This window comes from Amblyomma americanum, chromosome 5, assembly GCF_052857255.1.
Source record: "Amblyomma americanum isolate KBUSLIRL-KWMA chromosome 5, ASM5285725v1, whole genome shotgun sequence".
Classification (NCBI taxonomy): Eukaryota; Metazoa; Arthropoda; class Arachnida; order Ixodida; family Ixodidae; genus Amblyomma; species Amblyomma americanum.
The window spans coordinates 90083535-90155623 of NC_135501.1; the positions used below are offsets into that span (position 1 = coordinate 90083535).

General features: G+C 44.7%; 1 protein-coding gene across 1 annotated transcript; it reads right to left on the reverse strand.

Moving 5' to 3' along the window:
• Positions 1 to 2892: 2892 nt before the first annotated feature.
• Positions 2893 to 37611, reverse strand: LOC144134872 (uncharacterized). The gene is made up of 5 exons (XM_077667685.1): positions 37398 to 37611; positions 28093 to 28241; positions 12555 to 12652; positions 9801 to 9890; positions 2893 to 2991 (listed from the first exon to the last, which is right to left on the reverse strand). Exons 1-5 carry the CDS (start codon positions 37554 to 37556, stop codon positions 2909 to 2911), a joined length of 579 nt encoding a protein of 192 aa, XP_077523811.1. The 5' UTR covers positions 37557 to 37611; the 3' UTR covers positions 2893 to 2908.
• Between the last annotated feature and the right edge of the window lie 34478 nt (positions 37612 to 72089).

Sequence of the window (72089 nt, forward strand, 5' to 3'; positions counted from 1 at the left end):
GATTTATTATACGTTTTAACGGGCCCCTCAAAGGAAAAGGAAATTTCAGTGCAGTTCTGCCTGAAGGGTAGCATTCGATAGCCTATGAGATTAATTCCCAGATATATAGGCCATTATCCAGTTTACATTCTGAGATCTGCGGGAGTACTCATACACCCCACCTGGCGCAGTGGGGCAGCGGTTAAGCGATGCGCCACTCCTTGCGGCGGCAGGTCCTCCCAGCAATGGGCCTCATGCACACCAGGTTGCTCTTGCCGAGCTACCAATCATAATTTAACTGCCACCTGCCACAGTGGGCAGTTTTCTCACCACCCGGTGGCCAGGTTCTGATGACACTGTAAGGTCGCATGACCTCGGTGGCCCACCTGCGTCCTAGGTGGTTCTGTGGCATTACCTGCTAAAGTCCTGCTCGTGATTTTTTGCTGTCAAAGCGGACAGCGGATATTAAGGACAACAGGGGCTTTAATGCTGTCGCGTTAAAAAAGTTCTGAGGTTCATGTTATCTTCCAGAATACTTAACGTTGACACGGGCTATGATTGGTCTAACAATTCTTCCATGTCCTCACCAGGGGAGCCTTCGAAGGTCGGAAGTATGTGTGGTACAGCAGGATGGTGGTCGGGCTTACGGTAGATGTGGAAGCTCTCAAGTGCGGAATGGTTGGGCTCCGCGCTAGGGCGGCAGTTAGTGTAGATGATCTCTGCTTTGAGTCTTGTCGCTGATTTTGGCGGCCACGCAGCATTTTCGCTGCCTAGTATACTACACCTCTTGCAGAATGGCTCCGGTGAATACCCTGTACCTGCCCCAGATACAGCTTGATGGTGAGGGCTATCTTATAGTCAGGAAGACAATAGAAAAGCCTCCCAATGAACCACTTGCTTGAGCTGACTTGCTCTCATAAGAAATGAAAAACACGACACGGCAACAGAAAAAAAAACAGTTCTCTGGCTGTCGAAGATCACAAGCAGCGCATTCTGCTCGCGCTAAGTCTAATGTTTACGACGCGTAGAGATAAGGTGCGAAAGGCGAATTAAATAACCTTCACGAATTTAGAAAGAATTGCGCGCGTCAATGTGTAGAGTTAATTCGGGAGATATGAGAGGGGTCTTTGCCAAGCAGTGGGCGTAGTCAAGATGATGCTGATGATAAACACTCCAGATGAGCGTCGTCTCGTCTCACGATAGAAACAATTTATAATTCGTGTGCAGGTAGCATTGAGCATAAGCATTCACGGTACAAAGGCTCCCATCGGTAAAACATAAGAAGCTAAACTGAACGAGAGGTGTGCTCCAAGTGAGGACCATTTGCATTTTTTTACTATTTCACGAGGCGTTTTCGTTTACAGTGCGAAAACTGAGGACATTCCCTAAGGTGACGGCGCAGTCCCCGAATAATACTCTTGTCTTAAACTTCGCAATTCCCAGCGTTGTCTCTGTGATGAGGCGAAGGCGAACGACCGCTGCAGCCTGCTATCATAAAATGGCCACCTTTTTTTGCTGTCTCTTTTTAACATGATTGCGCAAGAATGCATCTATATATGTTAAGGCCATTTATTTTGCCACCAGCTAAAAACTACCATCGTGCTTACCATGAGGCGTTCGTTACCCTAGGAAGCCAGGCGGGCCCGTGCTGCGCTTTCACATCCCCACTCAGTTTCAACCATCCTTAGTACAAGAAAGAAGCTGCGGGAAAGTTCTGCGGACATCGCAGCAGCAGTTACAGCCTTAATAACTTCGTCATCACGGGCGATGACTAAAAAACTGACAATGCGGACACGGGTCTCTTACTAGAGCAGCGAACGGACTCGCCTCTCTCCTTGGGCCGACGAATTTATGGTGAAGTTTGCATTAGCTTATCTCCCTGATGCATACAATTCGGAGACCCCATTGAAAGTGCTTCAGAAATTTCTAGGATGAAGTCTTTAAGAAAACCTGCGTTGACCGAAGCAGCTGTGGACAGCTGATGAAAAGCGGCCGTGTTAGTGCGGCATCGTCGGTTCAAGGCAGTGATTCTTGCCAAATAAAAATTAAGATATGTGCAGTGCATCGGTCAAACTTTAGGCATTCCATCCAATGTAGCAAATACATTTTCTCTAGCGATTGCTCGGAGTAATCGATATTCAGTAGTGTGAACAGGGCTATTAGATGTCATGTTGTGGTCATTAGTACGGGGCGACCCTCTACATTGTATTAGTTAAGAGGCGAATGCGCTAGTTTTTTTGGGGGGTTGGGGGAGGGGGCACATAAATATCTATAGAGATGAGGAACGAGGGCATATATTATTTTTTATATTTTGTGTTTTATATCGCATTTTAGAAACCCAGATACCTGGCCAACCTCATGCCACCGCGGAATATTTCCCCTCAACAGCAAATCCGCTTGAATTTACGTCCTTGCATTCAATAGAGGCAGTGTAAACCTTCCAAGAAGGCGCAGAAAAAATTTCAGTTTTTTCGTGCTAACTGTCGATTCCTGCTCGGCTGGCTCCAGAGCTTCATAGATCCCTGTTTTGTCAGTGGGAGGCTATATTGCCGCTACATTATTTACCTATGTTCAGTGAAGGCTGTGGAAGTCCCAAAGGTGTGTTAGCATATCACAGCACATGCCTGCAAATTTTGTTGAAGAAAATAGAGAAGCTTGCGCGTCTTTACTGAATACGCTGCCTGTTGCCTCCAGCGTCATCACATCCTTCTAATCCATCGCCAAAGGGTAGAGCTCTTGCTCCGCGGGATCCACCCCGTAGTAATCTGAACCATTACGCCAACATTTGTATAGTCAGCAAAATGGGAGTTCAGTTTAGGTACTTATTATACTTTGCAGGCAGGAACAGTTCTGAAGCTATACACTAAAAGCGTTTGCCGTTCTTTTTTCTTTTACACCTATATCCACGTTTTCTTGACCACATAATAAGCTACTTATGGTACACAAGGGCGCAAAAATCGCCATCCACTTTGTCAATATCCCAGAACGTCCTTCCATTGAAGAAAGCAGGATCTGCAGAAAATGATAACCATTCTCGTCCAACCACATCCATAAAGCATGATGTGTGGCCTATAACTTCCGCTTACTAAAAACATTATTTCTTTATTACATCCTCAAGTGTTGTGCCTATAAAGAGAGCAATGAATTACTGCAAAGAAACATAGAAAGAATACGAAAACGCTTAAGCGTTGTCTTGAGAGCAGACGTCTTCTCTGCCGTTTTCTTCTTTTCATTCCTGCTCGTTCTAATTTCTCGCCAATTACCAATCCGCAATCATACTATCGATCACGATGGTTGATTTCAATCACAATTACCGGTCGATTGTCGATTACAAATCACCAATCGTAACTAGCATTCACATTCCACCAATCATTCTATAGGTTACACTGCACGAGACACTACTCCTGTACATACACACATACACACCAATTCTTTTAGTAAATGGAAGCACCATGACACCATGTTTCCTTTTCCAGCAATTTTTCACGCCTAATTAGCATATAAATATTTGGTTTTAGATTTTTTTCATTGCTGCAAATTTAGTACACATCTCGAACAGACAAATCGGTGTCCCTCATATTCTGAGTCGCTTTGGGACGTTAAGCGCTATAAGAAGCTATATAAGCGATCTGTCAAATAAAGCCTGTTCCAAGTAGAGCGCTCGTTCTGCTCCCTCAATACATCAGCGTTCGCCTGTTGCGCTTCTTTGCCTTTCCAGAATTTGGACGTTAAACCCCATAAATCAAACCAACCACACCCAAACAGACGTTATTAACTCATACAGGCCACACATCCATCAGGCACGCAGAGGGCTTGAGTTCGAACTCCCACTGTCTCTCTTTTATGTTTCTCTGTTCTCATTTCAAGGATTCTGTGATTTTATCGGACTAACGCCGGGCGAACGAAAACGCCGGGTTTTAAGCAGAACGAGCTCCTTACTCTATAGCGAAAAGATTTCTTAAATACAGGGAGGATAGTGCGCTAAAATAAACGTGTGTGTAAATGTACAGAACAGGTTATCGAAAAAAATGCAAGAATAAAGCTAAAACTATGCAAAAATAAGAATGTTTTCCCAATGGGCCCCGCCGCGGTGGCTCAGTGGTTAGGGCGCTCGACTACTGATCCGGAGTACCCGGGTTCGAACCCGTCCGCGGCGGCTGCGTTTTTATGGAGGAAAAACGCTAAGGCGCCCGTGTGCTGTGCGAAGTCAGTGCACGGTAAAGATCCGCAGCTGGCCGAATTTATTCCGGCGCCCTCCACTACGGCACCTCTTTCTTCCTTTCTTCTTCCACTCCCTCCTTCATCCCTTCGCTTACGGCGCGGTTCAGGTGTCCAACGATATATGAGACAGATACTGCGCCATTTCCTTTCCCCCCAAAAAACCAATTATTATTATTATTTTCACAATGAAGTCACGCTTTCACATCAAAAATAACTAAGGATTAGGTGTAAACAAGCGTAATTGAAAAGGCGAGCGATTACTGCGGGAAGGCGGCTGCAATGAACAAAGGTTGGAGTGAATTAAAAATGCAAGAAGTTGTTTCTGCAAGAAAGCGCAGAACCAATCTTGTGGGCATGATCAATACCAGATGTGCTATAGTTCGGAGCGATAATGGTATGTCTGAGTGAAGTATGATGATGAAAGATTTTATGCAACAAAGTATGACGGGTAAGGGCTCTTCATAGTAATTATCGTCGGTAAAGATAAACTCTTTTCTATTAAGGTAATTCTTATAGCGAAGTTGCAATTTGAGAGAATTAATCGGACATGGTAGTCATTAACTAGTCTGAGTGAAAAAATGTAAGATGATTAGTGCGACTCCAATATAGAGATAGCATATTCGAACAAAGTTTGAACAAGGGTACTAAAAAGCAGTAGTTTTGCTGAGGAGGAAGGTGCACAGTAGTTACAACGCAAACAATAGAATGCGTTATCAAACCTGCTATTTATCTCCTAGCGTGCACCTTCCAAGTTAGTGTCGAGATAATCAGCACGTCTAAGAATGGATATGGTGAAACAGAAGCATTGTCGTTGAGTGGGCGCAAAAAGCTTGCAGACTATCGGGAAGTAATTTTTTGTTTGTATTCACTAAAATTCTGAAAATACTCGATCAATAAATCCATCTGCATAGATGCTTGTTTGAAGGACTTTATTGTGCAGGCTTGTTGTGTTAGGTTTTATGACACATAGGCAAATAAAGCCTTCATGCGACATCTGTGGTGCAGCTCTTTTCGTAAATCTTCTCGGATATGCCCGACCCGTTGCAGGCTTTATTGAACTTTAGCTGGCATTCCCTCGGCATGGAAGTGTCCGCTGGTGGGTTGCTCACAAGAACCATGCAGGCGTATCCTGGAAAATTCCAAGTCATGTAAAACAGTCTAAACCATGAAGACTGCCTTTTAACGAAGAGTCAACATTAGCATCAACTTGATTACGTCTACTGGACGATGCGTACCCCTCACACAAATCTTCAGTTAGCAATCTCATGCATCAGTTACAGTCACCCAATCTTTCAAAATTTTCCTTCCCTTAGTTGCCGACATACATTTAAGCAGCAGCCTGCTACGTTAACCATTTCTTGCAGACCACTGAGCTACATCAAGAACCATCATTTGCGTCATCTTTGCAATCACTTGTGGCTGATTTACATTTCTTTCGCATTAGCGGCCTTGTCTAAGGCGTCATTCATATGTTTTTACAACTCAGTCAATTATCCTGTATCATTATCATTTAACATAAAAATTCTTTTCCTTTCCGTAGACCACTGTTTTCACTGAGCTTCACATGTTTCATTTTCGTCTAACTTTCAGGTTCTGCCCTAATGTTTAGCACTTCCGCTTCTATTTGTTTTTTCAAAGCATGCCGTATGCACTTCATGCCGCTCTTTAGACGCCGTTTAGTTCAGAGATATGTTTTAAATCTGTGGCTACTACTTGCATGAAATCTTAATTGTTTCTTTCGAACCTATGTTTGATATTATTAACTCACTTGCCCTATATACGCTCTTGATTCGGACTTAGGTTTTCTTTATATCAATTTTTTTCACTGATCTGCCTTTAATGTTTAAGCCTTCGCTTAGGCGCTGCAGATGCTCTCTCGCGTTTACCATGCTCCAAGGTTATTTGGTGTGTTTGCTTAGGGTATTAAAAACTGCGCTAAGAGCCCCCACACAAACTAAAGTCAGGGTACAAGAGGACCAAACTTGGATATGTAAGAGGGAATTTTGGCATTGATATGGCAGGTTGTTAAGGCACCAACAAAATTATCTTTAAATCCCTGATTGCAACCCTCAAGATGCGTATGCCGAATAGTACACAATAGGAACGAACACTCTGTGCTGTGAATTGGTGTCAGGATATTGTGGGAGGCTGATGGTTGGTTGTGCCGAAATTATAATCAATCGGGCACCACTGCACTCTCATAATTTCGGAGGGTGAGGAGCGACAAACTTCACCCTGCGTGCAAAGATGAGGTTCGACTGCTGACCGGCGATAGAGGCCACGCCTGATTAGCCAGAGGCAAGAGGCGTAGACCTGTTCCGTAATGAACCTCTTTACTTGGGTAAAGAGCAAACGCAGTATGTTACAAAAATAAGTCCAATAAAGCAACACCGTACACGGACGCGACGCAAATCACAAGCACAAAATGCACACGTGAACACAACAATTAACACAAAAAAGAAAACAACAGGGCAATTATCATACAACAACGCTTTGAGAAGGAAATACAATACGCAAGATTAGGACGAGAAACAGAAGCAACAAGACAAAAAGAAAAAAAGTTCAAGTTAGTGGGAGAAACGATGGCTTAGCTGCGGAGTGGCAAGGCCCGGTCACAGGGAGCGTCGGGCTGTGGTTCCTCGTCGCAGGGCTGATGGGGGATTGCGGATACGGGCGAACTTTGGCCTCGCGTCATCGGGGCCGCCGTCGCCGCCATCTACGCGGCAGACCCCCGCCTAGGCTCGCTTGCTGACTACTTCCCTGGCCTACCTCGCTCAAGAACACACGAACCGAAATCTCTAGACTAACTGCACAGTTCGCGGCGTTCCCGCTGCCGCTTTCTCGTGGAAACGAAAAACACCAAGACAAAAAAAAAAGACGCATCAGACGCCGTGTACAGAGGAATGCAGATCTTGAAATGGAAAGAAAAACACACGAAGGAATGTTGAAAGAATTCGGCATAAACCCTGATCCCACGAGGAGTGTCAGCGAAGTTTCCAAAGGGTGCAGGGCATTCAACCCGCTCCTGTTGTTTCTCAACTAGCAAGCCTTCGATGCCTTAACGGCGACAATACTAGGGGGTGGTGGAGTGGATTTGAGTGACTCCTCCAGCGTAGCGATGAGTAAGCCGTTCCCACGCGGGAGAGGTGGGGAGGGGGGGGGGGGGGGCTAAGTCTGCGCCAAAAATGTAAAAGAAGCAGAAGGCAGACACAAATTTTGTGACACTTGGCGGTCTTGGCTTGTTTTGCGAAATCTATGCCACACACGTGATGGCAAAATGTCATTTTTTTTAAAGCGACACATATCGACAGCAAACTCATGGCGTACATAGATATTTGCAAGCTGGCACTTGTCGCCCTTTCTGTTCAATATATATTTTCAATTTTGCCCCATTTTGTGTTACCTCCATTTTATATGTCAATCTCTGGCGAACTTTTTTCCCTCCATACTGCTCTCCTGCAATTTCTTCCGGACCCACGTTCGCTTATTGTTTCTCTTAATTTAGGAAATAAATTCTGATACAACTCTGTCGACTGATTTTCCCAGCTGAAGTTCGAAACACGCCGGCTAGATATACTAATTTATTAGCATTAGTGTTGCCGCACATAAACAATTCAATTTGTATAGTAGGTTCGCGTTTGAAGGTGTTCATTCGCCACATTACGCGCATCTGCACTCTAGAAGGTAGCACTCTAGCGCCAAACGCGTCAGCTAGCATGGCGTTGTTCACCACCGCCACACATTATTGCTGTTGCTTGGCCAAAAAGGTTTCCTGACAGCCAGAATAGACACTCGAAGCTAGCCATAAACATCGCAGAAAAGTATAATGTTCTGATCCCTTCGAGGTTATGGTGGCAGTCCCATCTCTCTTGTATATACGCAAATGATGTTACACCCCGCTCTCTCGCTTCACCGAGAGCAACAACTCAGCAGAAACGTGGAAATCTGTCATTAGAAATCAATATTTCACATGCAGTCTCGAATGGCAGTTCGACCATTTATTTTCTTTACGCTCTTTATTGATGATAGTATTTCATTTCTTTACGCTTTGATCTTGGCGCATGATAGCCTTAGATGCTTAGGCGCCAATCACGCCCCCCCCCCCCCCCTCACACACAGCAGTTCCTTCCTCGCGCCGAGCGATAAGTAAGCCAAGACTAATAAAAGCGTTCTCTGTAATATTTATTGCTGTGTCTAATGTTCACCATGAGTGAAATTGTTGATAAACTATGACTTTTGGCCACACCGGAATATCATTTTATTTAGCTGAAGAACGTAAGCAATGATTCGCTCGTAGGATAAAGAGCGAAACGAAGGTGCTGGAATAAATGCGAAGAAACGATGGCGGTATTTTAAATAAATTAACCCTCTAATGTCCACCCACAAACATTAAAGCCTGAAACCTAATGACTCTGAATAGACAGCCAATACATCATAAATTTCTAAGATAAATGCCATAAATTCACATTTGTGTCCAGAGATTCTGAGGAACTGTGTTCTAAGATATGAACAAATCAACGTTATTGCCTGCTGGACCCTTTCGCGCACCTGGAGAGGTGCTGCAAAGGATGCCGAAGGGCGCATGCCGTTGGCGTTTTGCAGAAAGGTGCACTACACTCGGTGCCACTGCTAACAGGCAAATTAGAGTCATATTAAAGAAAGGCACGGCTGCGTTATGGCACAAACCTCCCCGGTAGATAATAGTGAGTGGTTGGTGAATCCGCACTATGGTTAAAGAAAAAGCACTGCAAAAGTAGCCTGCTTTCTAGATGAACACTCGGTCACCGATTCCAACTGCCTTCGAAGCAATGGGATGGATTCATGCGCCGCGTCCTAGAACGAACGTTTAAATTACAAAACCCATGACGGAAATGTGCGTCAGACGCTTTTTCTGCTGAACGGTAGATATTAAGTCATTGGCGTAGCCAGGAAAGAACCGACATCAGAGAAGCCAGCCATGGTACCAGAATAAAGCCTGTAGCGCTGCACGTACCTGTCGAGGTGTGCCAAAATTAACATTTCTATTGTTTTTTTAACAACAATGGTGGGAGTGTTTGTTATAAAGGATGCGAAACGAAGCTGATATAACAAAAAGTAAAAGATTGGCTGAGAGGGACGGACTTCATATATTGTTATGTAATACCGCAAAACTATTGTTCGCTTCGCAACAAATGCCATTTAAAAATTTAGTTCATGCGACCGCCGCGGGTTCGATCCCGGCAGCGGTGGTCGAATTTAAATGAAGGCGAAATCCTAGAGGCCCGTGTACTGTGCGATGTCAGTGCACGTTAAAGAACCCCAGGTGGTCGAAATTTCCGGAGCCCTTTACTACGGCGTCTCTCATAGCCTGAGTCGCTTTGGGACGTTAACCCCATAAACCATAAACTAACCAGTTCATGCGTCGCAAAAGGTAAACAAATCATTGTCTTTTTCTTCCTATGACCCGCGGTCTACCTTTTTGGTGATTTGTGCAACCTTTGTGAATTAAACTTGGCGGCAATCACGGATAATAAAGAAGGAACATATAAGTTCTCTATAAGAATACAATTTTGGGAACATTCCTAAACGGCAGGTGTTTAGGAAAGAAAAATAATACTCACCATTCATAAGTATGAAGTCGACCACACGAAGAATTAGGCAAGAATTATAATTTGAATAAACGAGCTTGTAATCTCTGGGGTGCCATTTTTCTGTTTGTGATGGAAGCGCATTATTAAAGCAAGATTTTACAAAAACTTAATATCACGGAAAAAATTGCCGGAAAATAAAAATTGAGAATATTTTCGCAAGAATGTCGATTTTTAAAAAGCAAACTTTCGTGAGATTTATATGCGGGTTCGTTAGCTTCTCAACAGACAACTCAAAGAATACACCACTAGTAGACACCGTCTGGAACTGGCGTGTCTGATACTGTCTCGTGGTCTATTCTTTGCCATAGGCGAGCCCAGCCAGCGGGGGGGGGGGGGGGGGGGGGGTGTTGGCAAGCTGGACATTGCCCCTAACAGACACGTCGATGGCGGCGAAAATTTTAAACCATATTGCTCCCTCTTACCGAGAACACATAAGGGGGCGCTACCAAAAATTTTGCGACCCTCCTTCCCCATACTCCTCCGAATAGAGAGACGTGTGCGCGGTTACGCTTTATGTTGTCTCTTCCGAGGTTAGCGCGCCCATATGTCTTCATGAACGATCAACTGTCCACATTTAAACCATTGTTCTGACGAGATTAGGTCTTCATATTTGTTGCAATATCCTAAATCTGGTGGTAGAGATTAATCTAATTCTTACTCTCTTTCTGGACCCAGAATGAAAAGAAAAAGCCAGGCGGATTGGTAAGATTGAAAGAAAGCTTTCTTTCGTCACAGTTCAGGGTAGTACAGTAAAGCGTTGTTACTGCATCCCTACCACAAGATGAAAGGCACTTATGTGGTGGCATCTTGTAGAGGAGGGGGATTCATTGTTCATATAATAAAGCAAGGTTACAACTGCAATACATGCTCCTCTTACAATGCTACCAAAGCATTATAAATAGAATATATGCATAACAACTTAAAATTTTAGGAACTCTCTAGTGCATCATAAAGAAATGTTTATTGGCAGTAAGATTTTTACCATTCTCTAGCTGCAGACTTCGCTCAAACTATCGCGCATAAAGCGCGTAATGTCAGTCATGGTAGCTTTGAGCAACTGTGTTTTATCACGAACCAAAATCCAAAATTTTAGTTATCAGAAGTAACTCACCCAATAGTATCAAAATATGTAATTTTGAAGTAATACATTTTTCATTCCTTAAAAAATTATCCGCTTCTGTGCAACGTGCCAGCATCTCCGGAATTAATGACAGTAAAGAAAAATTTGTATTACGCCTTTCATTTTAGCAAAAGGCGCATTGTGGCGCAGGTATAACATGCGTGAGGACGTATGATGTATCCTAATACGACGACCATTTTGGCTCATGAATCAGACTCCTTTTCATGTGAAGAAGGACCACCGTGAGCACACATAGACGTTCTCGGCTTCAGGAAAGATTGCCAAAACTTATAGGACGTTTTTGTCTTGTTTTAGAATGATTTTATGGTAAAAGTACTGAAAAATAAATCATGCATTTAAGCTCCACCTAAATTGTTTAACAATTTAGCTAATGGTTTAATTTACATACATGCAGAATTGTTAAATCTCTACTTGATATTCATAGAACCCTGGGAGTCCTCATGCTAAGCCTTTTGTAGTGGTGCAGGGTTAAGCGATACGCCAGCCCCCTGCGCTGCGGTGGCAGGTACTGCCACCGGTGTCACTTGTTTAATACAGGTTGCTCTTCCCAGCAACGTTTCGCAAAGAATAATTTAACTGCCACATACCTCGGTGGTTGCTGTTCACAATGCGGTGGGCAGATTGTCATGGTGCCACAAGGTCACGTGCCCTAGCCGGGCCACCTACATCCTAGTTTGTTTCTGTGGCGATTTTTTTGGAATATTTCGCTCACAATCAATGACGCCGGCAACGCAGGATTTTCTGCGACACGAGCTCTCTAAAGTTATCGCATTATAAATGTACTTTTAGCGGAACATTCTGAAAATTTTTTTGGACATCGTCATCATGTCTTCACCGGAACGTTTGAATGTTGGAATTTGCTGTTGCAGTAAATCTCATATTGCACTGTCACTTCGATTGTCAAATATATAACTTTAGTCCTGCAGAGAGTAAATGAAAATGTGGCTTCTAACAAAAATGGAATGCTTTTATGTAAACGCCTCGAAGAAAAACGCTTTCCATGAGACGTTGCCACCAGCTAACTTTGGGAATGCTTTATAGCCTAGAAATAAAGTTCTTTATCTGAAAAACCAGTGAGATCAACAGTCACAGTAGATACAACTATAGTATTTCGTATTATAGGCATGTCGGTTATTTTCAAGAGAAATAGCAAGCTTAAAAATACGTGGTGTGTAATGATTTTCTTTTGACGTGCCTACTAGCCTTATAAAAGCTAATGTCAGTGTTATGAGTGAAGTAGCCTGGCTTTAAATTTTTTCTTTCCTATTTGCCGGAGGCATTGGGAGTTTTGTACTGGATTTACAAAAACCTGTTTATTCATCATTTACTTAATAACTTATTGTTTTTGCCAGCACGACACAACTCTATTTAAATCAAGCCCAGAGTACTAAACGCCTCGGAAAGCCTCGGATAAATGAGAAACAATTAGTAGTAGCACTTTTAAGGCGAACGGTGATTCTTAAGCTTCCCTCGTAATGAAATTAGCGACACAAATATCACGCGAAAAACTGTGGCCAATTCTTCGGCACACAAGCTTCTTGCCAGGAAAAACACAACCCAAGAAAGTGTAAATAAAATCGAACCTGATGTCTCGCTCACGTTGAGTGCATTGCTCATGTTGCGTACCACATTTCCGACCGGAGGCGTTTTATAGAATTTGCCATGATAGGGCATTTGACCTCTGTGAAAAGGAGAAAAACAGAGAAGAACATAGTAAATTAACCGTTGTTGATAACAATTCACCTTCAGGAGTGAGTTCTTGTATTCTTGCTGCACAGTAAAATGCATCACAAAAAGCGAGAAGTACTTTTTGCACATTGCGCATGGAACCATGTGTTGAAAACACCGTACATGTTATAACGTTTGCTGGTATAGCTAAACAATCTCTGACAGATTACGCCTCTTGGTAATGCTACTTTTGAGTGTCTATAATGCGGTACTCGAACTGAGATGACCGCATGCCGAACACGTACTGCTGAATTGAGGCGGCTCTGGGTTTCGACTTGCATAGCACGTGCAGCGCTCAGCGGCCAGTGAGCATCGCGTCGGGTGAACGGCAAGCGCGCTTCCGAGCACGCCACTCTGGTGCGATCTCTCTGAAGCGCTGCTTAACTTATCAGCGACGTCATGGGCGAGCAAACTAGTTTTCTCTACTCTTCATAAGAGCGTACTACTCTTCTGTACGGTTCACACCGTTTTTGTTGTTGTTTGCCTATAAAGACTCTTCACGCTGCCGCCGCTAACTCCTTCTTCATTTTCCTCCTCGCACTCTCTTCGCTTTCGCTGTCTTTCCTCCTCTGCAGCGCCCCGTGCTTCGTTACGCCTAGGCCAGGACAAGGCACTCATAGCAGGAACAGGCGTCTAAGAGATGCTCTCTAAAACGCTAGGCTGAAGCCTGCGCTTGTGGAAACAAGTTTTAAGGTAACGTTACTGTAAGACTGGCCTTCGGCTTTGGAATCATTCAGAATGTGGCGCTTAACGAAGAAGACGGCGAGAAACGCCGAACGCTCCGAAGCTCGAGCGCCGAACGCTCCGTCCCTCGTGCGTGCTCTGGACTGACGGCTGCCTCTGGTCTGTGCCTGGACTGTACAGCTGGTTGTTCGCGACGCTGTGCTTTACAAGACGTTGCTTATTACAAGTGATGGATGTGCCAACGATCCCCTCGCCCTGGAGCTTCGCACCCGCGCATTGCCTACCGCCTCCGCAATGCCTGAGACCGTCACCGAAAACAGCTTCACTGCTTCCGTCGGCTGTCTTCTGTTCCGGCGCCGCGCGGCAGCGTAATCCGACCATCTTCAGCGGCACAGATGACACGGACGTGATGGATTGGTTGGCCTCCTATGCACGCGTAAGCGCATACAATAATTGGGACGATAGCGTCAAGCTCAACAACGTTATCTTTTATCTGAGCGACGTAGCCAATGTCTGGTTTTGAAACCACGAAGCTGACTACTCAAGCAGGGCAGCTCTAAACACCAGTCTGAGAGGTCTTTGGCAGTCCCGCAAAGCGAAAGCTTCGCGCCGAGCATTGCTTGCGAATTCGGGCCCAGCAAACCGGTGAAAACTTCACCAGTTATATAGAAGTCGTCGACCTCTGCAAGCATGTCAACCCTTCTATGAACGAGGCCGACAAGATCTGACATATTATGAAAGGCATCGAGGATGACGCCTTCCAGATGCTCGTCGCCGAAGATCCCCACACTGTCTCCGGTGTCATCGGGTACTGCCAAAGCTTCGATGAGCTGCGCAAACAGCGGCTTTCTACCAGGCGTGCAGGCTTTCAGGAGGCCACAATTTCCAGCTTGGCTCTCCCAGGGGACGGTGCTCTGGACCAACAGGCGCTCCTCCAGCGCACCCTGCAGATTGTACATGATGAAGTCACACGCCAGCTATCTTTGCCTACCTGCCCGCCTACGCCTGCACCGTCGCTCACTCCCAACCTACAGCGTGTTATCGAGGAGCAGGTCGCTGAAGTCCTATCACCTCCTCCTCAGCCACCCCTGATCGCGGCTCTTCTGACGTACGCTGATGTCGTGGTACGGTCGCGGCCCTCACCTGCTGCCCCTGTCTACAGGCCACCTACCCGGCAATTAGAACCCCAGCCACCTGCAACTCCACCTTACCGTCCGGTTGCCTGCCCCCATCACAGCCGCAGCTACTCAACCCCCAGAGCACACAAGACAACCGCCTTATTTGCTACGCCTGTGGCGTCGCTCGCCACGTGGTTCGTTTGTGTCGCAGTTGTGACCACTGTTCCTACGATTATAGGCGTGAGCCGACATACGACCTGCCGCTGTCGTCCTCGCCGGCATCACAGGAGCCGCCTCCGGGTTCTTCTCCTAGTTACCATCCCCGCTCCCACCGCTCTCCGTCTCCTGGCCGCCGTTCCCGTTCTTCGATCATCCGCCGCCAACTCGCCGTCCACACGGGAAACTAGCGGCCGCAGTTCCGGAGGAAAGAAGTGCGTCACCAGCGACTCACTCAAGACTTCTTTCTGTGCCTGCCAATATTATTATCGTGCTCGTTGAGGGAGTCGCCGTCGAAGCACTTTTTGACGCTGGCGCAGCCATTTCTGTTCTCAGTCATACCCTGTGTCGCAGACTCAAAAAAGTGACCACGCCCCTTCCTGCTGTTTCTCTCCGCACCGCCAGCGGTCAGTACATTCTACAGTTAGCCGCCTGCACCGCCCGCCTGCTCGCTCGACGTTCCCTACGCAATCGAGTTCATCGTCCTCACCCGCTCCTCTCACGACGTTATCCTTGGTTGAGACTTCCTCTCCTCACATCACGCCGTGATTGACTGCGATGATGCCGGTAATGACACTCCCTTGGACGTACCCGGTGGTCCTGCCGCTACTGTGGTCGTCTCAGAGGACACAGACGTTCCGCCTTTCTCTTCAGTGCTGGTGCCTCTTTTTGTGCTGCTCCCTCAGATGCAACTGTCACTTATACCCCCTCTATACGATGCGCTGACGAGAAGTCTGTTTTGCTGCCTCATGCCGTGCTCACGATTGTTCGTGGCTCTAGCGCTATTTATGTGGGCAACCCATTCTCCTGCCCTCCCAATTTACACTGTGGCCAATCGCTTAGTAGTGTTGCCTTTCTCGATCCCGCCTCAGCATACCTCCTCGTCAATAGCACGACCGGCCTTCACATCAGCGCCATTACGCCGGTTCCTATCACCAATCAGTCTTCTGTAGATATTTTTCACCGTTCTCTCGACGCCGCCCTGACGTCTACCCACCGAGACCAGCTTGTCGCCGTTCTGCACCGTTTTCAACCTTCGTTTGACTACCAGCAACCTTCCTTGGGTCGCACCACCACTATTACCCACTGTATTGACACTATAACCCATGCCCCTTGCGCCAACGTCCGTACCGCGTGTCATCCGCTGAGTGCCGCCTCATTGACGAGCAGGTGACCGACATGCTCAAGCGCCATGTGATACACCCGTTGCACAGCCCGTGGGCATCGCCAGTGGTCCTGGTCAAGAAAAAAAGACGGTTCCATCCGGTTCTGCGTGGATTACCGTCGTCTGAACAACATTGCGCGCAAGGACGTTTACCCTCAATCCCGCATCGAAAATGCTCTCGACTCCCTGCAGGGCGCTGAGTGCCTTTCTTCATTGAACTTGCGCTCTGATTACTGGCAGGTGCCGATGGCGGAGGCCGATCGCCCAAAAACTGCATTCGTCACACACGACGGGCTCTAAGAATTTAATGCCATGCCCTTCGGCCTCTGCAATGTACCCGCCACATTCGAGTGCATGATGAACAACCTACTCCAAGGGCTCAAATGGCACACATGCTTTTGTTACCTAGAAGACGTTGTGATCTTTTCCCCGGACTTTCCGTCTCACCTCCAGCGCCTTGAGAGTGTTCTTCGCTGCCTGGCCGACAATGGCCTCCAACTCAATATGAAAAAGTGCCGCTTCGGAGCTCGACAGCTCAGTATTCTCGGATATGTCGTGTCGAAGGACGGCGTACTCCCGGACCCGGCCAAGTGGCGAGCTGTGGCCGAATTTCCGAAGACCACTTCTCTAAAAGACCTCAGCATATTCATCGGCCTCTGCTGCTACTTCCGCCGCTTTGTCCGCAATTTCGCCACTATCATCGACCCCCTCTCCAAGCTTCTTTACAGCCACGACCTTTTGGCCTGGTTGCCAGCCTGTAATGAAGCGTTTATGACACTCTGTCGCCTCCTGACCACTCCCGCAATTCTGCGCCACTTCGACCCTCGTTCTCTGACGGAACTGCACACCGACGCCAGCGGCGTCGGCATCGGTGCAGTACTCGCTCAGCGCAAGCAAAGCTTTGACGAATACGTTGTCGCTTACGCTGGCCGGACACTCGCAAAAGATGTAGCCAACTATTCTGTCACCGAGAAGGAGTGTTTAAGCATCCTTAAAGCGATCGTCAAAATTTTCACCTACCTGTACGGGCGCCCTTTTGACGTTGCCACTAATCACCACGCCCTCTGCTGGTTTTCCTCTTTGAAAGATCCCTCTGGTCGACTGACGCGCTGGGCTCTGCAACGCCAAGAGTACGACATTCGCTTTATCTATCGTTCCGGCCGCATGCATGCCGATGCTGATGCCCTCTCACGTTCGCTTATACCATCTGAGGTAGTGCCTTGTATATCCGCCCTGCTTTATTTGACGTGTGAGTCGCTGATATGGCTTCCGTGCAACGCAAAGACCCAGTGATCACTTGCTTTTTATATCTCTTACCTGGTCAATCGCCTCGACCTCCTTCCTATGCTCTCTGCCGTCAGTCCCACCATTTCGACATTCGAGACGACCTTCTTTACCGCCGCAACTACCGCCAGGATGGTCGCAAGTGGCTTCTCGTTACTCCGACACATCTGCGCTCCTTCAATTGCTCTTCCTACTATGATGATCCCCAGTGTGTCCATGGCGGATTCTTGACGACCTTCACCCGTCTACGACAGCGGTACTACTGGCGTGGGATCGCCCGGTATGTCAACCAGTTCGTTCAGTCCTGCACCACATGCCAGATACCAGAAACATACACCTGGCGAACCTGCCGCTCCTATGCAGCAGCTGGCTTGCGCAGCACAGCCTTTGAGCGTGTTGGCATCGATTTCTACGGGTCTCTTCCTAGCACATCAACTGGCAACCGCTGGATCATCGTTGCTATCGACCACTTTACACGCTACTCAGAAACGTCGCTTTACCATCCGCTACAGCCCACGACGTTGTATCCTTCATTCTCCTTCGCATCATGCTTTGCGATGGTGCGCGGAAATAGCTGCTCGGTGATAGAGGTCCGGCCTTTCTCTCAGAAGTTGTTCAAGCTCTCCTTCAGGAATGCAACATCGTTCACCGCATTAGCTCCGCCTGCCATCCCCAGACAAATAGCATAGTTGAGCGTTTTAACCGCACCCTCGGTGACATGCTGGCTCTGTATGTTGCCTCCGACCATTGTAACTGGGACAGCGTTCTTCCTTTTATCACATACGCTTATTGCTCTGCTGCTCAAGCCACCACCGGCTTCTCTTCGTACTTTCTCCTGTACTGCCGTGAGCCTTATTGCACAATGGACACCATTCTACCTTCCCGCACTGATGCTTCCAAATTTACAACGCTTTCTCAAACCGCAACTTATGCCGAAGAATGCTGACAGCTTGGCGGTCCTTCACTTCTCACGTCCAGCAGCAGCAGAAAAGCACCCTTGATCCCCCTGCACTTCCTCCCGCTTACCCTCCTGACTCTTTAGTCTGGCTCTGGGTACCCTCCTCAAGTCCCGGCCTTTCCTCTAAACTTGTTACCAGGGACCCTACCGTATCTTCATCAGACATCCCGCGTCAATTACCCCATAGAACCCCTTGCGCCATCCCCTGATCATCGTCGCCGAGGCCGCGCCATTGTCCGCACGACCCGGCTCAAACCACACTACGACCCCGCCCTCGTCACATCGCCCTAGGCCGCCAGGATGGCGCCCATTCGCCCGGGGGGAATTGTAAGACTGGCCTTCGGCTTTGGAACCTTCAGAGGCTGGCGCTTAATGAAGAAGTCGACGAGAAACGCCGAACGCTCCGAAGCTCGAGCGCCGAACGCTCCGTTCCTCGTGCATGCTGTGGACTGACCGCTGCCTCTGGTCTGTGCCTGGGCTGTACCGCTGTTTGTTTGCGACGTTATTCTTTGCAAGGCCTTCCTTATTACATTGCAGTTCCCACTAAGAAAATTGAGGCCAACATCATGCGCAAACGTGCAATAAAAACAGCCGCAAATGTTGTACAACTGCAATATATTTCTGAAAGGGCAAAGCAGAAAAATATTTCAGAAATTAGCGGGATTCGAGTGAGTTGCAATACTAGCAGAAATCTTTTTTCTTTGCTGTAGTCGACAACCTGGTCATTGCTGGATCGCCGTCCGATGTATGCTGACAGGCGACCTGTCGGGGGTTCTTGATGTAAATCGACGCTCTTTTGAGCTTTTATTCTATTCTGTGCTTCGAATGGCTTCGAGTCAGGTATGGAGCGCAGGGCTGTGTAATTGAGCATGTAGAGTATAGAGTTTGTATGTTTAGACATTGTCACCGCTGCCAAGTGTGTGTACACTGCATTTGACAGCGAGAAGGCGGCTTAGACGCCCATAGATGTACCTAAGGCCGACGGAGAGCGGTCTATTGCAGTAGATCGTCAAAGATCGAAACAGCTGCCACGCTCAGAGCACTGCTTATGTTGGAGGGCAGAATGGACTGAAAGAGGTGCACGAAATCACCGATATTGAAGAAAGCAGCAAAGTACGGTGCCGAGCTGGGAAACCTGGCTTTCGGCGGTGCACGTTAAAGCTGCGAAAACACCCAGAAATACAGTGGCGACCTGATAACAATGCCTACCTCGAATGAAAAAAGGGGGAGAAGACAGAGCCGTTATCATTAGCGAGAGGCTGTGGGATAAACCAGTGTGCGGCCACCGCTTGATATGAGGCCCGGCTGATTGCGTTCAGGCTTTCCTTTTAGGCCTCCTTTAATGAAATCTGCTCTCGATAAAAATATTGCACAGAAACGTTTTCATTTAAGAATTCTAGAGCCATTAACATGCTCAGAAGCACATGTCGGATCATTTCTTATTCAAAAGCAGCCAGAGTAAATAAAGAAATAGGTTCAGCTGCTCGGAAAGTTTTTCTCTTGAACGTCTTATAAGGGCACCGATCTACGTGTGTTCATATAACTATGACAAAAGCAAGGCTTCTTACTTGCCATTGCTAACGGCTATAATTTTAAGGCAGCAAACCTACTCTACTTTTCCAAGTGCATATTTGCAGTATGTTTTACAAGGGACGCGTAATATGTCTGTATCGGTATCTCCCCACATTCTTGCACTTTCGTGACTGCAGTATGTTCTATATAAACAATTCCAATACATTTTCACAACAAGTAAGGCCACGACAGGCGCTTAAAGCATGACTTGTAGCGTAGTAGCACGACATGAAGCTTTCCAGGCCCAGTAGGACGCCTTTAGAATGAAAAAGGGCGGAGGATGCCAAGGGAGGTAGCGAATTTTCAATGGAAATTGTTTATGAACTCAGATTTTCATGTATTGTAATACTTTACTAGAAATGAACAATATATCCGCAGTTCTCTTCTTGGAATGTTCAATTTTCTTGCTATTAAAGTTCTTGCGATCCTCAACAGCGTTCCCCTTTGGTTTTTCATGGCAGTCTTAACTGCTTAATGGTAAGGATAGAAGAACATTAAAGGAAACATTTTGGTACGCATAAAATGATTGGACTATTGCCTTTAATATTCATATAACAGTAGCTCACAACATTACAATATTCAAAACTTTTGTTCAGGATTATTGGCCTTGATAAAACTAGCACTGCAATTCTCTACGAAATAAGCCGTCACTTCATTGATATCGGTAAGCGCTTAAAAGTTGCACCCACTACTGCTTTTGCTCATTTTATCTCTATTATTTTGAATGATCCGCGCATCACTTGATAGCCAATGTGCAGCCGGCAAAATTTTTGAATTCCTATGTGTACCTTATAAAAGACTTGGTACGGCTAAACAGCTCGAATATTCATGCTGTAACTTGACGCGTGCCGTGGTATTTGCAGGTCCATTCTTTTTATTAAAATGCTTAAGTGGAATAACTGTTTGAATAATTAAAAAAATGGTGATCTTCATAGTCTGCAACTATGAAGAGCCAGACCAAAAGGGATGCATAGCAATGCTTCTGGCGGCGCATTCACGCTTAATCTGGGTAGACGATTGTTTAGCATAGGAGGAGAGGCAGTTTATTCAAATGAAGAAGCGAGATGAACCAGTATTATTGCTTCATGTGTTTCTTTTTTCTCTTCGCAGCTGCAGACGATGCGGATTTCTAATAATTTTTGGTCCAATCAGCTAAGTACTCCCCTGAAGCATGATATGAAAAAAATGCCGCTAAATACCACCACATGCGGCAAATATCAGCATCAATATGCCAGCGGGTTAGCCGGGAGGAGCCCTTAAAAAGTGAAAATGGAGATGCAATAATCACTAAAGTTAAAAGATATGGCCGATTGTACCTTGGCAGAGCTAGAAAATAGTACCCAATGACTGAGAACAGTTTCGACTTTGTCCTAGACAAAAGATTGCAGTACCAACTAGCAGGTTGAGAGGCAGGCCCTGTTTTTCTCCACCAGCGCAGTAATAATGTTGTCTTGGCTAAGTAATAAACTTATGAGGGGCAAAAAGCAATGCGTCGCCCTGCCCTTCGTTGCCTATGTGACGTGTACAATGCACAGGGGAAATCGTTTAAGCCTTTGAACAGCTAAAACTACCCCTTACGTGTATTACTGCTTCCACTGGCATTAAAATATAATGAAAATTACGTTCTTGCTGGAGCAAAAATGCCCCTTCTCAATTTTAATATTGTACCTTTCTAAAAGCGCATACGAAAGATGATTTCTGGAGGCAGGGGCTTAACTACAAGGAGCCAAAGGAAACCGTCGTCTACTGCTTACACAGAGGTATAAAAGATTCACGAGAATATTTTTGAAAGTTGCGTTCAAATGTATGCATTATATATATAAACGGCTGTTACGTCTCGCCTACAACGCGCGGTATAGCCGGCGCGGATGCAACGGACGCCGCGGCTTCGTTCATCGCGGCCGCAACGCCTCCCGCCAAGCGCGTCCAGGCAGGTTTCAGTGCCACGTGTCGTCGTGCGTGCGTGTGTGTGTGTGTGTGCATGTTTTGCCCACGCTTGTCAAAGCGCGGCAGCCGGGGAGAGGAGCTCCCCAACTGGGAGGCGAGGAGGTCTGACCGGCGCCGGCCTGGCGGACGCGCCCGTCACGTCTGGACATGTCGAAGCGACGCCGTATCGGATGACTCTTCCCAAGCCGTTCCCTCTTGCCCTCGACTCCGATGGTATAAAACGCCGCTGCCCCGGACGCCGAGGGAGACTTCGATTTCTTCCTGCGAGTAACGTGGTCGCCCTGACCGGCTGCTCTTTTGCGATGCCAGAATAAACAAGTTGTTCTGTTGCCAGTCGACTCATCCTTTGCCGGCACCTTCGGATGTTTCCAGCTTTGCCCCAGGCCGCCAGGCCAACGCTACCCTTGGGGCTTGCAACCCAAATGCAACAACTGGTTGCCAGCGGTGGAATCGCGACAACGCAGGCCAGCAGCGAAGATATGCGGTCAATTGTATGCTGAGCAGCACAACGACCATCCGGGAGCAGTGCAACGAGCCCTGTGTGATGACTGGTTGCCTGCAGCGGAACGACTGCGCTGAATTCTTGGCTGCGAGGTTTGGTGAGTGCGGGACTTTCTTCTTCTGAGTTTTGCCAGGCTTTTGTTAGTGTCAGAAACAGAGCTGGTAATTGTGGTTGTCGTTGCTGCCGGGTTAGTTTGCGGCAAGACAATAGTAGGCAGTAGAGAAAGCAGCATTCGGAGCAGCCATGGATTTGAAGTCGTTGCGCAAACCGAAATTGCTGGAGCTTGCAAGAGAGTTGGGTCTGGATGTCTCAGACAAACTCAGAAAACCAGAACTGCTAAGGGCTATTCTTGAGTTGGAGGCTGAGGATGACGAGCTGTCGGAATGCCTTGAGACCATTGAGGAGAGGGAACAAAAAGAAAAAGAGAAAAACGAGCGCGAACGTAAAGAGCAAAAAGAGAAAGACGAGCGCGAACGTAAAGAACAAAAAGAGAAAGAGAAAGAAGAGCGCGACCGTCAACACGCTTTGGAAATGAAGCGTCTCGAGGTAGAGATGGAACGCGCTCGTAATGGAAGTCAGGCACACGGTGCAGGAGAACGGGTATCGTTCAAAATGACTGACCTGATGCGGCCGTTTAAGCTTGGAGAGGACATTGGTTTGTTCCTGGTTAACTTTGAGCGAACGTGCGAGAAGCAGGGGTTCTCTCGGGAAACGTGGCCACAGCGCTTGCTCACTTTGTTACCCGGCGAGGCGGCCGACGTAGTCGCTCGCTTGAAGAGAGAGGAGGCAGAGGATTTCGACCAAGTGAAATCGAGTCTGCTAAAAAAGTACAGGCTGTCAGCGGAGGCGTTCCGTCGGAAGTTTCGGGAAAATGAAAAAGGCAGAAATGAGTCATATACAGAGTTTGCCTACAGGCTTATGTCAAACATGCAGGAGTGGCTCAAAGAAGAGAAAGCGTTTGGTGACCACGAGAAAATTCTGCAGTGTTTCGGGCTAGAACAGTTTTATAGTCGGTTACCTGACAACGTGCGGTACTGGGTCTTGGATAGGCCAGACGTTAGTACAGTGGCTAAAGCCGCCGAGCTAGCCGAGGAGTTTGTGACGCGTCGGGCTCGCGGAGCTAAGGACGGTCAAAAGGGTGAATTTGGCTCCAAGTCTGAGAGGCCGAAGTTCACACCCATGAGAGCAAGGGGGGACACGCGTAGTGCGGATGCGAGTGAAAGCAGTCCGACCGAACGTAAGGAGACGGCGGCAGCCGAAGCCGAACGCAGAAAGCGGTTCGAGAGGAGGCAAGCGCGCGTGTGTTATACGTGCCAGAAGCCGGGTCACTTTTCGGCGCAGTGTCCAGAAACAAAAAGAGAAGTCGTGTGTTTGTCATTATGTAGCACTGACGAGAACATGAAGCTTCTCGAGCCTTACATGCGAGACTTCCTCGTGAAAGGGAAAGAGTGCCGAGTGCTTCGTGATTCCGCAGCTACAATGGATGTAGTTCACCCCTCTTACGTAGAACCCGATATGTTCACGGGCGAGCGCGCATGGATCAAGCAAGCCGTGGAAGCTCATAGCGTGTGTCTGCCCGTAGCAAAAGTGCTTATTGAAGGACCTTTCGGAGCACTTGAGACGGAGGCCGTAGTGTCATCTAGGCTGCCCCCCCAGTACCCGTACCTATTTTCGAACAGGTCCGATCACCTCCTGCGCGAGAAGGGGCTTTTGTTTGGTGAGGCTAGCGTTCAGGCCTTAACCAGACCGAGAGTTCGGGAGCTCGCTGCAAAGGCGGTAGTTGCGGGGCCGACGTTGTCGAGCAATGAGAAAGGGTCGGAGGCGCAGCAAGCTGATATTCAGAGCACGTCCGAACTGAATAAAATTGAGCCTGTAGCGTTGAAGGCACCAGGTACTGGAGAGGAAATGCCCGACACGGGAAAGTTAGAAGAGCTTCCGGTCGAGCTTCCGGGAATAGGCTCAGTGACGAACAGGGAAGACACTGATCAGGTCATTAGTGACTTAATCATTAAAGCACCGCTGTCGGCTGAGCAGAAATCCGAACTACACCAACTCTTACAAGAGTTTCAAGGTCAGTTCTCTGAGAGGCCTGGTAGGACTTCTATCCTTACTCATGATATAGAACTTACCTCCCCAGAGCCAGTACGATCCAAGGCGTACCGGGTGTCACCCCGCCAGCGCGATATTATGGAGGCTGAGGTAAAGAAAATGCTACAGCTCGGTGTTTTTGAGGCGGGTGAGAGTGATTATACCTCCCCTTTGATTTTAGTTGAGGTACCGGGCAAGGAACCTCGTCCTTGCGTCGACTACCGCAGGCTTAATTCCATTACTAAGGATCAAATTTATCCGATCCCTAACATCGAGGAGCGCCTTGAGAAAGTTAGTAGCGCTCAGTTCATTTCAACCCTAGATCTTGTCAGGGGTTATTGGCAGGTTCCACTTACAGAAGAGGCTAGTAGGTATGCGGCGTTCATTTCACCAATGGGAACATTCCGTCCTAAAGTTTTGAGTTTTGGTTTGAAGAACGCGCCATACTGCTTTTCAAGCCTCATGGACAAAGTGTTGCGGGGACAGGAAGAATTCGCTTTACCGTATTTAGACGACGTAGCGATATTCTCCGCATCCTGGTCTGAGCATATGGCACACTTGCGGGCAGTGCTAACCCGCCTGCGCGAAGCGGGCTTGACAGTCAAGGCTCCCAAGTGCCAATTAGCACAGGCCGAGGTTGTCTACCTCGGTCACGTGATTGGACAGGGTCGTCGCCGCCCCTCTGAAATAAAGGTGGCCGCTGTGCGAGACTTCCCGCAACCGCGCACGAAGACCGATATTCGGTCGTTCTTAGGTGTCGCCGGCTACTATCAGAGGTACATCCCCAGGTACTCCGATATCGCGGCTCCCCTGACGGATGCTCTAAGAAAAACAGAGCCCCAAACAGTCGTCTGGAGCGAGACAAAGGAAAGAGCTTTTAGCGCCCTAAAGAGCGCCCTAACAAGCCAGCCTGTGCTACGATCGCCAGACTACACAAAAGGGTTCGTTGTTCAGTGCAATGCTAGTGAGCGAGGCATGGGCGTTGTACTGTGCCAAAGGGACAATGGAGAAGTGGAACACCCCGTCCTGTATGCTAGTCGTAAGCTGACCTGTCGTGAGCAGGCGTACAGCGCCACCGAGAAAGAGTGTGCGTGTCTCGTGTGGGCCGTTCAGAAATTGTCATGCTACCTAGCCGGCTCGAGGTTTATCATTGAGACGGATCACTGCCCTCTCCAATGGCTGCAGACCATATCTCCCAAAAATGGCCGCCTCCTGCGCTGGAGCCTCGCTTTGCAACAATATTCCTTTGAGGTACGTTACAAAAAGGGGAGTCTCAACGGTAACGCCGATGGCTTAAGTCGAAGCCCCTAACGTAGGAATCCGCCTCAAAGTTGTTGGTTACTGATGTTTTCTTCCTGAGGCAGGATTTTTAACATATTGCTTTTGTTTAGTGTTTCAAAGTGATTATGTGCTTTCTAGTGCAATTTTCCAATTTGTGGACGCGTTCTGAGTGCTGCTTGACTACTGTAAGGAACTAGGCAGTAGTATAAAAGGGGAAAGAGCCTGGCAGAGCTTAGTGAGGGTTGTCTCGTGCTTGCTGACTGAGCGGTTGCGTTTCGGCGTAGTTCTAACGCTTGCTGGGAACGAGCACAAAAATGGCAACTCTCCCGAAGTGACTTTGCAGTGTCCTATGTGATCCTGAACCCGAGAACGAGGCCTTCTCTGTGCGCTGCGCTCAAGCAACATCGAGGGACGATCGGTTTCGATTACGAGCATCATCGAGCGACATCCCTCTGGACAGCGGATGCAGTCCCCTGACCATCGGGATCTCCTTCTCCCGGCGGGGCGGTCTGTTACGTCTCGCCTACAACGCGCGGTATAGCCGGCGCGGATGCAACGGACGCCGCGGCTTCGTTCATCGCGGCCGCAACGCCTCCCGCCAAGCGCGTCCAGGCAGGTTTCAGTGCCACGTGTCGTCGTGCGTGCGTGTGTGTGTGTGTGCATGTTTTGCCCACGCTTGTCAAAGCGCGGCAGCCGGGGAGAGGAGCTCCCCAACTGGGAGGCGAGGAGGTCTGACCGGCGCCGGCCTGGCGGACGCGCCCGTCACGTCTGGACATGTCGAAGCGACGCCGTATCGGATGACTCTTCCCAAGCCGTTCCCTCTTGCCCTCGACTCCGATGGTATAAAACGCCGCTGCCCCGGACGCCGAGGGAGACTTCGATTTCTTCCTGCGAGTAACGTGGTCGCCCTACCGGCTGCTCTTTTGCGATGCCAGAATAAACAAGTTGTTCTGTTGCCAGTCGACTCATCCTTTGCCGGCACCTTCGGATGTTTCCAGCTTTGCCCCAGGCCGCCAGGCCAACGCTACCCTTGGGGCTTGCAACCCAAATGCAACACGGCGTGCTAATGTTTATGTCCAGCACATAATCTCACAAATGAGTCCATAATATGCAAGTATGTATTTTTTCACTTCCTATTCCATACCTCAGGTTGCCGTCAGATGCCAGTCTCGCTTGAATACTACCACGCGTGACATGGACCTTGAGGGATTTCCATTTGGTAGCTAAATACGAAATGGCAGATGAAACAGGTGCCATTTGGTAGATAAAAGAGGTAAACGCTAGTGGCATGGCCAGCTGGTGACGGCGGCACGTCGTGCCGTCATAGAGGTGTGAGCGGCCCAAATAAACGACCTGGCAGACGTATATGAGGGCGCAGAGTGTGAGCTGGCTGTGATCGAAATTTATTTCTGGCTTACTCAGATGTGTGAGTCAAGAGCGAAAGCGAAGGGGGTTCTTTCTCATTTGTCGATATGTCTTGTGTTAAAGCGCTATGTCGAAACTCTTTGCTGAGCGATGGTGGGCGACTATATGTCAATCTCTCTCCTCGATTTCCTGCTTTTGGCACAAGACATTTGAAGGGCCCTTTAAATAGGCGGTCATCAAATCTCCGCAGATTTTAGCACTACCTGGACAACTCACAATGTTTCATAATAGTTTTAGAGATTAAGAGGGGCTTGAAGCTGGCAGCTGCGAGTGTAATTATTAAAAGCTTCATACAGCTTCGCACACCAGTAACGTGAATCCGACAAAATTGCCTGTTAAATAGTGGTATAACGCCTAAACAGCATTGTCGCCGCTCAGCTGTCTGTTGGGCCTGCTTAATGGTGATTCCAGTGATCGCACTTTCTTAATCAGGAGCAGTTCTTTCCTATTCTCGGAATCACGAACTTGCGAGTGGCGATCCTCCCGTCAGTGAAGCTTTCGCTCCATTGAATTGCTGCTCATAAACTCGTTAATCACATAGTTATTTGTTTCGCTCACGTTCGTGGCAACGTCGGCGGAGTTCGAACGCATACGGCTCGGGCAACCTGTATTCAGTGCCATGGGCATGATATGCAGAGATGCGGTACGCTTTCAGGGAATGGGCCACCCAGCGATACAGTCACGATGAAACGACGGCCCTTTCCGACGCGTCGTAACGCCACCGTATACAAAACTCAACTTTCCCGGTTGACATCGCATTCCATTTGATCTCTCGCTAACATCTTGCGCTGCTGAAATGCTTCGCTGTAGTAGAATGGCTACTTCCTGAAACAATTCATCTTAAGTTATTATTGTATACGTTGCTTTTACACCATTTCTTTCCCCAGGAACCATGCACTGAATTTTCGTAAACGAACAACTCGCAGAAATTTGTTCATAATTCCAAAGCACCGTTTTGTTATCTTAAGCTAAAGTGTCTTTGGCATATGCATCTTCGGTGTAATGTGCCCAAGATGAAGGACAGCCAGGTTCTGTTAGCTTACATCCGCAACCTCCAGCTTTCCAGGGCTTTATGCAGTGCTGAATGTCGCTAAATATTAAAATATAGAATTTAAAATGATATTGGTATCCCTTGGGTTATTTTCAGACTTACGTGGTGCCGTTCACCTTGTAGTAGCTTGTGTAATTCATGCCATTTTGATCAATATGTTGAATTTCAAAGTAAGTGCAACTTCTTCCGCCGGTCATATGTCTTCTAAAATTCTGGGTATGCAGCCAAAAAAGTCTCGATATGTTAAAGGCCTGAAAGTAAGTTTGACACCTAGTGTTAATTTTATAGTCACTGCATGGCGCTCAGCGAATAGGCGCTCTTGACCTATTGGGTGTGATCGCTTTGGTGCTCCCAATGATTTATTGACCCTTTAACTTCTTGAGCGTTATTGGCAATCCGACGCTCCCTTCGGCGCTAGCTTTCTCGCGATGAAAACTCATGAATGCCAAAAAATATCTCCCCAAAACAAAAGTTGTGCATTACCGACACTGACCACTATAAAGAGGCACAGAAACTGCTGTTCCTTTCTGAATCTATTATGTTAGGTCTATTTGCTTCTCAAAGGCGTTGTTTTTCCATGACTCACCATAATCAACCTAGCCACGACCAGTGCTGGCGTAAGGCCTGTCTCATATCTCTAATTATCCCTGGCGTGTGCTAGCTGAAGCCGCTTTATCGCAGCAAATTTATAAGCTCCTCCGCCCACTTGGCTTTAACCACCTCTTGCTACGCTTTATTTCTATTTGAATCCAAGCAGTAGCCCTTAACGACCCTTGCTTATCATTTCCTCACCTCACGTGTCATGACTGTGCCCATTTATTCTTCATTCCGCCTGGTTTGTTATTAACTGCCTTTGTTTCCTCATTAATCGTTTTCTTTTTCTTAACTCGCTGCGCTTGCAAAAAATTATATTGCAAACTTTTTGTTAACCACTACGCGTCCGCGCCATAGGTGAGTACTAAGGAAAACAAAGCTCTTGTATAATGGTATGTGCCTAAGTCCGAGCGGAAGTCGTTTTGCGGTATCATGGCCACCTGGTTTGCACTGTTGAAGCCGCGCGCTGCACTACGAAATTCTGGGCAAATGTTTAAAAAAGTACCCCACATGCTTCCCACTTATGTGGAATTGTTAACTCCTCTTCATGACCTCAGAGTGCCCGCGAAAGGCATTCCACCTGAGTCTTACTACCGTAGTAGATTTACTCCTGTGGCTTGCATCTGCGGTCAATACCTGTCCGATCTTGCTGTATTGTCGTACTAATTCAGACACTTCGCTGCCTACGGTGAACTGCTGCTTCCCTCTTATGCTGTTGATCATTAGTTTTGTTTTTTGTATATTATTTTCTGAACGAACCGTTAAGCTATCCATGCAGTGCATTATGTTTTTATTAGTGAACGGCTGATTACAAGCGTATTGTTCGTTATCTTTCAATCCCAATTCTGCTTAATGCCGTCTTCTAGATTAGTCGTGTAGATATGTGGAGGTCGTGTAGAGGTCTTGTCTGCTTCCTTCACAGCCTTTCTGTTCTGTATTATATAATTTTTTTTGCGTGCGACGGACTGCGATCACTGCTGTACCTCTACGCCGGGGTTTGTTTAAATGTTCAAAGATTTTTGCTTCAATAACTACAAAAGCTACGTCGCTGAGGTCTGTATAGGTGGATGGTGCAGGACGGCGAACATTGCGCGATGAAGCTCAACAATTAGACAAATAATTACCAATAATTAACTATTCACCACTCTTATTCGACTTTTTTATTATATTTTTATTGTTTTATTCTAAGCGTGATAATATTGCGAAATTGTAGGCCCCTAATAACAGTGCCTGTGCTATAAATGTCCTTAATCCGCAATGTGGATCGAAATATCGAAAGCTCAAATTGAGCAATTGAGAGCTTGGTGAGTTGTCTTTCCCGCAGTACATAAAATCAATTGACGTCGCAGCAAGTGGTAGCATCTCCGAAATCAAGTTAACTTTTTTATATCATCCAATAATGGAGTCTGTACTCGGCGTATAAGAAACGCAAGCTACGTCCAGTTAGAAATATTCCAGTCAGCGAGCTTTCCAAACCAAATTTTGGACGTGGGATGTTTCAAGACCTCCGGGCGAAAAAAATGTTTTGAAATCAGGCCTAATCAGCAAGAAAATGTTGGAAGACAAGCTAGCAAGCTGTTTCTTTTTAAATATTTATTCCCACGTTCCCCGATGGACATAAGAAACGCCTTATCAACATAATGAAGTATTCTAAATTAACCTGAAAAGAAAAAAAAAAGATTCATAGCGCAGACTTTAAGAAAAAGTGCAAGTTTGAAATGGTATTCATGTCTGTACAAACCGAAGAAAAGGGCTATGGTCACTGTATGTCACGTTGTATAGCGCCTCCACATTCCGCCGTTGTGTAAGATGGGCGACCATATTAAGTCAATTTAATTTTTAGTCTTGCTTTTCGGGGCCTTCAAAGGTAATTACATGATAGAGGAGAAACGCTGGAAGACCATGTACTGTGCGATTTCAATGCACTTTGAAGAGCCCCAGGCGGGCGAAATTCCTTGAGCCCTTCACTATGGCGTCATTCATAGCCTGAGTCGATTTGGGACGCTAGACTCCCTAAACCAAACCAAAGTTAAGTACCTGTTCATCAGCTTGTGGGAGAAACTATGCATAATCGGAAAACTATATCATTGGGCCACTTCTACTAATAAATTCCTCCCATTATTCCTAGAGCCAATGTCGCAGTCAAAAACTCCCTCATCACTTCCCAGCTTCTTGCCTGCATTACCGTTGAAGTCGCCCACGACAAGGGTGTACTGCATTTTATTATGGTCATTGCCTATTCCACATCTTCTTCATAAGGCGCACATCTCAATAATGTAGCAGAATTTCTCTTTGTTTCCTGTCATATCCCTATTTATGAATCGCACTCCTAGCTCTTGGCTTTCCGTTAAACCAAAGTAACATAAATCTTGAACGTTGCTTATTGCTCTTTGCACCTTATATTTCCTCCAAACCTCCTCCTAACCTCACTAATCCCTATCAATCACATTGATTCCCTGCTACTTCCTCCTCACAATACTACGGTTTTGTCTGTGGATTGCGTTCTACCGTTCAGTGTCCAATGGTGACCTGTCCAGAGCTACGGATTTCGAGCAGGTTCTTTTGCTTCCCATCTCTGACCGCCGTCATGGTAAGTTTCTCCTCAGCCGTATCGGACTGAGGGCAGTAAAGGTGTATGAGCAACTAATTGTGTTAGCGTGTGGTGGTTAGGACAGCGTGTGTGTTTGTTCTTTGGAGCAAAGTATTAGAATAGAATAGATTTGGGAGCTCTGGTTTCTTTGGCGTGCATAATTTCAATTACAGTGTGCTAAATGTTATGCATGCTTGAAAGTTTTATGCTATTGAGCAGGGAAGTAAATTATCACTTAGCAATAAACATGCTACCAAAGTGGACACTCATCGCATCCCAAATGAAGCTGTTTTAACACGAACTGTGGCAGTCTGGAGAATCTTCCAGCGGGTGCTCACAGGCGGAGTGTGGCACGCGACCCTCTAGACAAGAAATGCCGTGACGGCGCCAGACGGCGCCCCCCGTCCGCGAGGTAACTGCAAGCTTACTGAGTTGCGGCCATTAAGCGGATGCACACTAGCGGTGCGAAAGTGCCTTTCACTCGAGATGGAACGGGCAACCATTTTCACTCGCATATGAGAATTCCAGACACCAGGGACTTATGACTTAAACAAAGACTTCGACATGGGCGGAACATTCCACAAGTACCAAGGCGATCGCCGAGAACGTGATCGCCTTCTCAAGCGAAAGGCAAGACCTTTACCACGAATAACGACCGATGGTATATTGCTTAGGAAAGAGTCAATTCAGATCTGACTACAGAAGATGAAAAAAAGAAAGGCAATAGCCATATCGTTATACTTATTTACTTGGGAATACTCTAGGCTGTGGGGCAGTCATGGTGGTGCGGCGTGATACTTGAGGAGTAATATGTTCTCCGGCGATTATACAAAAAGGCAAAGTTCATCTTCTTCTACACAGTCACATGTCTTCAAGCGTAATGCTTTTATTTTACACAAGCAGTGTTAGTAAATATTCGCTTCGAAATTAGTTAATTTAGACCTAACAGAAAAACATTTCTACATTTCCGGTCACCTCAGGTGAGATGAAATCACCAAGGGGCTAGAGGTATGGCATTAAAAATCTTTTAGCGCGACGCGGTGTTAGTTTTTTCAAACGTTGTTGATGTACTGGGCATAAGAGAGATGCTGGTATATCATTCCGTTTTGCTATCGTCCTCGGAAAGTAAGAATTCGCGAACAAATAAATGCGTGGGTTCGCGGTTTGGATACAGTAATCACTGCTTGGTCTCCGGTGCGTAAGTTGCTTGGGGACCAAAAAACGGGAACTTCTCGTATTTAAGGAATTCCTTGAGAGCTGAAATAAAAATTTTTAATTTGATGATTCGATGATGTTCGGCTAGAGGTGGAAAATTGAGAAGACGTAGCATCTGTTACAGAATCAATGCGCGTATATCGACAGTATAAATCGAGCTGCTCTTCTTTGAACACTTTCAATTTTTTAAAACCACTTTCTACAGAATCCCATAAAATGCCAGCATATTTTATTGTATGTCGCACATAGGTTAAATTGGCAGCTAATTATGCAGATGGTGAGGCAAGCTTTAATATTCGACACAAAAACCATAGCTTATTTTATGCGGCTGAACAAATTTTTAGTACATAATTTTGTAACTTATATTTCTAAAAATCAGGAATCCGAGATATTTAAGAGTTTCTACTGCAGTACGTGCGAGAGATCCTAACAAATAACAGCGTTCATGGGCAGGTTTGCAGCCTGTTCGTGACATGCAAAACTACTATTTTCTCTTCAGTGATCTTCATTTTCCAGCCTTGCCACCATATTTCGACCTCTACGAGAGCATCATTTAGTGCCTTTTGATTATCGGTATATATAGTTTATGTCACAGCAGAGCAGGCAGTCGTCGGCGAAATGTCTCATTATAACATCTTTACTAATATCAGAAGCAATGTCCAGTAATTACACTTAATAAATCTGATTTACAACCATTGGTTTCGACAAATTCGGTTCTTCCGCTTAGATATGCTGTTAACGAGTGCAAAAGTTTATGATTCATTCCCATGAGCACCAAATTGTTAATAAATGACTTTGCTGGACTCTGTTCGAAAGCCTTTGAAAGGGGAATGCATATTCGTACGATTTGTTCTCATCGTTCAGAGCCTTCGCGAAGTCGCTGACTGTCTCTTCTGGCTGTGTTACAGTTTAAAGTTATTGCTGAAAACCATGCTGATTTGGCAAAAAAAAAGCTTTTGGTAATTCTAGATGTGTATAAATTGCGTTTGGTATCATGTACTTCAGAAGTTAAATAAATTTAAAGTTAAAGAAAAGAAATTGAAGAAATTCGCCTGTAATTTCCAGCTGTCTGCTGGTTTCCGGTTTTCTGTAGTGGAACCAGTTGAGCAGTAAGCCCGTCATTTGGAACCGGTTTCTATTGAAGTGTCGTTTTAAATATAATGAGCAGATAATGAGTTACCGATTCCGCATACCGTCGTAAAAATGCGTTTGATATGCTGTCCTGTCGGACCGAGTTTTTTCGTTTAAATTTTGTACATGAGATGACACGGTTTCATCAGATAATTCTACGTCAGATATTGTTGATTCTTCTATTGTTGGCACTTTGGATTCTTGTAATGTGGAGGACAAGACGCAGCAAAACAATCTAGGTGGCAAGACGCATTTTCTTATCTCTAGAGACGACACAGAGCGCCCGAGCGTCGGCTGACCTTTCTGTGTCCTCTGCGTGGATTTTCGCAGTTTTCCATCCATCATTTATTTGACTTTCTGCAAAAGAGCTCAGTAATGTGCACCGTACATGGAGCATGATTTAATTTGGAGCAAGCTGGGAAAGACAGGGGTGGGGAGGGCGGAGCGGTGGACAGTTACTTCTAACGATAGTAGAACCTGCGAATTATCTCACGAAAAACAAAGAACACAGCGCTCTGTGCTGAAAACGCTATATTATGGTACATAGAAATATCGCCCTGGATCCCAAAATGTAGGGTGGGAGCATTTCTATGTGCTGGAGCTGATTCTCTAGCTTTATTATTTCACTGAACTATGGAGGCGAAACTAAAACACCAGTAATGAGCAGAGAGTAAGAATTTCTAGCGGCGAATTAATGCATTATCTTCGCTTCACAAACTCTTTTGTGGAGAACGTCTGCTCCCAATGAATTTGTTGCAAAAAATTGACGTCGACCGCGGGCAAATTGCTTTAGGACTTAGAAGTGCTCAAAGCGTAGTAATTTAGAGCATTTGATTATAATTTCTGCTTTTTACTTGTTCTCAAATTGTTTCCTTGAGTTCCGTTTAAATTTAAGCAGACCTAACAGTCCACTAATATTAGAGAGAAATTAATTTTTGAACATTTGTAGTTCCTTCGTCGCGGCATCAAGAGAGCAGAAGCGTACGCGAAGCGTGTGCAGATAGCTTGATGTTATAATTGCGAATAAAATGCCGTATCAGACTCCACCGCAGTCTTTGAAGAGCACACTAGTGCTCTCAGTTTCGAGTTTTACCTTCCTGTAAAGTGACTGCACTTTTGCCCTGAAGCACTTCATGTCCGTGTACAGATTGCGAATGATTTGTACCTTTCATTGGAGCCTCACGTTCACCTTATTTATGTTGTTCGTTTCACATACAGAAACGGTCAATTTATAGAGCAGATTCTGCGGAAGTGTTGTGGATAATGTGATCCTTGTGTCCAATTAACCAATTTATTTCTTTCCTACGGCTAACGAATCCCGATAACGTTATTGTACAGATGACCCATCGTATTGACGTCATATATCAGTTCTACGATCTCAGATTTTATCTCCTTCAAGAATTCATGAAAATTGCAACGATTTAACCGATGCAAGCTAAAAATGTTTCAAATAAGACATCTTTCATTCCACAGGACATGTCTTTATATTTCCTACACAATGGCCCTGTCGCAATATGAGGAAAAAAACGTAGGCTTTAAGGAACGGTCAACTGAAGCAGTTTCTCATTTTCAAATAGGTTTTTTTTTACACCGAGCACAATTTTCTCTTCAAGATTGTCCCCAGATTATAGCGTCTTTACAAATCTATATCCTCTGCGTTTACGATATCGTGCATGCTTTGGAGGGAAGCTAGTTTCTGCGCGATGTTGAACTCAGCATTCAAACCACGGATGTACCGAACATTTTTTCTGTGTTGCACAATGTAGCGAACACGTCTAAAAAAACCACAAGAAAGGTTATGAACGCGTTAGACCTCTCTGCAATTTTATAGAAGGCACCTAAACCTGTGACCTTCTTTTTGCGTGAAACGGCAGTAGGAGGTACGTTAGCATTTCTTATTAAATAGCTTTACACGCAGCAGCCACGCAGCCAGTCTCGCCGCAATTTCCTTTACCATTTGGCAATCAGGAGAGGGCGCCCCTCTTTTGGGCAACTCATGCGCCATGTTGTAGTTTGCCAAGCATAATACTTCTTTTATCCCAGTTCTATACACCACATCTAGGCCGGCTCTAGTACAGTCAGTTTCGATTATTTTTTATGATTTCTCGCGCAGTATCGACGCAGGCTGTACTCCTGCAGGACCGGAACGGTTTCGTTACAAATCAGACATGATTTGCTTTTTTTATTCCCTCTTCATAGTTGAAAACGCGGCGCACTCTGCCTAATTTTCTTCTCTGTCAGTTTACTTTTGAAAGCAAATATGATGCAGAGCTGTGAATGCAGCATTGCATGTTTCACCTCGAAGTATATCTCTTTGGAACATATTTGCGCTTTATACGCCGGTATATCTTTCCGCAACCAAACATAAATACGCCAGTTATGAGGTTTTAATCTGGAGTATACACTTCCGTGATGTCCCCCGCTGAAGCTTTGAAGCTACGTCTCAAATCAGCGCCGTTTCTAATCTTACGTTGAGGTCGAGCTGTGCCCGCAATTCGGCGTGCGTCACGGGGGCAAATGTGTTAATCACTACTGAGGCTAGTATTAAGGAAGTAGGCGGCAAGGAACTAAGAAATGAGTATGATATACCATTTTTTACGTGCTGTAGTTTCGCGGATGAGAAGGAAATTAAAGGTCTCGGGCCCAGCGCGCTTGTGATTGTATTGGCGAACTCAAGAAAGCTTGGGGCTTTTCGGACGCGGAGACCAGCCAACTTTTCCGTCGCGCGCTCCTTACACAACTCTGTCATGAGGCTTTCGTTTCGCAGGCGCTGCATAGGAGAAGGTGGCGTGATGTTGAGACTACTATAAAGCAGGCTGCCTGAAAGAAGCGCAATGGCTCAAGGCTTAGGGCAGAAACTCTGCTCGTACGTAGAGGTGCAGCGGAAGCTCTGTATGAGTGTTGTAGCCCTCACAATAACTTGGCGGTTGCAATAACAGGGTTACAATCTCAACTGGCGACACTCGAAATTTACTAGTTCTGTGTGTGACACACGTGATCGCTTTTCAGCCGTTTTTATCTTGCATGAACAGAACGAACCTTGCATCTCCAAATGCAGATTGCGATGAAAAATTAATGCGATAATCCATAAAGCAGTGCAGATTTCAGGTAAACAACAGTCTGCAGAAATTAATGGTTTCTGTGGAATGAATACCTCCGCGAATAAGCACATCTTCAAATGCCCCAAACACCGCTTTCGACGGGTAGTTTAACGGTTGTGAATGTTACTACATGAAGGCATCCCAGGCATGCCTGAAACACGGGGCGCCTTTTAAGCCTTGTGAAAAGCATGCTATTCGCCTAAAGATAGTAGATGTATGTGCGCACGCCCCGAGCTTCTCGTTTAATCGATAAAGTTTTCATGCTGCCAACATATAAAATGTGGGAATATTCTTAGCGAAAAGAAAATAATTAAAATAGAAATACAGATATCTAAGATAGCGCTTTTAGTTGAGGCCACTAGCCGTAAACGTACTACGATCCATTGTAGGGCTATGCCTCAGGCGGTATAAATTCATGTGGCCTCTCGTTAAATAGGATAAGGTTTAAGTCGTGACCAGCCACTCGTATCAGAATAAATGCCATATACGAGCTACGTGAGATTGCCATTTAAATTGTTAACCACATGTACGTACGTAGTTAGTGTCACCAGGGGAAAACAAAGAAGCGGCAAGAAACAAAAAATATTGCTGATGCGCAAAAATAATCTTTAAGGGCGATTTAGCCCAGAAATGCTCTTTTTGTTTGCAAAAAAAAAATGTGATGCACTACAATGATATGCGGTTATGAGAATGACAAAAGTCTAGCCTAGAAAACGGCTTTTACAGCGATATTATTGCATGAAGGGTGACGAATCAAATGTTGACGTGAAAGTTACCCTGAAAATGTCTTGGTCCCCAAAGTAGGTGGGCTCGTCGTCAATACGTCTTTCCGCGTGAGTCCCGATTTCCATAAAGGCAACCGTTATCGCCAATATAAGGGCTGCTTTAGCAATAGAACTTGGCATTGTAATAGAATGCGCCTTGAAAACTTTCATTGTCTTCTTGCGGCTGACCGAAGCGTTCAATGGACTCCTACGCTGTAGAAGTGAGAACTGCAAGAATGCTACCTTACGGTGATTTTTATATGCTGCTAAAATAATGACAGCCGGTTTTTTAAGCCAAATGTAAAAAAAAATTAAAATTGTCTCCAGTGACATCGATCAGTCAATATTTTATTCTTCTTGAGGCATATTGTTCATTTCTTGGCAGTAAACGTGCCCTTCCTATGCATACATAAATACTTTATTTGAAAGAAAGGAAAGTTCCCATTGCCCTCTTTAGCTTATAATCGTAACTGAAAACCTTACAAAATCTATAATGGACAGACCAATTGGGTGGCTACTGACAATAAAACGAATATCGTGATGAAAACGTACTTTGATATTTGTTTCTACAATTTTCGAATTAACTTTATAATATATCAGAAAAAAGGTGCGTTCCCCTAGTTAATGGTGTGAAATGAACTCATTTATTTTACCAGCTCTGGGTAGGCTGTTAGGCTGGGTAGGCTGATTGAGAAAGAACAGTTGTGCTACTAATTCAGAAAAAAAACAATTTTGATGAGGGAAAAAATAAAAATATATCATGAGATCAAGCAGCACTAACATCCCGGATGGAAAACTGAAGACTATTCATGCAAAAAAAAAACAATGCTTTCTTCGTTCCTTATACGTGTCTGTCATTCGAATAAGCTTGCAATGATTTGTTTAGAAGTTCATGAGGCCTCATTCATGTTGACATGTTTTTTTATTCCCCGAAATGATTAATATCTTAATTCTGAAATCGCGTCAGTTTTCGCACATAAGGATAAGGCCGCCTGCGACATTTTATATTTTTAAATTTGAATATGTTGTAATCTGCTTTTCTTCAGCTCCTTGCACACATTTGGTGAGCGTGATGCCAGGACCGTTGAAAATGTTAGCAACGTCTCTGTTTTTGATATTAGTGAATATTTTAATGAAGGCAACCATTTAACAAGCTTCGCTTGTACTTTGCGTTCTGATCTCCTAAATGACTGTTTTATATAAACATGGTGTCCCAGCTAACTTTTGCCATGGTTTGAATATATACCGCGGTACTGTACGGTGACGCGACCAAATGCATTTGCTGGCTGTTTATGAAGTAACCCATACTAATTTTCGTGTTGTGTTTAATTGCGTTGTAGTCGAGGTTAATTGAACGACTTCGCAAGAAAACAAGATACAAGAAAAATCCAATGAGAATGATGTAGAACGGTCCGCAAAGCGTCCAACTGAAGACTTTCTATCGTGCCATCTAATATGTATCGGCTTTTTTTCGCTCAGTGCAGATGCCTGCGAAATACAAAAAAAACACACGTGACATTTCCGCTTGCGCGCCGCGATTGCAGTGCTCCCAAACGTTCCGCGTAGTAGCGAAAAGAACATTTGGCCCGGTGTGCGGCAGCTTAAAAGTTGAAAGGAAAGCGACTCAGCAGCTGCTGTGGGATACAGGGAAGCGGTCTGCCTCCCTTATGGTGCTTTATAGCGACAAGCAGACAGAGTCCTTAGCGCTTGCGCTCGCGCAATTCGCAAAGCCAGCGCCTTCAACGCAGCCCTATCACCTTTTTAAGCAGGAGCATACCGGGCTAAATGCCCTGTTCGTTCCTACAAGGAACGTTTCACAGCACTACAATAGCGGCGCGCAAGCGGAAATGTCAGGACTTCTTTTTTTAATTTCTCGGCCATTGCACAGAGGGAAAAAAATGATAACGTAGTAGATAGACAGTTAGAAACTGCTCAGTTGGACGATTCGCGGACCGCTTTACAACTTTCCCACTGCACTTTTCGCCTTTCGTCGATGCTTGCAATGTTGGTTTATTAGTCTTGACCAATGATGCCATTAAGCATGATACAAATATAGTTCAGTTGCTACATACAATGGCCAGCAACATGTTTTTGGTCGCGTCGTCGTAGAGTGCCGCGGCATATTTTAAAGCCGTGGCCAAAGTTAGCTGAGACACCCTGTATGCTAGTTGGTAATGGACTGTACGAAGAAAAGCGCGAAAAAAACACACGGACGCAAATAAAGACAAAGGACAAGCGCTAACTTCCGACTGACGTTTATTATAAACATCGAAAGATATATAGGCACATGATAGAGGGAAGACAAAAAATAACAATGACCGCAGCACAGAACAAGTCATGTCATTCGATACGCGCTCAGGCAGATTATCCCCTTTTTTGAAAGGCGGACTGATGGCGTGCTTAGGCAACCTCTGCCGGTCCTATTAATCTCCAGCGCCTCCAATATCTCCCTTTTGATTTGCGAAGGATGCCGGTTGGTAATTACAGATTGTGAATATGATTGCGGCGCCCATTGCGTTCCGGTAGTTTCGACAATCTGTGCGGAAAACGACTCCAGCTGAGACAACACTGCCACTGATCCTGGTCAGCGATGATTTGCGCCATGGTGTTACCGACAAACCGCGCTGCTTGTGCAAAATTTTCTGTACGCATGGATCTGCTGCGCCACAAATTGACAAATTAGCACGTAGTGAACACGGCGACCATAGAAGACAAGTGTAACACAGTAGCAGTATTACAGTGAAAAAGCTTTAGACAAAAAAAAGTCACGCACGAGGAGTTCGATTCGCGGAGCCGTGAATACGTTAGCATTTTTTTACCCCGCTTTACACGTGCTTTCTGTCTTGAAAAAAAGCACAACCTTCAATCAATATGGTGTAATGCACTAAACTCTGCGTTATTTAGGCTTTATAATATTATTGTGTGCAACACGCACATGCGGAACATGTCAGACTTTGCTTTCATTGAGGCTCTCTCATTTATTGTATATTAGTACTTTACAGAGCAAGGACACGAAGACAATGAAAGTTATTTATTTTTGTACTCTGCCTTTGGGAGGGCAAGGGTCGGCCCAATTGCTGCGGACAGCGGAAGCGGAAGGGCCGTGTGAGTGCGACGGTGAGCCTCAGGTCGTATACAGGTGGGGCGGTGCATAAAAAAGAACTTTTATTACAGCCCTCATTAGATTTCCTTCACAGAAAGCAATTACACAATTTGCAGGGGTATTGCTGTAATAGATGATTTTATTGCTTGATGAAACTCTTGATAAGTTATGATAAGCATGCGAGTAAGTTAACTAGCAACACAGTACCAGCCAGAGTGTATAACGGTGCGAAACGTATGATATTTTGAGAAAAACGTAGACATGTCTAGAAGCCTACTACCTCGTTTAATAAAAAACAGTCCAGCGCACCCCTAAAAGCAAACTCCCACACCACCCTTATCCCGTGTCCTACTATCTTGTCATCTGCACAAACTCCGTGATTGAGTTTACATAACTCGCCTCATCAGATGACTTTTAATCTTTCAGAGCAGGTAGCTAATTATGTCTAAGATTTTCTGCTAAATGCATAAGGCACATGAGTAGGGCTCAGAATAGGCGCAGCATTTTTTTCTTTCTTGACGGCGACACAGGAAGCGCCGTTGTCTGCCTTTTTGGGCGTGTTTTATTCACATTTTGAGCAGTGGCCTCTGGACGGTTAGCGGAAGGAACGAGTAGAACATTATTCAAGTAGGAAACAAATGCAACGCGTGCTTCTTCGAACGATATCTTGCACGTTAACTTCAGCATAGCAACCTTCTTTCCTTCCTTTCATGCAGATTTTCCTTCCTTTCATAGGCTAAGCGGGATACCACGCTTCGCGGCTCACGCGGTTACTCGAACATTTCCATATCTGAGCAGTGATGATGAGGCTAAGTGCACCACATGCCCCGCATGGCATGCTCGCCTATCAGTTTTCGGATTGTGACCGATGACTTTAGACCACATATAGCCAACGAATGTTTGAGCCTGTCTAAAAAGGTATATTTACATAACTATTATTGGTGCATATGCACAGATTCGAAACATGCATTTGGCGTGCTGCAGAAACTAGTCGACGTAAATAGGCATTTAGGAGAGTGGATGGCAGAGCACGGCGCACGCTTAATGTTCACAATCACCAAAAGCCCAAAAGTGCCGAATATTTTCGACGGACCACGCATCATACTCACCAAATGTGTACAGGCCACCTAAAGAAAAAGTTGGAGGACTCTTAAGCTTCGAATTTAAGAGTACAACGCGACAGCTTGTTGCAGCACTGCCAGGGAGTCCACGAGACGCCATCGCCCGTTCGGTGCGACGCCTTGCCCGTTAGACAAATCGCTCTGCTAGGTACGGTGAAACGACGCGCGGAGCGGCGAACCACGTAGAAGCGCTGCCAGGCGCCTTGCCGAAACGCGCGGGACTCAAGTTGCAGTCGTAGTTCGTCGGCACACCGTTCTCGACAAATCCGATGCCACAAACACCATCATAGCCTCCGCGCCGAAACGAACGGGCAGCAAGCCGCAAGCTTCGTGGTGAAGGCGCTTTGGATGTGCGCTGCCTTGTTCGCCGCTACCGCGTGATTCTTACGGGCCCGCACGGCCCCACTGCGCCCGAACAAGAGATATGTCAGACGCGTCAATTCCGTTCCTTAAAATCAATTTTCATTTCATTTTCCTTTCCAAACGGCGCGGTTCGGGTGTCCACAGAGATGTGAGACAAGCCTCACTTCCTTTCCTTAAAACCAATTTTCATTTCATTTTCCTTCCATTACTGCGCGGTCCGAGTTCTCGACCGAAATATGTGACAGGCGTACCTTCCTTTCCTTGCGCTGCCGTCACGCAGTTTCTGTTGGGGCAGTGGGGTACACTGCGAGGAGAAGGAGGAGAGTTTTTCGCTCACGACCGACGCCGACAACACCGGCTTTCCTGCGACACGAGCTCCTTAACGCTGTCGCCTTAAAACGAAGTGAAATATAATTTAATTTAAAGATTCAAAATATATTTATGCGTGCTTATCCGGATATTGCGAAGAGAGACGTGCTTCCAGAATTCTTGTATGGCTCATTGCTGGGTATAAATGAACATGAATCTGGGATCATGCACTTTTAAATAATCATTGGAATCCTGTTCTGACGGACACTGTGCCCGGGCCCAACTTACCAAACTATTATTTGCATAGCCGACCAATCTAATGGGTTCTGTGCTCGGTGTGTATGTGGAGATGGGCCAAGCCATATATCTCATTTCCTTCCTTCAAAGGAACCGATACCTAGTTTTAATGCCACAGCTGTTACTTATAGCTGAGCCATGTTGAATGGACTTGAGCTTTGGTTCAGTTCATAGGGCATGAACTCGATGTTCTGAACGCGATTTTAAGTCAAACAGAGCAGACTTGCTGCTATGGCCGAATAATCTATGGAAGAAGCTGTTTTATCCCGCCATATAGACTTTGGCATGGTGGTTTTGAAATCTGCTTGAGTCACTTTTTTCACTGCTTTGTAGAGGGTGCCTTTAAGAGCACCAAAAAGCTGGATGTCTCTCCAAAATATTTTTCGTGTCCTCTGCGCTCAGGCCGACATTCCTTGCCTGGCTTTCATTTCTTCAGGTGTCGACCTCACCGGCTAGCAGAAAAAGAAAATTAAAGATATTTAGAGGAGAGTAAAACCATAATCTCAAAAGCGCGTGGTGGCTCAGTGGTTACGGTGCTCGGCTAGTGACCCGAGAGAGGAGGGTTTAATCTTCGCGGCGGTGGTTTGAATTTCAATAGAGGCGGTATGCTAGACGACGGGTACTGTGCGATGTCAGAGCACGTTAATGAATAACTGGTGCTCAAGATTATCTGGAGCCCAAAACTGGAGCATCAAGCATAGCCCGAGTTCATTTGGGGCGGTGACCCTAAAAATTAATAAAGAATATTCTTTACATCACTTCCTTAGAATGCCTCAATGTCGCCTTTAGTCCCGCGTTTATCCTGGAGAAGGAAAATTCTCTGATTTAAACTTGAGGTGCAGGAGGATCAGCAACCGTTAGGAATTACTAAATATTTACGTTAATCTAGGTACACGTGGTGCATGATCAGCACAGTTTTAGTAGTCGTGGTCAAAATTTCGCCCTTTGCGACCGCCTTTCAGTATACTAATGCACACATCGCAATTTTTTTCCTTTGTTTCGAAAAGGCCTGTCTGGAAATCCTTTAACTCAGTTGTAGTGGACATACGGAGGATCCAAGGAGATAAGCATCCATTTGGCGTGTTTGCATTTTTATAACCTATGGCTCAATAAGAACGTAATATCCGGTTATGACCCGTAATGTGCTTTAATCGGCTCATTACTATATATATTGTCCTAATATAGTATGGCGCTTCATAAGCCAGTTGTGTATTTCGACAAGTTTTATATCTGAAATTTTTGACCACAGCTAACATTACGTTATAAATCAATAAATGGAATGTCCGCCAAGCTGACATGACTCAGCAACATGGAAACCAGTATATGTACGTAGAAATTGCCTTGCTGTCAACTTTTTACCTCAGCCAGTGTGTTTCTGACAATGAGAAAAACGATTTTCTTGCGGTGTACGAAGTCTGTAGACGTTTTTGCTTTACGAAATCCTCAATATTTTATCATTGCCTCATAAACTTAGACTGCCGTTCGGAAAGTTCGAAGTAGTTGGTGGTGACATTTGGCTGCCAAGTTTTCTATTGTGTTCAACTGCGCACGCAGAATCTTGAAAGTAGTTTGTTTTTGGACAAAGCCAGAAAATACGCGTGTGCGCTACCGTTGTCAGAAAAAGATGCCCGATGTTCGAAACGTGCTGCTAAAAACTATGCACCTAACATACAGTGGACGCCCAGCAATCATAAAGCACAAAAACTGCTTAAGAAGAGAACTTGAGCTGAACGAAGAATTCAGAATTCTGCTGATCGTCAAGGTTATGGGTCACCTCTCCAGAGACAAGTTTTGCAGCCATCTATGAGCTCTGAATATCCGCCTGCGCATTGTGATTTTCGTAAAATCATTTATGAAGCGACGAGAAAAAAAAGAGAAAAAAGACATGAATTTTTTGCTACATGGCTAAATAGTTTTTGATCCAATAAGATAAATTGCAGTGCGGAGAGAAGTTCATTGTAAAATTATAAAATAAAATAAAAGTGACGACCATGTAAAATAACGTAGAGAAGTTGAAAACTTTTATTTAAATGTAGAGTAATTTCGTAGCAAACCGTCGACAAGGCTGGGCATAATTATTTAAAAAAACTCATATCAACATACACTTCGCTAAGAAGCAGAGATTACTGACATTTGAAAAGTTTGAAACTCACGCTTAGAAATAGCGTAATATCAAAAAGACAAGAAGCTCAATATCCTTCGTGTACAGTAGTCTCTAACGGCAATATCAACCAATTTATTAATCAATAGAAAAACCCTTGCACATTGACCCGGAAGATTAGGTAGCCCTTGCATTTATATCTGTTGTGAAATATTCACATCAATATCTCCCCGACACTGGCGTACAGGCAATACAGTTTTTATAACCTATGTCCGTGGTTCATACTTAGATAAGCCTATACTTATAATGGTCGTCCTACCGTCGAGACCGATTTAACACTGGCTTTTTCGTTTATTCCCCATGTATGACAACCTACCTAATTCCCTATTTCCTCCTGTAATGGCTTAACCTCCATGGGAATGTCAGTACCTTTTCCGGTTTGTTCATTAATAAAATCTACCCTATACATTCCCATGTTCAGCGTTTGTAAGACATAGCCTATCTTAAATAGGCATGCCACAGGGTTTCATATCTCCAGAGGTTAATAATTTGGAGCGAGGGAGTGCGCTTCAAAGTAAGAGCTGCCTGTGCACTGTGCTGTTGGAGGGCACATGCCTCGATCTAATTCCGTCGTTCATACGTACCGCAGTGTAACCTTCAATAATTATTCTAAAGTCGATAGAGATTTAATACTGCCTTTCCCGTTCATTCCGCAAGTATGACAACCTACCAATCCACTCTTATTTCCAGTGTTGGGGAACCGCACAACTTCGAGTCCATACAACGTCGAGTCCTAAAACCTATACCGCACTCGCCCACTTCCTTATCTCCAGTCTCTTTTTCTCCTAATCTGGCACTGAATTCGCTCACGAGTGATGTGTGCTACGTTTTGACATCAATCACTGCCTTCTCCGCGCATTCATAGAACCTTGAGACCAACTGGCCATCTTACAGGATATAAGCGCACTGGCCTGCACCAACTTCTTGGTATATCTAATTTAGCTTTATTGCCATAACTGTCATATTTTTTATCCCCGCATATTTTCTCTAAGTTGCCAACTATTTACTCGCTGAAGAGAAATCCCCCGACTATTTTCTTCTGTCTGCTAATCTGCGACCGCATAGTAGGAGCCCGCTGTTTATATCTGCCTAAATCTGGTCTGTTCACCAGGTTGCCACGTTAATTATTCGTAAGGTCCTGGAATATCACCGCCAGACTGCACACAATAAAAATCTAGTTTTAAACGTTGCGCAAATTTAGTTTTTGAAAGCTGACCTGTCAGGTGTCCGAGATAACTAGCACCCTCCGCTTTGCCACCGACCTGACCACCACCCTGCTGTAATGCTTGACAGCCGCTGGGGACTGAAGGTCGAGGGTTACTTGGTTCATTCATATAGGAAAGACAAGTTCTACGCCAGGGTTCATAAATCCTCTTCTGCTTTAGGAGTGCGTTGTTGGTAACGGTCACCGGCATCAACCCGCACGTGAGGTCTTGTTAAGCAATTCCATTACCAGCGGATATTTTTTATACGTTAGAGAACTGAGCGGCACGGCGATTCGAAGCTTCGTCCTCTTCCACGGTAGGCGGATGCTCTGCCTCAGCGTAGCGTCATAGCTGCACCCCTACCGCAACAAGGGCTCCAATCATTTTCGATGGTTCTTGCACCAGTGCAAATTACGTCAGTGAACACTTCTGCAACTAAAGCAAATATTAATGTAGAGGGAAGGAGCTACTACAAAGGAATTTGCATTATAACGTACAAATGGTAACTGTAATTCATCTCCCTGTTAAATGACAGCTTGAACGATAAAAAGCGATGTGTAATTGTGGGGATGGTGACTGATCTAGGTTTGAATGCCGCAACCTGGTTCCAAAAAGTAATTTCCCTGCACTCCGATGCCGGCCTGATAATAGTGCGTGTTTTTTAACAGATATAAATCGCAAGGGTTGCTTCATTCTCTTACAGTGAAGTGAATCGCGATTTGCTTTAATATTGAAATGCTGTTCATGACATACCTCATACCGAATATATTCTTGGAGCACGCCGATAATTGCTAAAATTGACATTTAGGTTAACAATAATGCTTCTGCGCAGTGGTAAAAGCAAACCTGCCAGACGCTAGGAAATCGGTGAAATTGTGCATTAGCTGGTGACGTAAACTCCACGTCAACATTTTGAATAATTGCTGAAATGTGTCTAGTCTGATTTAAAATTTGTATCTGCTAATAATAATGACCATATCAATTTATAAAATATCGGAAACGCGGTTTGGCTTGGGCCCAGCAACGTCGGGTCAATTCTAACACACTTTCACACGCGCACGCCGCGATGGCACGCACAGCGACTCTAGCCAGGGAATGTCATTACATACAGCACGTGTTGTGGGACCTTCAGACAGTTGGCATAGGTGCAGCTGCGAGGAACTGTTAACCCTCTACCGCAACGTGTACAACAAATGTTGTTTGGTAGATGTCCCATCTAGTAAAACGTTTTCACGGGCGTCGAAGTGCGCTCACTGCAAGCGCGCAATGTTCGCATAGCATGAAAAATGGCCAATGTTTCCGTAGCCAGGCCGCTGGATGTCATTGCGTGTGCGAAATTGTAAATACTAACTTGGCTATTCCTAATGCCCTGCTAACAATTTCTAACAGTTAAAAATGTGTATTTAAAAGTTAGGGTCATGTTTGCAGATCAAACAAAAAGAGAACGTGTGTCCGTGAAGCTGCGAGTGACATGATATTACTTCACTGAATAATAGTTTTAACGCCACCCGGATCTCTATATTCTGTCAATTGGTTCTGCTGCGAGTTAGATCAAAATGTAAATGTTATGGCCACTTCTGGCAGTGCTTTTTTCTGCATTTTCATATTGCCTTCAAGTGCATTCTTGTATTTGTCGAATCTTAAGCGATAAAATATTTTTGTGTGGAGAACCAAACGTATGAGACGTCCCGCTATTTTTGTTAACGGTTTCTCTCTGCTAAAAGATTGGCGCTTATTGAATATGCAAGGTTTTTATTAATCTTTGATTATCTTGTTAATATTGCTGGTGAATACTGTCTGGCCGAAGAATATTAAGCTCGTTATCCTACAAATATTTTGTGATTTCTAACATCTAATTTCACGCATTTCAGTTGTTAACACTTACGCTCTGGTAGTAACCGAAGTGTTAGTGGTAACTGAATTTTAAAAAAAAATATTTATGAACATACTTTGTGCGAGCCACCTACCACAATGCACGGAATTTTAATAACTGCTTTCTATCGATTGTTTTTCATGAAGATGGTCTAATTCTAACTCAAATTTATCTTACTGGGTAAAAAATATAGGCATATCCAAAAGTATTCTTAGCTTACAATTATCTTCAATTTTACAGACTTGCGTTGTGAGAAATATGCCTTATTTCGTGTAGGTTCTTGTGAACATGGGCATGCGCAGCGGGGTATCCACAGTTTCGAGATATTTGTTAGCTTCGTCGCGATATAGGTGAATTATGATCTTCATCATCAGCAGAAGATTTCCGAGTTCTTCTTTCAGCTCAAAATCTTCGCTTCCTTGACACTTTTTACTGATTGATTACTCAGCGACGACTGTATTTCAATTGTGTAGTTTGGAGCGTCAGGTTTCAGACATCAGGCATCTGTTTCAGATATCGCGAGCCAAACGTGTATATTTCTCTTCTAAAAAACCAGCACTTTTATTATTTTTTCGGGCAATTTATATACAAGATAGAACTTCAGCACCCAAATATCACCACCTGTTACGTTGAGCTATTTGAAGGGCCGTCTTAGTGTAGGAGAGAGAAGAAAAATAATGTGTTTTTAGGTTGTCGTCAAGCAAACACCTATACACTTGGTACCCCGGAAGAAAAAAACCTCAGTCTCTGTTAGAAAGAGGTACTGGCTCACTGAAAATTCTTAGCACCAAGGCAGTTTCTACCTTAATATCTGGGCTTCTGTTTCTGAGCCAGCTTAGCTTGGGCGACATCCCCCTGAAAGATTAAATATGCACGTAGTGTTAGGTACGGACAAACTTTTAAAAAGTAAAGGCTGTCGAGATACACGATTGCCTTAAGCCACCGAACTATATTCGCAAAATGCAAACAGTCTAACAGCAGAATAAAACACAAAGCGTGATAAAGCGCGATATTTTGTTCCATATGGGGCGATACATTACAAGTGTGCAAATAACTAAACTTAGCTGCTGGGACACTTCATATTGTAACGAATCTTTGCAGTGTTTGTTCTTTCTTTAAAACTGCCAGCACGGCGTTGTATAGCTTTTTTTGTGATACATGAATCGACCACATTTATCTCGATTGATCGCATCCAGGGAGAGCTGTTTCTACGTTACTCCAGAATGTTGTAGTAACTTTGCACGCCCTATCTATGCACGCACGGCCGAGAGTGGCAGGCATTCTGTTCGATGGCTGCCGAGCACGGTTGTCGCTTCGCCGCCGCCAAGTCACTCAGTTCTTTGTGGGCGCAAGTCAGCCTAAAAAAGAGCTTCCTTTGGAAACCTTTCTCCTGCGCCCTCAACTGCCGTCACCACTATTCGTGGCAGTGTAACCAGTACGACTAAGTTATTGTTTTTCCAGACTGATATTTTCTAAGCAGAGGAAAAAATATAGCTGTGTAAGCTTTCTTTTGCATGGCTACGTTTCGCAAATGCCACACACACTGCCAAAGGAATTATCTTTAAAGCGTCGATATAATGCCCGGTGCCCGATGGGGCAGTTGCCACCTGCCACGGTGGGCAGATTGTTATTACATCAGCGGGTCACATGGCCTGCTACGTGACACCTGTCACGTGTCGGCACTGACGCTGCCCTCTTGAAAACCTTTCGTAGGGAAGCTTTCGCTTTAAAATTGCGCAGTTAACATTAAAGTAATAGTAAGATTACTTTAAATATATGCTTGTTACAACTGGATGCTGGTCTTCTCTTATGCGAAGTTGAAAAATTTAGACCCCCAGAGTTTAATCTTGAATTTTTCCTAGCCCGAGGCTAAGGGGCAAAAGGCGACATGGCGGTCTTCTCAGAGAAATATCTAAAGAAAATTCTTTGCTCTCTTGAGTTTTACACTCACAAATAGAGTCAGGCTAAGCAATATGATGCAGTGGAGGGCTGCGGGCAATTTAGACCACCTCAGTTTCTTTGATGTGCACTCACATCGTACAGTACCCGGGGTCAAGCATTCCGCGTCCATCGAAATTCAACCACCGCAGCCAAGAGTGAGCCTTTGTCTTTTGGGCCAGCAGCCAAGCACCGTTACCGCTAAGCCACCGCGGTGGTTTTAGAGAATACGGTTTCATACTTCTCTAAAGGTTTACCTTTTTCTTCTGCTAACCAGCGAAGTCTACTCCTCAAAGAAGTCAAGCAATTAATGCAGCCCATGGCGCATAGAGACATGAGTTCTGTGGAGGCACACCAAGGAATTTGCTGCTCCTAAAAGCCACCCGCCCAGGGCAGTGAAAAAAAAAATGCCTGAAGATGATATCGGCAGAGAAATTAGGCAGAAGTATAAATAGTTTTTTTTGTGTGTGAACCACCGTGCGAATGTCTATATGGCGGGATAAATCAGCTGATTCGACAGCTTAATCATTCATAGGAGCAAGTTTTGTAAGGTTTTCCAAAAATCCCATTCAAAAACTCGTGTTCGTGAGTTCGGAAACCAAACAAAGCTTACATATTATTGCCATCAAAAGCTTCTGGGATGCGGGTGTGCGGAAAAAAATTATTCCTTTACAGTCATGCACGCCAACTGCTTAAAATGCATTAAGATACCAAGCGCCTACATGCTTCTTCCTATGGTAACAATATGAGGGGACTGCATACCAAGGTCTGGCTACAATAAATATTTTTCCATGAAATCGCGGCCCTCCAACTTTTGCTCGCTACTATACCTTCAGCATCGCTGATTGAGAAAGAACAGTTGTGCTACTAATTCAGAAAAAAAACAATTTTGATGAGGGAAAAAATAAAAATATATCATGAGATCAAGCTGCACTAACATCCCGGATGGAAAACTGAAGACTATTCATGCAAAAAAAAAAACAATGCTTTCTTCGTTCCTTATACGTGTCTGTCATTCGAATAAGCTTGCAATGATTTGTTTAGAAGTTCATGAGGCCTCATTCATTTTGACATGTTTTTTTATTCCCCGAAATGATTAATATCTTAATTCTGAAATCGCGTGTTTTCGCACATCAGGATAAGGCCGCCTGCGACATTTTATATTTTTAAATTTGAATATGTTGTAATCTGCTTTTCTTCAGCTCCTTGCACACATTTGGTGAGCGTGATGCCAGGACCGTTGAAAATGTTAGCAACGTCTCTGTTTTTGATATTAGTGAATAATATAATGAAGGCAACCATTTAACAAGCTTCGCTTGTACTTTGCGTTCTGATCGTCTAAATGACTGTTTTATATAAACATGGTGTCCCAGCTAACTTTTGCCATGGTTTGAATATATACCGCGGTACTGTACGGTGACGCGACCAAATGCATGTTGCTGGCTGTTTATGAAGTAACCCATACTAATTTTCGTGTTGTGTTTAATTGCGTTGTAGTCGAGGTTAATTGAACGACTTCGCAAGAAAACAAGATACAAGAAAAATCCAATGAGAATGTTGTAGAACGGTCCGCAAAGCGTCCAACTGAAGACTTTCTAACTTGCCATCTATTATGTATCGGCTTTTTTTTCGCTCAGTGCAGATGCCTGCGAAATACAAAAAAAAAAACACGTGACATTTCCGCTTGCGCGCCGCGATTGCAGTGCTCCCAAACCTTCCGCGTAGTAGCGAAAAGAACATTTGGCCCGGTGTGCGGCAGCTTAAAAGTTGAAAGGAAAGCGACTCAGCAGCTGCTGTGGGATACAGGGAAGCGGTCTGCCTCCCTTATGGTGCTTTATAGCGACAAGCAGACAGAGTCCTTAGCGCTTGCGCTCGCGCAATTCGCAAAGCCAGCGCCTTCAACGCAGCCCTATCACCTTTTTAAGCAGGAGCATACCGGGCTAAATGCCCTGTTCGTTCCTACAAGGAACGTTTCACAGCACTACAATAGCGGCGCGCAAGTTGGAATGTCAGGATATTTTTTTAATTTCTCGGTCATTGCACAGAGGGAAAAAAAATGATAACGTAGTAGATAGACAGTTAAAAACTGCTCAGTTGGACGATTCGCGGACCGCTTTACAACTTTCCCACTGCACTTTTCGCCTTTCGTCGATGCTTGCAATGTTGGTTTATTAGTCTTGACCAATGATGCCATTAAGCATGATACAAATATAGTTCAGTTGCTACATACAATGGCCAGCAACATGTTTTTGGTCGCGTCGTCGTAGAGTGCCGCGGCATATTTTAAAGCCGTGGCCAAAGTTAGCTGGGACACCCTGTATGCTAGTTGGTAATGGACTGTACGAAGAAAAGCGCGAAAAAAAAAACACACGGACGCAAAGAAGGACAAATTAGAAGCGCTAAATTCCAACTGACCTTTATTATAAACATCGAAAGATATATAGGCACATGATAGGGGGAAGACAAAAAATAACAATGACCGCAGCACACAAAAAGTCATGTCATTCGATACGCGCTCAGGCAGATTATCCCCTTTTTTGAAAGGCGGACTGATGGCGTGCTTAGGCAACCTCTGCCGGTCCTATTAATAAATCTTTTCTTCCAACTGCAATAGAAAATTGGAACCTGCTACCCGACTACATTGTTAACGAGCGCGACGCTACTAAATTTCGACAGGCAATAATTAATCACTGTACTGAATAAAAGACACTTCTCAAACTTCACCCAGTTAACTTATTATTTTTCTTGTTGTTGTTGTAGTTGTTACCGCCTAATTCAGCCTTGTGCCCTTCATTATTGACCAACGTTGTATTGTGATGTATCGTTTTTCATTTTATTGTATTGCATTATGTTTTGTTGTATTAACGTAATATTCTTAGTTGCATTTGCTTTGTCCCCCCCCCCCCCCCTTATGTAATGCCTCAACAGAGGCCTTTAAGGGTATAATAAATGATGATGATGATGATCTCCAGCGCCTCCAATATCTCCCTTTTGATTTGCGAAGGATGCCGGTTGCTAATTACAGATTGTGAATATGATTGCGGCACCCATTGCGTTCCGGTAGTTTCGACAATCTGTGCGGAAAACGACTCCAGCTGAGACAACACTGCCGCTGATCCTGGTCAGCGATGATTTGCGCCATGGTGTTATCGACAAACCGCGCTGCTTGTGCAAAATTTTCTGTACGCATGGATCTGCTGCGCCCCAAATTGACAAATTAGCACGTAGTGAACACGGCGACCATAGAAGACAAGTGTAACACAGTAGCAGTATTACAGTGAAAAAGCTTTAGACAAAAAAAAGTCACGCACGAGGAGTTCGATTCGCGGAGCCGTGAATACGTTAGCATTTTTTTACCCCGCTTTACACGTGCTTTCTGTCTTGAAAAAAAGCACAACCTTCAATCAATATGGTGTAATGCACTAAACTCTGCGTTATTTAGGCTTTATAATATTATTGTGTGCAACACGCACATGCGGAACATGTCAGACTTTGCTTTCATTGAGGCTCTCTCATTTATTGTATATTAGTACTTTACAGAGCAAGGACACGAAGACAATGAAAGTTATTTATTTTTCTACTCTGCCTTTGGGAGGGCAAGGGTCGGCCCAATGGCTGCGGACAGCAGAAGCGGAAGGGCCGTGTGAGTGCGACGGTGAGCCTCAGGTCGTTTACCGGTGGGGCGGTGCATAAAAAAGAACTTTTATTACAGCCCTCATTAGATTTCCTTCACAGAAAGCAATTACACAATTTGCAGGGGTATTGCTGTAATAGATGATTTTATTGCTTGATGAAACTCTTGATAAGTTATGATAAGCATGCGAGTAAGTTAACTAGCAACACAGTACCAGCCAGAGTGTATAACGGTGCGAAACTTATGATATTTTGAGAAAAACGTACACATGTTTAGAAGCCTACTACCTCGTTTAATAAAAAACATTCCAGCGCACCCCTAAAAGCAAACTCCCACACCACCCTTATCCCGTGTCCTACTATTTTGTCATCTGCACAAACTCCGTGATTGAGTTTACATAACTCGCCTCATCAGATGACTTTTAATCTTTCAGAGCAGGTAGCTAATTATGTCTAAGATTTTCTGCTAAATGCATAAGGCACATGAGTAAAGCTCAGAATAGGCGCAGCATTTTTTTCTTTCTTGACGGCGACACAGGAAGCGCCGTTGTCTGCCTTTTTGGGCGTGTTTTATTCACATTTTGAGCAGTGGCCTCTGTACGGTTAGCGGAAGGAACGAGTAGAACATTATTCAAGTAGGAAACAAATGCAACGCGTGCTTCTTCGAACGATATCTTGCACGTTAATTTCAGCATAGCAACCTTCTTTCCTTCCTTTCATGCAGATTTTCCTTCCTTTCATAGGCTAAGCGGGATACCAAGCTTCGCGGCTCACGCGGTTATTCGAACATTTCCATATCTGAGCAGTGATGATGAGGCTAAGTGCACCACATGCCCCGCATGGCAAGCTCGCCTATCAGTTTTCGGATTGTGACCGATGACTTTAGACCACATATAGCCAACGAATGTTTGAGCCTGTCTAAAAAGGTATATTTACATAACTACTATTGGTGCATATGCACAGATTCGAAGCATGCATTTGGCGTGCTGCAGAAACTAGTCGACGTAAATAGGCATTTAGGAGAGTGGATGGCAGAGCACGGCGCACGCTTAATGTTCACAATCACCAAAAGCCCAAAAGTGCCGAATATTTTCGACGGACCACGCATCATACTCACCAAATGTGTACAGGCCACCTAAAGAAAAAAATGGAGGACTCTTAAGCTTCGAATTTAAGAGTACAACGCGACAGCTTGTTGCAGCTCTGCCAGGGAGTCCACGAGACGCCATCGCCCGTTCAGTGCGACGCCTTGCCCGTTAGACAAATCGCTCTGCTAGGTACGGTGAAACGACGCGCGGAGCGGCGAACCACGTAGAAGCGCTGCCAGGCGCCTTGCCGAAACGCGCGGGACTCAAGTTGCAGTCGTAGTTCGTCGGCACACCGTTCTCGACAAACCCGATGCCACAAACACAATCATAGCCTCCGCGCTGAAACGAACGGGCAGCAAGCCGCAAGCTTCGTGGTGAAGGCGCTTTGGATGTGCGCTGCCTTGTTCGCCGCTACCGCGTGATTCTTACGGGCCCGCACGGCCCCACTGCGCCCGAACAAGAGATATGTCAGACGCGTCAATTCCGTTCCTTAAAATCAATTTTCATTTCATTTTCCTTTCCAAACGGCGCGGTTCGGGTGTCCACAGAGATGTGAGACAAGCCTCACTTCCTTTCCTTAAAACCAATTTTCATTTCATTTTCCTTCCATTACTGCGCGGTCCGAGTTCTCGACCGAAATATGTGACAGGCGTACCTTCCTTTCCTTGCGCTGCCGTCACGCACTTTCTGTTGGGGCAGTGGGGTACACTGCGAGGAGGAGGAGGAGAGTTTTTCGCTCACGGCCTACGCCGACAACACCGGCTTTCCTGCGACACGAGCTCCTTAACGCTGACGCCTTAAAACCAATTGAAATATAGTTTAATTTAAAGATTCAAATTATATGTATGCGTGCTTATCCGGATATTGCAAAGAGAGACGTGCTTCCAGAATTCTTGTATGGCTCATTGCTGGGTATAAATGAACATGAATCTGGGATCATGCACTTTTAAATAATCATTGGAATCCTGTTCTGACGGACACTGTGCCCGGGCCCAACTTACCAAACTATTATTTGCATAGCCGACCAGTCTAATGGGTTCTGTGCTCGGTGTGTATGTGGAGATGGGCCAAGCCATATATCTCATTTCCTTCCTTCAAAGGAACCGATACCTAGTTTTAATGCCACAGCTGTTACTTATAGCTGAGCCATGTTGAATGGACTTGAGCTTTGGTTCAGTTCATAGGGCATGAACTCGATGTTCTGAACGCGATTTTAAGTCAAACAGAGCAGAACTTGCTGCTATGGCCGAATAATCTATGGAAGAAGCTGTTTTATCCCGCCATATAGACTTTGGCACGGTGGTTTTGAAATCTGCTTGAGTCACTTTTTTCACTGCTTTGTAGAGGGTGCCTTTAAGAGCACCAAAAAGCTGGATGTCTCTCCAAAATATTTTTCGTGTCCTCTGCGCTCAGGCCGACATTCCTTGCATGGCTTTCATTTCTTTAGGTGTCGACCTCACCGGCTAGCAGAAAAAGAAAATTAAAGATATTTAGAGGAGAGTAAAACCATAATCTCAAAAGCGCGTGGTGGCTCAGTGGTTACGGTGCTCGGCTCGTGACCCGAGAGAGGAGGGTTTAATCTTCGCGGCGGTGGTTTGAATTTCAATAGAGGCGGCATGCTAGACGACGGGTAGTGTGCGTTGTCAGAGCACGTTACTGAATAACTGGTGCTCAAGATTATCTGGAGCCCAACACTGGAGCATCAAGCATGGCCCGAGTTCATTCAGGGCGGTGAACCTCAAAAATATTAAAGTATATTCTTTACATCACTTCCTTAGAATGGCTCAATGCGCATTTAGTCCCGCGTTTATCCTGGACCAGGAAAATTATCTGATTTAAACGTGAGCTGCAGAAAGATCAGCAACCGTTAGGAATAACTAAATATTTACGTTAATCTAAGTACACGTTGTGCATGATCAGCACAGTTTTAGTAGTCGTGGTCATAATTTCGCCCTTTGCGACTGCCTTTAAGTATACTAATGCACACATCGCAATTTTTTTCCTTTGCCTAGAAAAGGCCAGTGTGGAAATCCATAATCTCAGTTGTAGTGGACATACGGAGGATCCAAGGAGATAAGTATCCATTTGGCGTGTTTGCATTTTTATAACCTATGGCTCGATAAGAACGTAATATCTGGTTATGACCCATAATATGCTTTAATCGGCTCATTACTATATAGATTGTCCTAATATAGTATGGCGCTTCATAAGCCAGTTGTGTGTTTCGACAAGTTTTATATCTGAAATTTTTGACCACAGCTAACATTACGTTATAAATCAATAAATGGAATGTCGGCCAAGCTGACATGACTCAGCAACATGGAAACCAGTATATGTACGTAGAAATTGCCTTGCTGTCAACTTTTTACCTCAGCCAGTGTGTTTCTGACAATGAGAAAAACGATTCTCATAAACTTAGACTGCCGTTCGGAAAGTTCGAAGTAGTTGGTGGTGACATTTGGCTGCCAAGTTTTCTATTGTGTTCAACTGCGCACGCAGAATCTTGAAAGTATTTTTTTGGACAAAGCCAGAAAATACGCGTCTGCACTACCGTTGTCAGAAAAAGATGCCCGATGTTCGAAACGTGCTGCTAAAAACTATGCACCTAACATACAGTGGACGCCCAGCAATCATAAAGCACAAAACCTGCTTAAGAAGAGAAGAACTTGAGCTGAACGAAGAATTAAGAATTCTGCTGATCGTCAAGGTTATGGGTCACCTCTCCAGAGACAAGTTTTGCAGCCATCTATGAGCTCTGAATATCCGCCTGCGCATTGTGATTTTCGCAAAATCATTTATGAAACGACGAGAAAAAAAAGAGAAAAAAGACATGAATTTTTTGCTACATGGCTAAATAGTTTTTGATCCAATAAGATAAATTGCAGTGCGGAGAGAAGTTCATTGTAAAATTATAAAATAAAATAAAAGTGACGACCATGTAAAATGACGTAGAGAAGTTGAAAACATTTATTTAAATGTAGAGTAATTTTGTAGCGGACCGTCCACAAGGCTGGGCATAATTATTTAAAAAAACTCATATCAACATACACTTCGCTAAGAAGCAGAGATTACTGACATTTGAAAAGTTTGAAACTCACGCTTAGAAATAGCGTAATATCAAAAAGACAAGGAGCTCAATATTCTTCGTGTACAGTAGTCTCTAACGGCAATATCAACCAATTTATTAATCAATAGAAAAACCCTTGCACATTGACCCGGAAGATTAGGTAGCCCTTGCATTTATATCTGTTGTGAAATATTCACATCAATATCTCCCCGACACTGGCGTACAGGCAATACAGTTTTTATAACCTATGTCCCTGGCGTACAGGCAATACAGTTTTTATAACCTATGTCCGTGGTTCATACTTAGATAAGTCTATACTTATAATGGTCGTCCTACCGTCGAGACCGATTTAACACTGGCTTTTTCGTTTATTCCCCAAGTATGACAACCTACCTAATTCCCTATTTCCTCCTGTAATGGCTTAACCTCCATGGGAATGTCAGTACCTTTTCCGGTTTGTTCATTAATAAAATCTACCCTATACATTCCCATGTTCAGCGTTTGTAAGACATAGCCTATCTTAAATAGGCATGCCACAGGGTTTCATATCTCCAGAGGTTAATATTTTGGAGCGAGGGAGTGCGCTTCAAAGTAAGAGCTGCCTGTGCACTGTGCTGTAGGAGGGCACATGCCTCGATCTAATTCCGTCGTTCATACGTACCGCAGTGTAACCTTCAATAATTATTCTAAAGTCGATAGAGATTTAATACTGCCTTTCCCGTTCATTCCGCAAGTATGACAACCTACCAATCCACTCTTATTTCCAGTGTTGGGGAACCGCACAACTTCGAGTCCATACAACTTCGCCTCCTAAAACCTATACCGCACTCGCCCACTTCCTTATCTCCAGTCTCTTTTTCTCCTAATCTGGCACTGAATTCGCTCATGAGTGATGTGTGCTACGTTTTGACATCAATCACTGCCTTCTCCGCGCATTCATAGAACCTTGAGACCAACTGGCCATCTTACAGGATATAAGCGCACTGGCCTGCACCAACTTCTTGGTATATCTAATTTAGCTTTATTACCATAACTGTCATATTTTTTATCCCCGCATATTTTCTCTAAGTTGCCAACTATTTACTCGCTGAAGAGAAATCCCCCGACTATTTTCTTCTGTCTGCTAATCTGCGACCGCATAGTAGGAGCCCGCTGTTTATATCTGCCTAAATCTGGTCTGTTCACCAGGTTGCCACGTTAATTATTCGTAAGGTCCTGGAATATCACCGCCAGACTGCACACAATAAAAATCTAGTTTTAAACGTTGCGCAAATTTAGTTTTTGAAAGCTGACCTGTCAGGTGTCCGAGATAACTAGCACCCTCCGCTTTGCCACCGACCTGACCACCACCCTGCTGTAATGCTTGACAGCCGCTGGGGACTGAAGATCGAGGGTTACTTGGTTCATTCATATAGGAAAGACAAGTTCTACGCCAGGGTTCATAAATCCTCTTCTGCTTTAGGAGTGCGTTGTTGGTAACGGTCACCGGCATCAACCCGCACGTGAGTTCTTGTTAAGCAATTCCATCACCAGCGGATATTGTTTATACGTTAGAGAACTGAGCGGCACGGCGATTCGAAGCTTCGTCCTCTTCCACGCTAGGCGGATGCTCTGCCTCAGCGTAGCGTCATAGCTGCACCCCTACCGCAAGAAGGGCTCCAATCGTTTTCGATGGTTCTTGCACCAGTGCAAATTACGTCAGTGAACACTTCTGCAACTAAAGCAAATATTAATGTAGAGGGAAGGAGCTACTACAAAGGAATTTGCATTATAACGTACAAATGGTAACTGTAATTCATCTACCTGTTAAATGACAGCTTGAACGACAAAAAGCGGTGTGTAATTGTGGGGATGGTGACTGATCTATGTTTGAATGCCGCAACCTGGTTCCAAAAAGTAATTTCCCTGCACTCCGATGCCGGCCTGATAATAGTGCGTGTTTTTTAACAGATATAAATCGCAAGGGTTGCTTCATTCTCTTACAGTGAAGTGAATCGCGATTTGCTTTAATATTGAAATGCTGTTCATGACATACCTCATACCGAATATATTCTTGGAGCACGCCGATAATTGCTAAAATTGATATTTAGGTTAACAATAATGCTTGTGCGCAGTGGTAAAAGCAAATCTGCCGGACGCTAGGAAATCGGTGAAATTGTGCATTAGCTGGTGACGTAAACTCCACGTCAACATTTTGAATAATTGCTGAAATGTGTCTAGTCTGATTTAAAATTTGTATCTGCTAATAATAATGACCATATCAATTTATAAAATATCGGAAACGCGGTTTGGCTTGGGCCCAGGAACGTCGGGTGAATTCTAACACACTTTCACACGCGCACGCCGCGATGGCACGCACAGCGACTCTAGCCAGGGAATGTCATTACATACAGCACGTGTTGTGGGACCTTCAGACAGTTGGCATAGGTGCAGCTGCGAGGAACTGTTAACCCTCTACCGCAACGTGTACTACAAATGTTGTTTGGTAGATGTCCCATCTAGTAAAACGTTTTCACGGGCGTCGAAGTGCGCTCACTGCATGCGCGCAATGTTCGCATAGCATGAAAAATGGCCAATGTTTCCGTAGCCAGGCCGCTGGATGTCATTGCGTGTGCGAAATTGTAAATACTAACTTGGCTATTCCTAATGCCCTGCTAACAATTTCTAACAGTTAAAAATGTGTATTTAAAAGTTAGGGTCATGTTTGCAGATCAAACAAAAAGAGAACGTGTGTCCGTGAAGCTGCGAGTGACATGATATTACTTCACTGAATAATAGTTTTAACGCCACCCGGATCTCTATATTCTGTCAATTGGTTCTGCTGCGAGTTAGATCAAAATGTAAATGTTATGGCCACTTCTGGCAGTGCTTTTTTCTGCATTTTCATATTGCCTTCAAGTGCATTCTTGTATTTGTCGAATCTTAAGCGATAAAATATTTTTCTGTGAAGAACCAAACGTATGAGACGTCCCGCTATTTTTGTTAACGGTTTCTCTCTGCTAAAAGATTGGCGCCTATTGAATATGCAAGGTTTTTATTAATCTTTGATTATCTTGTTATTATTGCTGGTGAATACTGTCTGGCCGAAGAATATTAAGCTCGTTATCCTACAAATATTTTGTGATTTCTAACATCTAATTTCACGCATTTCAGTTAACACTTACGCTCTAGTAGTAACCGAAGTGTTAGTGGTAACTGAATTTAAAAAAAAAATATTTATGAACATACTTTGTGCGAGCCACCTACCACAATGCACTGAATTTTAATAACTGCTTTCTATCGATTGTTTTTCATGAAGATGGTCTAATTCTAACTCAAATTTATCTTACTGGGTAAAAAATATAGGCATATCCAAAAGTATTCTTAGCTTACAATTATCTTCAATTTTACAGACTTGCGTTGTGAGAAATATGCCTTATTTCGTGTAGGTTCTTGTGAACATGGGCATGCGCAGCGGGGTATCCACAGTTTCGAGATATTTGTTAGCTTCGTTGCGATATAGGTGAATTATGATCTTCATCATCAGCAGAAGATTTCCGAGTTCTTCTTTCAGCTCAAAATCTTCCCTTCCTTGACACTTTTTACTGATTGATTACTCAGCGACGACTGTATTTCAATTGTGTAGTTTGGAGCGTCAGGTTTCAGACATCAGGCATCTGTTTCAGATATCGCGAGCCAAACGTGTATATTTCTCTTCTAAAAAACCAGCACTTTTGTTATTTTTTCGGGCAATTTATATACAAGATAGAACTTCAGCAGCCAAATATCGCCACCTGTTACGTTGAGCTATTTGAAGGGCCGTCTTAGTGTAGGAGAGAGAAGAAAAATATTGTGTTTTTAGGTTGTCGTCAAGCAAACACCTATACACTTGGTACCCCGGAAGAAAAAAACCTTAGCCTCTGTTAGAAAGAGCTACTGGCTCACTGAAAATTCTTAGCACCAAGCCAGTTTCTACCTTAATATCTGGGCTTCTGTTTCTGAGCCAGCTTAGCTTGGGCGACATCCCCCTGAAAGATTAAATATGCACGTAGTGTTAGGTACGGACAAACTTTTAAAAAGTAAAGGCTGTCGAGATACACGATTCCCTTAAGCCGCCGAACTATATTCGCAAAATGCAAACAGTAAACAGCAGAATAAAACACAAAGCGTGGTAAAGCGCGATATTTTGTTCCATATGGGGCGATACATTACAAGCGTGCAAATAACTAAACTTAGCTGCTGGGACACTTCATATTGAAACGAATCTTTGCAGTGTTCGTTCTTTCTTTAAAACTGCCAGCACGGCGTTGTATAGCTTTTTTTGTGATACAAGACTCGACCACATTTATCTCGATTGATCGCATCCAGGGAGAGCTGTTTCTACTTTACTCCAGAATGTTGTAGTAACTTTGCACGCCCTATCTATGCACGCACGGCCGAGAGCGGCAGGCATTCTGTTCGATGGCTGCCGAGCACGGCTGTCGCTTCGCCGCCGCCAAGTCGCTCAGTTCTTTGTGGGCGCAAGTTAGCCTAATAAAGAGCTTCCTTTGGAAACCTTTCTCCTGCGCCCTCAACTGCCGTCACCACTATTCGTGGCAGTGTGGCCAGTAAGACTAAGTTATTGTTTGTCCAGACTGATATTTTCTAAGCAGAGGAAAAAATATAGCTGTGTAAGCTTTCTTTTGCATGGCTACGTTTCGTAAATGCCACATACACTGCCAAAGGAATTATCTTTAAAACGTCGATATAATGCCCGGTGCCCGATGTGGCAGTTGCCACCTGCCACGGTGGGCAGATTGTTATTACATCAGCGGGTCACATGGCCTGCTACTTGACACCTGTCACGTGTCGGCACTGACGCTGCCCTCTTGAAAACCTAGCGTAGGGAAGCTTTCGCTTCAAAATCGCGAAGTTAACATTAAATTATTAGTAAGATTACTTTATATATGCTTGTTACAACTGGATGCTGGTCGTCTCTTAGGCGAAGTTGAAGAATTTTGACCCCCAGAGTTTAATCTTGAATTTTTCCTAGCCTGAGGCTAAGGGGCAGAAGGCGACATGACGGTGTTCTCAGAGAAGTATCTAAAGAAATCTTCGCTCTCTTGAGTTTTAAACTCACAAATAGAGTCAGGCTAAGCAATATGATGCAGTGGAGGGCTGCGGGCAATTTAGACCACCTCAGTTTCTTTGATGTGCACTCACATCGCACAGTACCCGGGGTCAAGAATTCCGCGTCCATCGAAATTCAACCACCGTAGCCAAGAGTGAGCCTTTGTCTTTTGGGCCAGCAGCCAAGCACCGTTACCGCTAAGCCACCGCGGTGGCTTTAGAGAATACGGTTTCATACTTCTCTAAAGGTTTACCTTTTTTTTCTGCTGCTAACCAGCGAAGTCTACCCCTCAAAGAAGTCAAGCAATGAATGCAGCCCAGAGCGCAGAGAGACATGAGTTCTGTGGAGGCACTCCAAGGAATTTGCTGCTCCTAAAAGCCACCCGCCCAGGGCAGTGAAAAAAAAATGTCTGGAGATGTTATCGGCAGAGAAATTAGGCAGAAGTGTAAATATTTTTTGTGTGTGTGAACCGCCATGCGAATGTCTATATGGTGGGATGAATCAGCTCATTCGACAGCTTAATCAGTCATAGGAGCAAGTTTTGTAAGGTTTTCCAAAAATCGCATTCAAAAACTCGTGTTCGTGAGTTCGGAAACCAACAAAAGCTCACGTATTATTGCCAGAAAAAGCTTCTGGGATGCGGGTGTGCGGAAAAAAATTATTCCTTTACAGTCATGCACGCCAACTGCTTAAAATTCATTACGATGCCAAGTCCCTACATGCTTCTTCCTATGGTAACAATATGAGGGGACTGCATGCCAAGTTCTGGCTACAATAAATATTTTTTCAGGAAATCGCGGCCCTCCAACTTTTGCTCGCTACTATACCTCCAACATCGCTGATTGAGAAAGAACAGTTGTGCTACTAATTCAGGAAAAAACAATTTTGATGAGGGAAAAATAAAAATATAACATGAGATCAAGCTGCACTAACATCCCGGATGGAAAACTGAAGACTATTCATGCAACAAAAAAAACAATGCTTTCTTCGTTCCTTATACGTGTCTGTCATTCGAATAAGCTTGCAATGATTTGTTTAGAAGTTCATGAGGCCTCATTCATGTTGACATGTTTAATTATTACCCGAAATAATTAATATCCTAATTCTAGAATCGCGTCAGTTTTCGCACATCAGAATAAGGCCGCCTGCGACATTTTATATTTTTAAATTTGAATATGTTGTAATCTGCTTTTCTTCAGCTCCTTGCACACATTTGGTGAGCGTGATGCCAGGACCGTTGATAATGTTAGCAACGTCTCTGTTTTTGATATTAGTGAATATTATAATGTAGGCAACCATTTAAAAAGCTTCGCTTGTACTTTGCGTTCTGATCTCCTAAATGACTGTTTTATATAAACATGGTGTCCCAGCTAACTTTTGCCATGGTTTGAATATATACCGCGGCACTGTACGGTGACGCGACCAAATGCATGTTGCTGGCTGTTTATGAAGTAACCCATACTAATTTTCGTGTTGTGTTTAACTGCGTTGTAGTCGAGGTTAATTGAACTACTTCGCAAGAAAACAAGATACAAGAAAAATCCAATGAGAAAGTTGTAGAACGGTCCGCAAAGCGTCCAACTGAAGGCTTTCTTACTTGCCATATATTATGTATCGGCTTTTTTTTCGCTCAGTGCAGATGCCTGCGAAATACAAAAAAAAACACGTGACATTTCCGCTAGCGCGCCGCGGTTGCAGTGCTCCCAAACGTTCCGCGTAGTAGCGAAAAGAACATTTGGCCCGGTGTGCTGCAGCTTAAAAGTTGAAAGGGCAGCGACTCAGCAGCTGCTGTGGGATACAGGGAAGCGGTCTGCCTCCCTTATGGTGCTTTATAGCGACAAGCAGACAGAGTCCTTAGCGCTTGCGCTCGCGCAATTCGCAAAGCCAGCGCCTTCAACGCAGCCCTATCACCTTTTTAAGCAGGAGCATACCGGGTTAAATGCCCTGTTCGTTCCTACAAGGAACGTTTCACAGCACTACAATAGCGGCGCGCAGGTTGGAATGTCAGGATATTTTTTTAATTTCGCGGCCATTGCACAGAGGGAAAAAAAGTGATAACGTAGTAGATAGGCAGTTAGAAACTGCTCAGTTGTACGATTCGCGGACCGCTTTACAACTTTCCCACCGGACTTTTCGCCTTTCGTCGATGCTTGCAATGTTGGTTTATTAGTCTTGACCAATGATGCCATTAAGCATGATACAAATATTGTTTGAGTTGCTACATGCAATAGCCAGCAACATGTTTTAGGTCGCGTCGTCGTAGAGTGCCGCGGCATATTTTAAAGCCGTGGCCAAAGTTAGCTGGGACACCCTGTATGTATATGAAGGAAGCCAACAGTTACCGAAACCAAGGTGCATAGGTGAATTTCTGTATGGTGTGGGTGCGTGCTAGTTGGTAATGGACTGTACGAAGAAAAGCGCGAAAAAAAAACACACGGACGCAAAGAAGGACAAATTAGAAGCGCTAAATTCCAACTGACCTTTATTATAAACATCGAAAGATATATAGGCACATGATAGGGGGAAGACAAAAAATAACAATGACCGCAGCACACAAAAAGTCATGTCATTCGATACGCGCTCAGGCAGATTATCCCCTTTTTTGAAAGGCGGACTGATGGCGTCCTTAGGCAACCTCTGCCGGTCCTATTAATCTCCAGCGCCTCCAATATCTCCCTTTTGATTTGCGAAGGATGCCGTTCGGTAATTACAGATTGTGAATATGATTGTGGCGCCCATTGCGCTCCGGGATTTTCGACAATCTGTGCGGAAAACGACTCCAGCTGAGACACCACTGCCGCTGATCCTGGTCAGCGATGATTTGCGCCATGGTGTTATCGACAAACCACGCTGCTCGTGCGAAATTTTCTGTACGCATGGATCTGCTGCGCCACAAATTGACAAATTAGCACGTAGTGAACACGGCGGACCATAGAAGACAAGTGTAACACAGTAGCAGTATTACAGTGAAAAAGCTTTAGACAAAAAAAGTCACGCACGACGAGTTCGATTCGCGGAGCCGTGAATACGTTAGCATTTTTTTACCCCGCTTTACACGTGCTTTCTGTCTTGAAAAAAAGCACAACCTTCAATCAATATGGTGTCATGCACTAAACTCTGCGTTATTTAGGCTTTATAATATTATTGTGTGCAACACGCACATGCAGAACATGTCAGACTTTGCTTTCATTGGGGCTCTCTCATTTATAATATATTAGTACTTTACAGAGCAAGGACAAGAAGACAATGAAAGTTATTTATTTTTGTACTCTGCCTTTGGGAGGGCAAGGGTCGGCCCAATTGCTGCGGACAGCGGAAGCGGAAGGGCCGTGTGAGTGCGACGGTGAGCCTCAGGTCGTATACAGGTGGGGCGGTGCATAAAATAGAACTTTTATTACAGCCCTCATTAGATTTCCTTCACAGAAAGCAATTACACAATTTGCAGGGGGATTGCTGTAATGGATGGTTTTATTGCTTGAAGAAACTATTGGTAAGTTCTGATAAGCATGCGAGTTAGTTAACTAGCAACACAGTACCAGTCAGAGTGTATAACGGTGCGAAACCTATGATATTTTGAGAAAAACGTACACATGTCTAGAAGCCTACTACCTCGTTTAATACAAAACATTCCAGCGCGTCCCTAAAAGCAAACTCCCACACCACCCTTATACCGTGTCCTACTATTTTGTCATCTGCACAAACTCTGTGATTGAGTTTACATAACTCGCCTCATCAGATGACTTTTAATCTTTGAGAGCAGGTAGCTAATTATGTCTAAGATTTTCTGCTAAACGCATAAGGCACATGAGTAAAGCTCAGAATAGGCGCAGCATTTTTTTTCTTTCTTGACGGCGACACAGGAAGCGCCGTTGTCTGCCTTTTTGGGCGTGTTTTATTCACATTTTGAGCAGTGGCCTCTGGACGGTTAGGGGAAGGAACGAGTAGAACATTATTCAAGTAGGAAAAAAAAGCAACGTGTGTTTCTTCGAACGATATCTTACACGTTAACTTCAGCATAGCAACCTTCTTTCCTTCCTTTCATGCAGATTTTCCTTCCTTTCATAGGCTAAGCGGGATACCACGCTTCGCGGCTCACGCGGTTACTCGAACATTTCCATATCTGAGCAGTGATGATGAGGCTAAGTGCACCACATGCCCCACATGGCAAGCTCGCCTATCAGTTTTCGGATTGTGACCGATGACTTTAGACCACATATAGCCAACGAATCTTTGAGCCTGTCTAAAAAGGTATATTTACATAACTACTATTGGTGCATATACACAGATTCGAAACATGCATTTGGCGTGCTGCAGAAACTAGTCGACGTAAATAGGCATTTAGGAGAGTGGATGGCAGAGCACGGCGCACGCTTAATGTTCACAATCACCAAAAGCCCAAAAGTGCCGAATATTTTCGACGGACCACGCATCATACTCACCAAATGTGTACAGGCCACCTAAAGAAAAAGTTGGAGGACTCTTAAGCTTCGAATTTAAGAGTACAACGCGACAGCTTGTTGCAGCACTGCCAGGGAGTCCACGAGACGCCATCGCCCGTTCGGTGCGACGCCTTGCCCGTTAGACAAATCGCTCTGCTAGGTACGGTGAAACGACGCGCGGAGCGGCGAACCACGTAGAAGCGCTGCCAGGCGCCTTGCCGAAACGCGCGGGACTCAAGTTGCAGTCGTAGTTCGTCGGCACACCGTTCTCGACAAATCCGATGCCACAAACACCATCATAGCCTCCGCGCCGAAACGAACGGGCAGCAAGCCGCAAGCTTCGTGGTGAAGGCGCTTTGGATGTGCGCTGCCTTGTTCGCCGCTACCGCGTGATTCTTACGGGCCCGCACGGCCCCACTGCGCCCGAACAAGAGATATGTCAGACGCGTCAATTCCGTTCCTTAAAATCAATTTTCATTTCATTTTCCTTTCCAAACGGCGCGGTTCGGGTGTCCACAGAGATGTGAGACAAGCCTCACTTCCTTTCCTTAAAACCAATTTTCATTTCATTTTCCTTCCATTACTGCGCGGTCCGAGTTCTCGACCGAAATATGTGACAGGCGTACCTTCCTTTCCTTGCGCTGCCGTCACGCACTTTCTGTTGGGGCAGTGGGGTACACTGCGAGGAGGAGGAGGAGAGTTTTTCGCTCACGGCCTACGCCGACAACACCGGCTTTCCTGCGACACGAGCTCCTTAACGCTGACGCCTTAAAACCAATTGAAATATAGTTTAATTTAAAGATTCAAATTATATGTATGCGTGCTTATCCGGATATTGCAAAGAGAGACGTGCTTCCAGAATTCTTGTATGGCTCATTGCTGGGTATAAATGAACATGAATCTGGGATCATGCACTTTTAAATAATCATTGGAATCCTGTTCTGACGGACACTGTGCCCGGGCCCAACTTACCAAACTATTATTTGCATAGCCGACCAGTCTAATGGGTTCTGTGCTCGGTGTGTATGTGGAGATGGGCCAAGCCATATATCTCATTTCCTTCCTTCAAAGGAACCGATACCTAGTTTTAATGCCACAGCTGTTACTTATAGCTGAGCCATGTTGAATGGACTTGAGCTTTGGTTCAGTTCATAGGGCATGAACTCGATGTTCTGAACGCGATTTTAAGTCAAACAGAGCAGAACTTGCTGCTATGGCCGAATAATCTATGGAAGAAGCTGTTTTATCCCGCCATATAGACTTTGGCACGGTGGTTTTGAAATCTGCTTGAGTCACTTTTTTCACTGCTTTGTAGGGGGTGCCTTTAAGAGCACCAAAAAGCTGGATGTCTCTCCAAAATATTTTTCGTGTCCTCTGCGCACAGGCCGACATTCCTTGCATGGCTTTCATTTCTTTAGGTGTCGACCTCACCGGCTAGCAGAAAAAGAAAATTAAAGATATTTAGAGGAGAGTAAAACCATAATCTCAAAAGCGCGTGGTGGCTCAGTGGTTACGGTGCTCGGCTCGTGACCCGAGAGAGGAGGGTTTAATCTTCGCGGCGGTGGTTTGAATTTCAATAGAGGCGGCATGCTAGACGACGGGTAGTGTGCGTTGTCAGAGCACGTTACTGAATAACTGGTGCTCAAGATTATCTGGAGCCCAACACTGGAGCATCAAGCATGGCCCGAGTTCATTCAGGGCGGTGAGCCTCAAAAATATTAAAGTATACTCTTTACATCACTTCCTTAGAATGGCTCAATGCGCATTTAGTCCCGCGTTTATCCTGGACCAGGAAAATTATCTGATTTAAACGTGAGCTGCAGAAAGATCAGCAACCGTTAGGAATAACTAAATATTTACGTTAATCTAAGTACACGTTGTGCATGATCAGCACAGTTTTAGTAGTCGTGGTCATAATTTCGCCCTTTGCGACTGCCTTTAAGTATACTAATGCACACATCGCAATTTTTTTCCTTTGCCTAGAAAAGGCCAGTGTGGAAATCCATTAACTCAGTTGTAGTGGACATACGGAGGATCCAAGGAGATGAGTATCCATTTGGCGTGTTTGCATTTTTATAACCTATGGCTCGATAAGAACGTAATATCTGGTTATGACCCATAATATGCTTTAATCGGCTCATTACTATATATATTGTCCTAATATAGTATGGCGCTTCATAAGCCAGTTGTGTATTTCGACAAGTTTTATATCTGAAATTTTTGACCACAGCTAACATTACGTTATAAATCAATAAATGGAATGTCCGCCAAGCTGACATGACTCAGCAACATGGAAACCAGTATATGTACGTAGAAATTGCCTTGCTGTCAACTTTTTACCTCAGCCAGTGTGTTTCTGACAATGAGAAAAACGATTTTCTTGCGGTGTACGAAGTCTGTAGACGTTTTTGCTTTACGAAATCCTCAATATTTTATCATTGCCTCATAAACTTATACTGCCGTTCGGAAAGTTCGAAGTAGTTGGTGGTGACATTTGGCTGCCAAGTTTTCTATTGTGTTCAACTGCGCACGCAGAATCTTGAAAGTATTTTTTTTGGACAAAGCCAGAAAATACGCGTGTGCACTACCGTTGTCAGAAAAAGATGCCCGATGTTCGAAACGTGCTGCTAAAAACTATGCACCTAACATACAGTGGACGCCCAGCAATCATAAAGCACAAAACCTGCTTAAGAAGAGAAGAACTTGAGCTGAACGAAGAATTAAGAATTCTGCTGATCGTCAAGGTTATGGGTCACCTCTCCAGAGACAAGTTTTGCAGCCATCTATGAGCTCTGAATATCCGCCTGCGCATTGTGATTTTCGCAAAATCATTTATGAAACGACGAGAAAAAAAAGAGAAAAAAGACATGAATTTTTTGCTACATGGCTAAATAGTTTTTGATCCAATAAGATAAATTGCAGTGCGGAGAGAAGTTCATTGTAAAATTATAAAATAAAATAAAAGTGACGACCATGTAAAATGACGTAGAGAAGTTGAAAACATTTATTTAAATGTAGAGTAATTTCGTAGCGGACCGTCCACAAGGCTGGGCATAATTATTTAAAAAAACTCATATCAACATACACTTCGCTAAGAAGCAGAGATTACTGACATTTGAAAAGTTTGAAACTCACGCTTAGAAATAGCGTAATATCAAAAAGACAAGGAGCTCAATATTCTTCGTGTACAGTAGTCTCTAACGGCAATATCAACCAATTTATTAATCAATTGAAAAACCCTTGCACATTGACCCGGAAGATTAGGTAGCCCTTGCATTTATATCTGTTGTGAAATATTCACATCAATATCTCCCCGACACTGGCGTACAGGCAATACAGTTTTTATAACCTATGTCCGTGGTTCATACTTAGATAAGTCTATACTTATAATGGTCGTCCTACCGTCGAGACCGATTTAACACTGGCTTTTTCGTTTATTCCCCAAGTATGACAACCTACCTAATTCCCTATTTCCTCCTGTAATGGCTTAACCTCCATGGGAATGTCAGTACCTTTTCCGGTTTGTTCATTAATAAAATCTACCCTATACATTACCATGTTCAGCGTTTGTAAGACATAGCCTATCTTAAATAGGCATGCCACAGGGTTTCATATCTCCAGAGGTTAATATTTTGGAGCGAGGGAGTGCGCTTCAAAGTAAGAGCTGCCTGTGCACTGTGCTGTTGGAGGGCACATGCCTCGATCTAATTCCGTCGTTCATACGTACCGCAGTGTAACCTTCAATAATTATTCTAAAGTCGATAGAGATTTAATACTGCCTTTCCCGTTCATTCCGCAAGTATGACAACCTACCAATCCACTCTTATTTCCAGTGTTGGGGAACCGCACAACTTCGAGTCCATACAACTTCGAGTCCTAAAACCTATACCGCTCTCGCCCACTTCCTTATCTCCAGTCTCTTTTTCTCCTAATCTGGCACTGAATTCGCTCATGAGTGATGTGTGCTACGTTTTGACATCAATCACTGCCTTCTCCGCGCATTCATAGAACCTTGAGACCAACTGGCCATCTTACAGGATATAAGCGCACTGGCCTGCACCAACTTCTTGGTATATCTAATTTAGCTTTATTACCATAACTGTCATATTTTTTATCCCCGCATATTTTCTCTAAGTTGCCAACTATTTACTCGCTGAAGAGAAATCCCCCGACTATTTTCTTCTGTCTGCTAATCTGCGACCGCATAGTAGGAGCCCGCTGTTTATATCTGCCTAAATCTGGTCTGTTCACCAGGTTGCCACGTTAATTATTCGTAAGGTCCTGGAATATCACCGCCAGACTGCACACAATAAAAAACTAGTTTTAAACGTTGCGCAAATTTAGTTTTTGAAAGCTGACCTGTCAGGTGTCCGAGATAACTAGCACCCTCCGCTTTGCCACCGACCTGACCACCACCCTGCTGTAATGCTTGACAGCCGCTGGGGACTGAAGATCGAGGGTTACTTGGTTCATTCATATAGGAAAGACAAGTTCTACGCCAGGGTTTATAAATCCTCTTCTGCTTTAGGAGTGCGTTGTTGGTAACGGTCACCGGCATCAACCCGCACGTGAGGTCTTGTTAAGCAATTCCATCACCAGCGGATATTTTTTATACGTTAGAGAACTGAGCGGCACGGCGATTCGAAGCTTCGTCCTCTTCCACGCTAGGCGGATGCTCTGCCTCAGCGTAGCGTCATAGCTGCACCCCGACCGCAAGAAGGGCTCCAATCGTTTTCGATGGTTCTTGCACCAGTGCAAATTACGTCAGTGAACACTTCTGCAACTAAAGCAAATATTAATGTAGAGGGAAGGAGCTACTACAAAGGAATTTGCATTATAACGTACAAATGGTAACTGTAATTCATCTCCCTGTTAAATGACAGCTTGAACGACAAAAAGCGGTGTGTAATTGTGGGGATGGTGACTGATCTATGTTTGAATGCCGCAACCTGGTTCCAAAAAGTAATTTCCCTGCACTCCGATGCCGGCCTGATAATAGTGCGTGTTTTTTAACAGAT

What these genes read in the sequence shown, in the direction of transcription:
- LOC144134872 (XM_077667685.1), bottom strand. Translation starts at nt 37,556, where the DNA reads ATGAAAGTTTTCAAGGCGCATTCTATTACAATGCCAAGTTCTATTGCT. An exon ending in GGGACCAAGACATTTTCAGG is followed by an intron (nt 28,242 to 37,397) that starts GTAACTTTCACG and finishes ACTTACTTTCAG; the next exon opens with GCCTTTAACATATCGAGACT. An exon ending in CAACGTGAGCGAGACATCAG is followed by an intron (nt 9,891 to 12,554) that starts GTTCGATTTTAT and finishes CATCACAAACAG; the next exon opens with AAAAATGGCACCCCAGAGAT.